General features: G+C 42.1%; 1 protein-coding gene and 1 pseudogene across 1 annotated transcript; one reads left to right on the top strand and one right to left on the bottom strand.

Moving 5' to 3' along the window:
- Window positions 1-11016: 11016 nt before the first annotated feature.
- Window positions 11017-15167, bottom strand: LOC108705536 (annotated as a pseudogene).
- A 17440-nt stretch (window positions 15168-32607) lies between these two features.
- On the top strand, window positions 32608-51535 carry arhgap40.L (Rho GTPase activating protein 40 L homeolog). Its single transcript, XM_018242434.2, has 15 exons — window positions 32608-32961; window positions 38802-38959; window positions 42091-42308; window positions 42397-42469; window positions 43200-43339; window positions 43500-43665; window positions 43904-43995; window positions 44412-44489; window positions 45631-45790; window positions 45880-45962; window positions 47443-47643; window positions 48183-48323; window positions 49827-49984; window positions 50531-50580; window positions 50795-51535. The coding sequence occupies exons 1-15, from the start codon at window positions 32867-32869 to the stop codon at window positions 50881-50883; spliced, it is 1902 nt and encodes a 633-aa protein (XP_018097923.1). The 5' UTR covers window positions 32608-32866; the 3' UTR covers window positions 50884-51535.
- Window positions 51536-72089: the final 20554 nt, after the last annotated feature.

Here is a 72089-nt window from a genome sequence, read left to right as displayed (position 1 = left end):
CTGCTCAGGGGAAGAAAATTTTTTAGAGAAAAAAGCACACGGGTGGAGTTTCCCGTCAGAGGAAGATCTTTGGGATAGAACTGCTCCGGCTCCCACATCGGAGGCATCGACTTCAATGAAGATGGGTTGTAAGGGTTCAGGGTGTCGAAGAATAGGAGCAGAAGAAAAGGCTTCCTTGAGGGTCTTGAAGGCTTCGAGAGCTAGAGGAGGCCAGAGTTGAGGTTTACTCCCTTTACGGATCAAGGCCAGAATTGGATGGATCTTGGAAGAGAAGTTTTTGATAAATTGTCTATAATAGTTGGCGAAGCCGATAAACCTCTGGACTGCCTTAACGCCCGTAGGAAGAGGCCAATCCAAAATTGCAGAAACTTTGGCGGGATCCATCTTAAAACCTTGAGGAGAAATGATGTAGCCAAGAAAAGGAATAGAAGAAACTTCGAAGGTGCATTTTTCCAGCTTGGCGAAGAGATTGTTTTTCCTCAATCTGGAAAGAACTTCACGCACTTGACAACGATGATCAAAAAGGTTTTTGGAAAAAATAAGAATGTCGTCGTACACGACCACACACTGTCCCAAAAGATCACGACAAATGTCATTAACTAATTCTTGGAAGACCGCAGGAGCATTGCAAAGACCGAAAGGCATGACGAGATACTCGTAATGGCCATCACGAGTATTAAAAGCGGTCTTCCATTCATCTCCCTCGCGAATCCGAATGAGATTGTAGGCCCCACGTAGGTCCAACTTGGTAAAGAAACTAGCCCCCTTGAGCTGATCAAAAAGTTCAGAGATGAGAGGAAGGGGATATCTGTTCTTTACGGTGATTTTATTTAACCCCCTATAGTCAATGCAGGGCCGCAAACTTCCATCTTTCTTCTCAACAAAGAAGAATCCTGCTCCAGCAGGGGAGGTAGAAGGACGAATAAAACCTCTTTGAAGATTCTCCTGGATATAGGACTTCATAGCAGAAGTTTCGGAGGGAGAAAGCGGATAAGTGCGGCCTCGAGGAGGCATTGAGCCGGGTAAAAGTTCGATAGGACAATCATAGGGACGATGAGGTGGGAGAGTCTCAGCGGACTTCTTATCAAAGACATCGGAAAAGGCTTGGTATACAGGAGGAAGAGAAGAATTCGAAGACACTGAAGAAACTTTGATGACAGGAGCAGCAGGCAAACAGTTGTGTACACAAAATGGACTCCAACGGGAAATTTGTGAGATGGACCAGTCAATAACTGGATTATGAACACAAAGCCAAGGCAGTCCCAGGACCACAGGAGTTGAAGGGCAATCAATAAGGAGAAAAGACAGTCTCTCCAAATGCATAGTGCCCACCTTGAAGGAAAGTTCCTGAGTAGACTGCGAGATGATGGCAGAAGAAAGGGGACGATCATCAATCGCCAGGACTCGAAGAGGGGTTGCCAAAGGTTGAAGCGGAATGACATGGTTATCAGCAAAGGCACGATCCATGAAGTTGCCTGCAGCACCAGAATTGAGGAATGCCTGAGAAGAAATCTTCTTGGAGCCGAACTGGATTTGAACAGGGAGGAGAAAACGTTGAGCAGAGGAATGGGGAGAAGAACAAATTCCACCCAGGTAAGTCTCCCCAAGCTTACCTAGGTTTTGGAGTTTCCCGGCTTCACTGGGCATTCTTGGGTGAAATGAGCTTTTCCCCCACAGTAGAGGCATAACCCAGCAGCCCTTCTCCGGAGTTTCTCCTGTTCGGAAAGGCGAGCCCGACCGATCTGCATTGGTTCTTCAGATGGCAAAGAAGAAGTAGCAGGTGCCACAGGAGGAGGAGGAAGAAGATTAGAAGCCGGATTGGGGAGTAGGGGTCTTTTGAAGCGTGGAGCCAGGGTGGGTTGGAACCTGGAAAACTTCCTAGCACGATCCCTGTCAAGTTCGACTTGAAACTCCCTCTGTCGGGTGTCAACCTTCACAGCCAACGCAACAAGGTCCTCCCATCGAGGAGGAATCTCACGGGAAACGAGATCGTTCTTGATGCGCATCGCCAGACCGTTGTAAAAGGCAGCATGGTATCCATCATTATTCCACGAAGTTTCTGCTACGAGAGTTCGGAACTCAATGGCATATTCAGGAACTGAACGAGTCCCTTGCTGCAGCTGGAATAAACGGGCAGAGGCAGAAGTAGCCCGACCAGGAGCATCAAATACTGTGCGGAGGTCCCGGATGAAGGCCCTGGCCTCATCGATTACCGGATCCTCCTTCTCCCAAAGAGGAGAAGCCCACTCCAGAGCTTTCCCTTGCAGGCGGGTGATAATATAGCCCACCTTTGCTCGCTCCGAGACAAACTGACCTGGAAGCAGGGTGAATTGGATTTCACACTGGTTGATGAAACCACGGCATGATTCCGGATCACCGCTGTAGAGAGGAGGTGCAGGGATGCGAGGCTCGGAAACCTGGTTGCAGGAACTGGCATAGGAACTGGAGCCACAGGAGATAAAGCAGATAATTTCTCCAAGATTGCTTCTAGTGCCTGGCTGAAGTGGGTTTGCTGGGCTTCATAGGAGTGCATGCGAGAAGCCAATCCACGAACGGCTCTGCCGACATCAGTTGGAACTGGAGGCTCCTCCGAGGGGTCCATGGCCCAATTATACTGTCAGGGCCCGAAGGCTCTGTTGTAGTGTGGACCAAGGAGGAGGCAATAACACCAAGTTCGCGGTACAAAAGGATTTATCAAGAGGATGGTCGAAAACAGGCAATGGTCAAATACAGGCAGCAAGGATCAGAGTCGTAAATCAGGCAAGAAGTCGGTACACAGATAATCAGAAAGCAGTAAATCACACCCAGGAACTATGCAAGATAGACCTATAATTGGGCAAGGAGGTAAAGGGCAGTCAGGAATAAATAGTCAAATTTTGGCGCCAAACTTGACGCGATGGCGTCATGACGCCGGCGTCCTCACGTTAGCGTCCTGACACCGGCGCACATTCTGACGCCTGCGTCCATTCCGTCGCCGGCAACCAATCCGGGGGCGACTCGTTTCTGACGCAGTCATATTGCGACCAGGAAGAACCGCATGGTGGAGCAGGAGGTCGCCATCTTGGACATCTCGTGGGGTAAGTTCACCATCTTCCATTACACTCTTGGGGCCCTTGAGTAAAGTATCCCCTGTATCCCTTGAAAAGCAGTCATCTATACCAGGAACAAAATATCTGTGCGTATATTTGTGTGTGTGTGTGTGTGTGTGTGTGTGTGTGTGTGTGTGTGTGTGTGTGTGTGTGTGTGTGTGTGTGTGTGTGTGTGTGTGTGTGTGTGTGTGTGTGTGTGTGTGTGTGTGTGTGTGTGTGTGTGTGTGTGTGTGTATATATATATATGAAAAACAGTATATTCAGAGAGGACAGTATATGCAGGACTGTGCAGGGGTATATTTACATCAGGAAAACAGTATACAAAGTTAGGACTGTAAGTAAACTGAGAAGTTATAGGTATATCTCGTATACACACAGATAGTACAGTACGTTCTGCGCTGTGCACAAGTATGTATAATGGGAATAATCCGGTATATAGAGCTATGACACAGGTGCATCTCTGTGGGGGTGGATAGAAGATAACCAGCAGGGCAGGCGATACGTTACAGACAAACAGAGGCTGGAATGATAATATAAGACATATAAATAAATACAGAAACTTGCAGGTCATCTCACAGCCGGCTTGAGCAGTGGTCGGGCTGACAGATTGGGGGGGGGGGCGCTGGATTCTGGACATTCTCCATTCATGTTTGCTGACAACTCTTTGGGTCAAATTGGGACCCAAACCAGGAATTGGGTGGAGACAACCAGTGACCCATCCTAGCGGGGCAGGATTCATGCAGACTCTCAGTGGGTTATTCGGCACAGTAGCGAAGTGACAGGAGGTTGGGTGAATTGATTTTTCCAGCCTGCTAGTGGTACAGCTGGGCTCCCCCTACACACCACCTAACTGTTTGCGCCATCCCACTCTCTACAGTAACGTAACTAAACGCAAGGCCCCCCCTCTAGACACGAGGTCTCCTTACCGCCGCGTTGTGGGATGATCTCCGGTGGGCCCTGAGGGGGAGCGGACCCTGGTGCAATTGCACCTCCTGCTCCCCCGGTAGTTACACCACTGGCCAGTTGTTGAACTTGCAAAACCCTGTTCCACAAGCCAGCCTTATTGATAATAAGCATTGGCATACCAGACCAAAAACAATGCATGTAAGGCAGAAGCAAAGATTAGTTATAAGACGACAACATATGACCAACCGCAGCTGCTGAATACCAATCAGCAACAAAATTAGCTATTGGCTATGAAACTCAGAGCAAACACCAGCTGATGGTACAACCCATGATAGATCCAACCAAATAGCCAATCATGCCTACTGCTGGTGTAACCAGAACCATGCCTGCAAGGATTGTAAACAAGACAAAACCAATGGCTGTTGTCCTGCCAAGGCTAACACACATGCCCACCAAGGGCCACAGCAAGATCAGCCGCCACCGCCTAGCCGTAGGTCACAGCAAAGGCTGGCAGCCACAAGCCCCCAAGGACTATAATAAAAACTAGCGGCCACCTTAGGCAAGGGCCACGGAAAAAGGCCAACAGCCCAAGAACCCTGGTAAAAGGAAAGCAAGCACCTAAGTTAAGGGCCATGGAAACAGGCCCGCAGCCAAAATAACCCTGGTAAAAGGCCAACCTAACAAATGTGCCAAGGGTAAAAGACCACATGAGCCAAAGGCTTATGCAACAGGCCAGCAGAACAAGGGCCCTTGTAAAAGGCCATCAGAACCATGAGCCAAGGGCCATGGAAAAAGGCCAGCAGACCCATTAGCCATGGACCAAAACAAGGGCTCTAACCCAAGCCAAGGCCATAATGAAAGCCAGAGGCCACACAAACCCAGTTCCCTGGCGAGAGGCCCAAGGCCTGTTAAGAGCAGAGTCATAAGAAAGGAAGGAGGTGCCATACTGCTTGAGCAGTGCAACCTCTAGCCCAGTGATCCCCAACCAGTAGCTCGTGAGCAACATGTTGCTCACCAACCCTTTGGATGTTGCTCCCAGTGGCTCCAAAGCAAGTGTTTATTTTTGAATTTTGGGTTTGGAGGCAAGTTTTAGTTGCATAAAAACCAGGTGTACTGTGAAACAGAGCCTCCTGTAGGCTGCCAATCCACATAGGGGCTACCAATAGCCAATCACAGCCCATAACTGCAACTTTCAGGAGTTTTTTACATGCTTGTGTTGCTCTCCAGCTTATTTTAAATTTGAATGTGACGCTCTAGCCAATCCTGGAGGTGCTTTAATAACATGAGCCAATATAACTTCTGTGTCTGCACAGAAGATGCAGGTTCACCCATACAAAGCTTAAAATATTAAACAGCAATAGCAATGGGGCCGAAAGGCTCACCTGCACCTTACCAGATAGTGACGAATTAGCTGGATGGAAACTCCAGCCAAAGCCCTGATAGCTCTCAGCTGAGGGACATAATTAGCTAATTAGCATGCAGACTTCCCAGTGCACTGAGCATTTTAAAACTCAGTGGAGAATCATACTCAGCTTCAGGCTGTTATAACTAGCCCATATGCAGACCCATTGCCCTTTTGCAGAAGTTCTGTAAAGCCTCATGTAACTCAAAAGAAAAGGGGAGCCCCAAAAGCTCACAGGTAACCATGTGGGAAGCCCACACCTATGTCTGTTCCCAAAAAGCACTAGATTGAATCTTGTGCCTCGCTGGGCATATAGCAGGGGGGCTATTTCAGCACAGGGCTAGGACCATGGATATGCCCACACCTGCACTTCTTCCCAATAAGTGATAATTTACAGATTATGTGTCTTGAGGCATCAGGTAAAATCTTCTCCATTACCTGGGAATCATCCCTCTGTGTCCACATAGAGGTAAAAAATAAACAAAAAATACAAAAGAAAAAACTGTTTGATTTCTCTCAAAATTCACCAAAAATAAAAAAAGAGTGAGGAGGGAGATCCTACTTCCCTGTCCAGTAGGACAAAAAAAATAAATGTGCTGAGGAGGAAGTCATGTGGTCTTATAGGTCATGATTAATTTTGATTGGCTATGTTATAGGTCCTACCCCCAGGTCTGGGAGGAGCAATGCACCATGTGTACTGACATGGAGGGACGTAGAAGAAAAAATTGTTTCTGTCCTACAGTACAGTGAGCTGAGAGCTGTCAGCTCCCCTGCACAGCCTGGGAATTCAGGGAGCAGGAAGTGGAAGGGAAGTGAAAGGGAGAGATAATTAGTTTTTTCTGCAGAAATATTCAATAAAACAGTCTGAAACACTACTTTTTTTAAGCACAATTCTTCTATACGTACGTTCTTATTAGTGAACAAGATGCTTCCTCTGCTGGGCAGCTCTGGTTATTGCATTATAGGTGAAAAAACTAGTGCAATATAGTGAAAATCCGGATTATTCATACCCCTGGCATGGCACATTTAAAGGGAAACTACTGTATATCCATCTTAAGAATGGGATTTAACAATCATTATTTCCTGTTAAAGGGAAAATTAAACTCTTGGCAGGACACAGACAGTGTTAAGGCAATTTGCAATTGGTCTTAGAAATGAGACAGCAGCGGTTTAACTGTCAATCTAGAAAACAGACAATAAAATATGTAGCTGCGGTCAATAAATATTTTTGCTGTTAGACACTAACCCAAGCAACCTAACAGAAGTTTCACCACTGTGAATATTTGTAGATTTTTTATAGATGCCTTGGAATTGATAGTTTCCTATTTACACACAAAGGAGAAGATATATGGTCTTTGTTTTATTAACAAAAATACAAAAGATACAAAGTAAAATAGATCTTCATTTAGAAGTATTACAGGAGGTACAACTGGGGGATCATCCCAGCCACTCTGGGATACAAAATACCAGCGTAACTACCGGGGGAGCAGGGGGTGCGATTGGGCCAGGACCCGCACCCCCTCAGGGCCCCCCGGCAGCTCACACGCCACTCTCTCCTTAGGGAAATGCAGCCGTTTCTGGCCGTACAGAGGGGGCGGGGCCCGGCTGCACGTCCCACGCCAGGGCCCGCCCCCCTCTAGTTACGTCTCTGCAAAATACAAACAGATGTTCGGATACTCATACTAAACAGGTCCCCTTAGCAGAACTGGCTAGTCCAGGACAGCTTGTAGGCTAGTTCGATCTGTGCTAGTCACTACATGCAAAGTCATGATGAGAACCTCTGTAGATTTATGAAGTGAACCCTATCTCACAAGGCCAAATAGACCTATCTGAATATTTACCACTAGCCTCTTTGAGGTCACTCACCAGATATAGTGCCTGATGTTACAAGCACATAACCCTCAGCAGTACCTGGGCCAGCCCCATCCTATCTGCTGACCTCTCTAGAGCTAGCAGTGGACCTGGATATGACATAGTACACAATTTCAAGACTGCACAGGGCCTGCAGTGGCGAGTAGATTGATCTCTGTCTCTTGGTTAAGGGGAGGTGTGCACATGGAAGCAGCCTTGGGCAGCTGAATTGCACAAAAGCTGTTGGAAGCCAAGTGCTCCTTCAAGTACTCTCCCCCCATCTCCTCATATTCCTTGCGGCTGACCCATCCCTCCTCACAGTTCACATTCTGCAAGGCCCAACCTGATGCACCATGCCAGGCGCCCAGAACAGGATTAGGGATGTCGCGGACTGTTCGCCCGCGAACTAGTTCGCGCGAACATCGGGTGTTCGCGTCCGCCGAATGTTCGCGAACGTCGCGCGACGTTCGCCAATTTGGGTTCGCCTTAGCTGGCGCTTATTTTTGCCCTCTCACCCCAGACCAGCAGATACATGGCAGCCAATCAGGAAGCTCTCCCTCCTGGACCACCCCCACACCCCCTGGACCACTCCCCTTTCATATATAAACTGAAGCCCTGCAGCGTTTTTTCATTCTGCCTGTGTGTGCTTGGAAGAGCTAGTGTAGGGAGAGAGCTGTTAGTGATTTGAGGGACAGTTGATAGTAACTTTGCTGGCTAGTAATCTACTTGATACTGCTCTGTATTGTAGGGACAGAACTCTGCAGGGATTTGAGGGACATTTTAGGTTAGGTAGCTTTGCTGGCTAGTAATCTACCTTCTACTGCAGTGCTCTGTATGTAGCTGCTGTGGGCACTGCTGCTGATCTCTTCTGATCTCATCTGCTGACTGCTGCCTGTAACCCAATAGTCCTTGTAAGGACTGCTTTTATTTTCTTTTTTGTTTTTTTACTTTGCTACTATAAGAGCCCAGTGCTTTTAGTCTAGCTGTGTTGGGGAGTGGGACTGGTGTGCTGCTCCTAGTAGTTCAGCACCAACCAGAGTAATTTTTTTTTTTTTTAATATATATATATATTTTTTTATTTTACTTATCTCACTGTTCTTTAACGTGTCCAGTGATGTTTGCTGTTCTTCATAGTAGTGCACCAATAGTAGTGCACTTGCAGGCATTATTTGCCCAGTGTGTTCTTCAAACAACTGCCAGCTAGCTGTGTGAGCTTGTTCACATTCTGTCTAAATATCAATAATAATACCGTCTCCAGAAACACCACCTGAGTGACGTTTTTCAAGCAGCAATAATATATTCCATATCCACTACTGTATACGTTGCCCTTGCAGGCATTGTTTGCCCAGTCTTTAACCAAGTGCCACCTAGCTGTGTGAGCTTTTTCACATTCCGTGTCCAGAAACATCACCTGAGTGACGTAGTGTGATTTCTGCCCTTTACAGCACAAAACGCAGCGCTGTGTCAACAATGTATTTTTCAGAAACATTTTTGCCCTTGATCCCCCTCTGGCATGCCACTGTCCAGGTCGTTGCACCCTTTAAACAACTTTAAAATCATTTTTCTGGGCAGAAATGTCTTTTCTAGCTTTTAAAATTCGCCTTCCCATTGAAGTCTATGGGGTTCGCGACGTTCGCGAACCGTTCGCATTTTTGTCCGGAAGTTCGCGAACATGTTCGCGAACATTTTTTCCGACGTTCGCTACATCCCTAAACAGGATGAGAAGCCAGGGAAATCTGGAGATCAAAAAACAACGGTTATTGGGAAGAACCATTTCAAGACTGTACAATGGTTACTGGAAATACTACAGTACAAGTACATTGCTTGTGAGGACAAAGCACTATACTCCGTATTTTTAGATTTAAATGTGGTGGTTTTAGCCCTTTAGTGAGTTTGGAGCAACGACTAAAGGCCCGGCATGAAAGTGATGAAAAATTATATCTTTAGCTATGCCTATTCTATCCTATAATTAATGTAAGGCAATGGTTTCCAGACCCCTTGGATTCAGGGCCACCCTATATTTATATATTTGTTTTACTGGTTACATACTTTAGTGGGAGTGTTTGCGATAATCTCCCCTTTAAATAACTATCTGGTTTGGTAAGGGCACTTAAAGAAGCCCCCTGAACCATTTACTGGGTTATATATATATATATATATATATATATATATATATATATATATATATATATATATATATATATATATATATATATATATATATATATATATATATATATATATATATATATATATATATATATATATATATATATATATATATATATATATATATATATATTTTTTTTTTTTTTTGTGCACATTGTATTGCTGTGAGTGCCATCTGGGAATATGGTAAATAGTAGTGACCCCTACAGCTGCCCTGAGCTAATATCAAGGTTACAGATATTGATCACTCAATCACCCTGCTAAAGCTCCAGGGCAGCAACATGCACTCACCCCAAATTTCATAAATTCATATTTTGTGCATGCAACAGTACCATTCTTACTCCTAGACATCAATGAAATCTGACTATTGTACCTGAAAACTGGAGCCAAATGGTCTCATTTGCAGCAACTCTTTCTCCATCTTGCCCTTTATCCCAGAATACATAACATTGCCCCCTGTCAGGAACCAAAGCCAGACAGGGAGTAAAAAGCAGCCCACACACACACACACAGACATAGACAGACAAGACACAGACACACACAGACAGACAGACAGACAGACTCCCCTCCCTCTACCTCTCTCCTCAGAGCTTCGTCTGTCACAGAAACAAGACTGGAACTCTGATGCCTCCCAACCCGTCTGCTGGCCAATTAGAGGGACGTTGCCTTTCCCTGACTGGTCTGATAGAAAGGTGCATTGGATATTGGTCACTGGTACTAGACACTGCACCTAATTTTAGGTGAGATTTTGTGATTAAAAAAGTGATTTTCCTCTTGCCGCTCCAATATATACTGCATCGTTTCAGCCAGGCCAGCTTGGTCTTCTCCCATCAGTAAAGCTGAAACAGGATTTCTGGGACATGGATTCTCTCTGTGCCCAAATACATCTGGTGGTATTCTGCCACGTTAAACATATTCTGGCAGAGAAAGAAACATCTGTTATAGAAAGAGAAGAGACACACATTCAGCCCCTTGCACCACATGGTATCCATCCATGTATGTACTCTACTCCTGACCACTGTAAATAATAATCAGTCCCTGGATAAACGGACTTACAGGAAGCCAGCTGGAGAATGGCAGATTACTCACTACCAAAACACAAAGATATTGTACCTGGACAGCAGAAGCTGCTTTCTCTGTCTCCACCTGGTCCTCATTATAGGCAGTTTCCAGCTCGGAGATCCCCTCCATCGTGGAGCGGCTCTTCCATCACTGCAGGACATCTTCCACAAGCGCTGGGTAAGAAAGGCCTCCTGCATTGCACTGGACTCCACACACCCCTCACACGGACTGTTCACGCTGCTCCCATTCGGCAGACGCTTTCACGGCATTAAAGCCCGAACAACCAGGCTGCGCGAAAGCTTTTTTCCACAAGCGATCAGACTCCTCAACTCACTGCTTGCCCTCCCACTACATTCCAGACACACCTGAACTGTGAATTTAACTTTGTGAACTGTTAATTTATTTGCACAATTCTAAAGGTTTACACATGTATATATCAAATTTCTGCCAATATATTGCACATTTCAAATGTTTACATATTTATTGTGTATTTTAAGTGCCTTTTTCTGATATGTACTAGCTGGAGCCACGTTGTCTCGTCTCACTGTGTATTCGTATATTGCTGAGGTGACAATAAAGTTTACTTTGACTTTGTTCCCTTCCTGGTGGCTCTGGTGTCTGCAAGATACCCATAATCCCATCAATTGGCACTGAAGAATTCCATTTCACACCAAATGCTCCTGCGCATGCACCAACCTGAGGTTTGCTGTCCAACGCTTCCCCCAGTACTCGCTGCTTTCCATGCTTAATGGCCATGCCTAGCTTGTGTATGTAAGACTGGAGCTCCTCTGCAGAGTCCATGTTCAACTCCACCAGAGACTTGTGGAACTGCTCAACCTGACCATATTCCCGAAGCTCCTGTCAAGGAATGAAGGGATTAGAAAGAAGGATCTGGACCCATTCAAATGAAATTCTTTTCTTAAAGGATTACCAGCACTCAGGGCCGCTTCTGCCATGAGGCAAGGTGAAACCCTTGCCTCAGGCGGCAGCGAGCGGCCGGTTACAAGGGGCGGCAAAAAGCCGCCTCTTGTAACTTTAAGAGCCGAACTTCCGGGTTTTAACCCGGAAATTCGGCTCCGCTAGTGCAAAGAGCGCTATTGCGCTCAATGCACTAGCGATACTGCCCCCTGAAACCCGCTCCGATGCCAATTTTTAAGCGCGGAGCGGGAGAGGAGGGGGGCGGCATCTGGGCTGCTGCCTCAGGCGGCAGCAGCCCCAGAATCGGCGCTGCCAGCACTTTACATTAATGGTGATCAGTCCTGTGCATTGTGAGACGATTCCTCTGATCTGAATACCCAGTCGTTAAGTGAAGAAGGGAAGACTATAAATGCAGTTTTTAATACACGGCCCTTTCACAGAATAGACTGTGTGTATTGCTAACTGCTTAAAGGGGTTGTTCACCTTTCCAAACACTTTTTTTCAGTTCAATTGTTTTCAGACTGTACCCCAGAAATAAAGACTTTTTTTAAATTATTTTCCATTATTTATTTATTTTACCATTTTTTCCAAAATCTAAGTTTAAAGCTCCTGTCTCTGGTGTTTGAGTCTGGCAGCTCAGTAATTCAGGTGCAGATTCTAAACTGTTACAATTTGGCAACATTTAGTTGATACATTTCTCGGCAGCATCTCTATTAGTAACTATTGTATGAATTCTAACAGCTGCCTGTAATGAAACCCAGAGATAAGAAATGTATCAATGTCAATGATGTTTCTTAGGGGAAATACAATTTTTTGCTGTGCAATGTTTGCACAAAGGGGTAATTGACCTTTACACTAACTGTTAATATGATGCTGGCAGTGATAGTCTGACAATTTGCAACTGGATTTCAAAGTTTAGTTTTTTTGTGGTTTTTGAATGATTTTTTTGTGTAGCATCTCTCTTTCCGAAGCTGTCTGGTTGCTAGCATTCAATTTTCCAGCAACCAGGCCTACATAAGGTTCATTTTTTTTACTTTTGTTCCTAAAAAGTGACACGACTAAACTAACAAACGTTATCATCTCAAATGACTCTGCTACTTCGGTTCAAAGGTAAAAATATCCCCCTTTTGCTTGGGTTATTATTAAACAAAAATACTGAACATCTCAGTTGTCAAAAAATATATTTATATTGATACAGTTAGGTCATCTTTGGACAGAGACAACTTTTTTCTAATTTTGGTTCTGTACATTACCACAATGAATTTTAAATAAAACAACTCCGATTGCAGTTGAACTGCAGACTTTCAGCTTTAACTCAGTGGGTTGAACAAAAAGATTGCATAAAAATGTGAGTCTTTTTTTAACACAATCACTTCATTTTAGGGGCTCGAAGGTAATTGGACCATTGACTCAAAGGCTATTTCATGGGCAGGTGTGGGCAATTTCTTTGTTATGTCATTATCAATGAAGCAGATAAAAGCCCTGGATTTGATTTGAGGGGGGGGGCTTGTATGTGGAAGATTTTGCTGTGAACAGACAACATGCGGTCAAAGGAGCTCTCCATGCAGGTGAAACAAGCCAACCTTAAGCTGCAACAACAGGAAAAAACCCATCCGAGAAATTGCTACAATATTAGGAGTTGCAAAATCTACAGTTTGGTACATCCTGAGAAAGAAAGAAATCACTGGTGAACTCAGCAACACAAAAAGACCTGGACAGACGTCCACTGAAGACAACAGTGGTGGATGATCGCAGAATCATTTCCATGGTGAAGAGAAACCCCTTCATAACAGCCAAACAAGTGAACAACACTCTCCAGGAGGCAGGTGTAATGATATTCAGACGAGCTTAGAGGTGGGAGATTCAAATTTTAACATTTGCCAACCTAACCAAGTACAGCACAGCTTAATCCTACTGGGGTGGGAGCTCATGACAATTTGGGCTAAGTTCATATGATGTAGTTGTGGGGTTGGCACAACAAGGTTGATTGGCTGCATTAGGGTCTGAAAAGAAGCCTTGTGAACCAAAAAATCTAAAAAGCAAGCACAGGAGGGAGAGGAAATGAAGGAGAAGAGCAGAAGAGAAAGTTTTATAAACAAGAGGTGGTGCAGATCATCATGCCACAGACAGAGAGGGCAATATAGACATCAATTTCAAAAAGTTGTGTATTTCATAAGATGTGTCTTTAGTTTATAGTATACAGTACCTGTTGTCTCAGTTACCTGCACATACAGCAGTCTCTCTAGCCTGGTCTTGCTGCAACTTCTCTTCCCGACGGCGTGCGTTCCTGCTTCTCCTCGGAGGGAATGGCACTAGCGAGCAGCTTGGTGGAAAACGGCAGCTGCATTTTATACACATTTTCTTCATAGTAGTTAGGGCAGCGCCACTTTCCGAGCTCTGTCAAATGTAGGCACAATGTTACAGGTGGCTGCTGGATTTCTATTGCTGAGACTTAGGTTATGTAAAGAAAATTCTTACTGGGTTTTGTAACCAATAACATTTTTGCTCTTAAGTAGGAGACTAGTAAGTGATTTGCTGTTACTGTAGGTTACTAGGACTAGTGCAAGCCCTGTCACTTCTTTTTAATTATATTAATTTGTATCTCTGGGTTAACAAATCTATTGGGAGTCTAAATTATAAAACTGAAAAATAAAAAAACTTTTAGCTTCCATGTAATCCTCTGGAACATAGCAGTGCTCATGCAGGATCTCCTCCATGCGACTCAGAGTGATGGCAGACAGATGCCCCGGGTACTTTAACTGAAGCAGGCGCTGGAGGTAGGTAACAGAATGAAATCCTCCAATATTAATCCTTTTGCAATTTTTGGCATCCAACCTACAGGAACAGCAGAATACCCTTGATGATAAAACAAAGGCAGCTAAAGGGTAATATACATGTTGCAGAATCACAGAATCATGCAAGAGATCTAGGGGGGTGCTGACCCAAACCATTAGGCCCCCAATCCATCCTGCCATCTACAGCAAATAAGCAGGCAGGAGGCAAAGTTTAAAGTGCTGGGATTGATATGGGACCCCCATGGTGCAAGGTACATCACTGCCTTATGTCTAAAAGCAATGGCAAATGGAGTGGTTTGGATGTCATTATTTTTAATAGATAGGGGATAGTGTCAAAAGGGAGTTGTGTTGTGTCACACTAACCCATGTGACTTTTGAATGGCCACTAAAATGTCTACAAACCCCTAAAGTACATAACAGGTGAAGGGATAAAGAATACATACAGCTGTGTAATAGACAGATCATGCCACATTGAGCCTAAACTGATTTCTCACCTCCCTCTCAGTACAGACAGTATGTGAGTGCAATGGTAACCTGAGGACACTACAAGCCCACTGGCTGGCGACAGCTCCTTGTTCTTGTGATAGAAACTGTACAAGCCATCAATTCCAAAAGCCACAGTTTGGGCACCTGATAACACTCAACGAGTAGCTCAGACACCATCTGCCTCACGTGAAGTGCAGTGCATGGCGTCTATTGGATAATCCACACATTCCTGCAAGAAGAAATAGTAAAATGATTAGATATATTTGCTAGTAACACACACACAAAGACACCATCATTCTCTAATAAACCAGTTTGGATATGCACTCTATAAACATCCTTTCTTTTGACCCAACAAATGCAATACAGGCCTACAAAAATGAGTTGAAAATCAGCACAAAGTGGCTGGGAAATTATTCTTATGAGGAATAGCACCTGGTTTTTCCCTAACATAAAGCAAAGCATATATCAGGGTCACACCAAATCTACCATTTTCAGATTTGGCAGAACCCCGAATCCTTTGTGAAAGATTAGGCATAATACCAAACCAAATCCATACCCTAATTTCCATATGCAAATCAGGGTAAGGAAGGGATATAGGATATAGAATATGATATATGCAGATGATATACCAGTGTCTACAAAGATTTCACAATTATTAGGTATCAGCCATCAGATGAAGTGCTGCTTCACATGAGCATCTTATTTGCCTCTGACAAAGGGGCAAAACCAGGGAATGTCCATGCAAATTAGGGAGCCTTCCTTAGTAACATAGTAAGTAAGGTTGAAAAAAGACACATGTCCATCGAGTTCAACCTTTTTTTTTCTTTTTTTTTTATTAACTACCTATCTGCCAGTTGATCCAGAGGAAGGCAAAAAACCCATCTGAAGCCTCTTCAATTTGCCTTAGAGGGGGAAAAATTCCTTCCTGACTCCAAAATGGCAATCGGACTAGTCCCTGGATCAACTTGGACTATGAGCTATTTCCCATAACCCTGTATTCTCTTACTTGCTAAAAAGCCATCCAACCCCTTCTTAAAGCTATCTAATGTATCAGCCTGTACAACTGATTCAGAGAGAGAATTCCACATCTTCACAGCTCTCACTGTAAAAAACCCCTTCTGAATATTTAGGCGGAACCTCTTTTCTTCTAATCGGAATGGGTGACCTCGCGTCAGCTGGAAAGTCCTACTGGTAAATAAAGCATTAGAGAGATTATTATATGATCCCCTTATATATTTATACATAGTCATCATATCACCCCTTAAGCGCCTCTTCTCCAGCTGAACATCCCCAATTTGGCCAGTCTTTCCTCATAGCTAAGATTTTCAATACCTTTTACCAGCTTAGTTGCCCTTCCCTGTACCCTCTCTAATACAATAATGTCCTGTTTGAGTGATGGAGACCAAAACTGTACGGCATATTCTAGATGGGGCCTTACAAGTGCTCTATACAGTGGAAGAATGACCCCCTCCTCCCTTGACTCTATGCCCCTTTTAATACAGCTCAATACCTTATTTGCCCTTGCTGCTGACTGGCATTGCTTGCTACAGCCAAGTTTATCATCTACAAGGACTCCAAGGTCCTTTTCCATAATGGATTTGCCTAGTGCAGTCCCATTAAGGGTATAAGTGGCTTGGATATTTTTACATCCCAGGTGCATGACTTTACATTTATCAACATTGAATCTCATTTGCCACTTAGCTGCCCAGATTGCCAGTTTGTCAAGATCATGTTGCAAGGATGCCACATCCTGGATGGAATTAATTGGGCTGGATAGTTTTGTGTCATTTGCAAACACTGATACATTACTTACAACACCCTCCCCTAAGTCATTAATGAACAAGTTAAATAAAAGTGGACCCAATACTGAGCCCTGGGGGACCCCACTAAGAACCTTACTCCAAGTAGAGAATGTCCCATTAACAACCACCCTCTGTACCCGATCCTGTAGCCAGTTTCCTATCCACGTGCAAACGACTTCATTAAGCCCAACAGACCTTAGTTTAGAAAGAAGTCGTTTGTGGGGCACGGTATCAAACGCTTTGGCAAAATCCAAATAGATCACATCTACTGCCCCCCCACTATCCAGAATCTTACTTACCACATCATAAAATGCAATCAAATTCGTCTGACATGACCTATCCTTCATAAAGCCATGTTGATTGTTGCTCATAATGCCATTCATTAGGACAAAATTTTGAATGTGATCCCTTAACAAGCCTTCAAATAATTTGCCCACCACAGATGTCAAGCTTACTGGCCTATAATTGCCAGGCTGAGATCGTAATCCCTTTTTAAATATTGGAATAACATCAGCTTTTCTCCAATCCATAGGCACCATACCAGATGACAGTGAATCTGAGAAAATCAGAAATAAGGGCTGGTCTAAAACTGAACTAAGCTCTCTTAGAACCCGGGGGTGTATGCCGTCAGGCCCTGGAGCCTTGTTTACATTAATTTGTATTAAAGCTTTTTGAATCATATCCTGAGTCAGCCACTAACTAGATTGAGCTGAACCATTCGTGCAGTTATTAAGTGAGCCTGTGAACCCAAACTCCTCTATTGTATACACTGAAGAAAAGAACTGATTTAACACATTTGCCTTATCTGTATCTGTAACAACCATACTGGTACCATTATTTAATGGAGCAACACTCTCAACCTGCATCTTTTTACTATTAATATATTTAAAAAACTTTTTAGGGTTAGTTTTCACCTCCACCGCAATTAACTCTTCATTTCTTTTCTTAGCCTTCCGGATTGCTGATTTACAACATTTATTACAGTGTTTATATTCATTAAATGCAGCTTCTGTCCCTACAGATTTGTAGTTTTTAAATGCCTTTCTCTTCTTTCCCATTAACTTCTTTACTTCTGTATTAAGCCACACAGGATGATTCTTAGAGCTTCTATGTTTAGTCCTTAAGGGAATAAATTGAGAACAGTAATGATTTAATATTTTAAAGGACAACCATTTCTGTTCTGTGTTTTTAGCTGAAAACCTAATGCCCCAATCAATGCTCTGTAGGGCAGCCCTCAAGGCACTAAAATTAGCTTTTGCAAAATTCATGGTTTTTGTTGCCCCAGTATATTTTTGTTTTTTGCACCAGACATTAAAAGATATAACATTATGGTCACTATTACCCAGGGGTTCAATGACTTGCACATTTGCTATAAGTTCTGGGTCATTTGAGATCACTAAATCAAGAATAGCATTTTTTCTGGTAGGCTCCTCAACAACCTGTGCTAAAAAATTGTCGTGCAATAAGTTTATAAACTTGTTCCCATTAACTGATCTAGCAGTACCATTGCTCCAGTCAATATCTGGGTAATTAAAATCCCCCATTATCATTACTTTACCTAAACTAGCAGCCTTTTCTATTTGCATAAGGAGCTTTGTCTCTTCCTCCTCACTTACATTAGGGGGTCTATAACATACTCCTACAATTAATTTGCTGGATTCTTTACAATTGGTGAAGAACTCCACCCATACGACTTCTGCCCCCTCATTTTCTAACATAACCTCCTCCTTTATATGAGCTTTTAAATCTTGCCTAACATACAGACATACCCTTCCTCCTTTTCTATTGCCTCTGTCCCTCCGAAACAAAGTATAGCCACTGATATTTACTGCCCAGTCATGCGACTCATTCAGCCATGTTTCGGCCACACCAATCACATCATATTTTCCTTCCATCACCAGCAGCTCCAGCTCTCCCATTTTACCAGTCAGACTTCTTGCATTTGTAAACATACATTTAATACTGGCACCATATTGAACATATGACATGTGGTCCTCCCTATCCTTAACAGTATCCCCAGCCAAATCTCCTCCCCCATTTTCCCTTTCTTTGCCCACTATCTCATCTAACCTGTCTACCACTGAATCTTTTACTGAACCCTCCCCCCCCCCCACACCTAGTTTAAAATCTCCTCCAACCCTCTAGCCATCTTCTCTCCCAAAACAGCTGCCCCATCATCATTGAGGTGCAGCCCATCCCTAGCAAAGAGCCTGTAGCCGACTGAAAAATCAGCCCAGTTCGCCAAAAACCCAAAACCCTCCTCCCTACACCAATCTTTCAGCCACGCATTAATCTCCCTACGCTCCCGCTGTCTCCTTAGCGTTGCTCGTGGCTCAGGTAATATCTCTGAGAAAATTACCTTGGAAGTCCTCGCCCTCAGCTTTGAACCTAGTTTTTTAAAATCATTTTTGAGGACTTCACCACCTCCTCTAACTTTGTCATTGGTACCTATGTGTACCAAGACCGCTGGGTCTTCCCCAGCCCCTCCCAATAATCAGTCCACTCGTTCCACCACATGCCGAACCCTAGCACCAGGCAAGCAGCAGACTGTTCGGCATGTAGGGGCCTTGCGACATATTACCCTATCCACCTTTCTAATAATTGAATCCCCTATAACTAGAACCTGCCTTTCCTTCCTTGCACTCCCCCCACCACCCATATTAGAGCCACTGCCTCCCGGGGTGCTCCGAGAGTCAGCCTGCTCCATACACGCCAGTTCGGAGTTTTCCTCCCCAGCATCTTCAGCCAAAATGGCAAATTTGCTGTTTTGGACAAACTGTGGACCAGCCCCCCCTACTCTTCTGTCCCCTACTTCCCCTCTTGACTGTCACAAACCTTCCTCCCTCATTAGCCTCCACTGCCCCTTCTCCTCCCCCCACTCCACTAGCCCTGCCAGTGGTTGCTCTGCGAGCCTCCTTTCCTCCCCCTCGTTTGCCGATGCTCTCAGTGCTGCAAGTTCACCCCTTAGAGTCTGCAGCTCAGATTCCAAGATGAAAACCCACCGACATCTCTCACATGTAAATACTGCATGGAACTGCTGCTCCAACACCACATACATGTGACAAGACACACACTGAGTAATACCAGCAAACCCACTCATATTTACACTGGGTACTTACAGTCTCCCAAATGTAATTCCTCACCAACACCTTTTCAGTTTTAAACGCCTTAAGGTTTTTAACGCTGCTTAACACTTAATTCACATGCAACACTTCGATCACATGCAACACTCGCTAAGCAGTTCCCACACTCGCTTTGCCTTCACAAGTGTAAGGTTTCAACCAGAGCACACAAGCCTGTTCAGAATTTACCTGATTAACCCCTCCCCCTTAATTAGAAGAAAGAGGGAAAGGAGAAAAAAAATGCTATTTGCTACCAGCAGTAAATAAAAACCCTTATTAACTTTTTTTTTTTTTTTATGTTCCCCTTAGACCTCTAAAGCTAAAACACAAAAAGAAAGTAAATGCACTTAATGTATCAACTAGTTTACCCCAAAGAGAGAAAATAAAAAGCTGTTTGTCTCAGTCAGATAACCCACAGCAGTCAGTTATTTAAAACTTACTCCCTCCTTGCTCCCAGCATGCACAGCAAACACCAACGCCTTAAGGTTTTTAACGCTGCTTAACACTTAATTCACATGCAACACTTCGATCACATGCAACACTCGCTAAGCAGTTCCCACACTCGCTTTGCCTTCACAAGTGTAAGGTTTCAACCAGAGCACACAAGCCTGTTCAGAATTTACCTGATTAACCCCTCCCCCTTAATTAGAAGAAAGAGGGAAAGGAGAAAAAAAATGCTATTTGCTACCAGCAGTAAATGAAAACCCTTATTAACTTTTTTTTTTTATGTTCCCCTTAGACCTCTAAAGCTAAAACACAAAAAGAAAGTAAATGCACTTAATGTATCAACTAGTTTACCCCAAATAAAAAGCTGTTTGTCTCAGTCAGATAACTCACAGAACACACAGCAGTCAGTTATTTAAAACTTACTCCCTCCTTGCTCCCAGCATGCACAGCAAACACCAACGCCTTAAGGTTTTTAATGCTGCTTAACACTTAATTCACATGCAACACTTTGATTACATGCAACACTCGCTAAGCAGCTCCCACACTCGCTTTGCCTTCACAAGTGTAAGGTTTCTAGTAACTATTAATGAATATTCCTTTTGGGCCCCTCAGGTCTTGTTCAGTCATGGCCGTCGAACATGTAAAGCAAAGCTGGAGGCCCAAGGCATAAACACAATTACATCTATGCAGCTGGTCAGATTCATATACTTACAGGAACACTGGATCAAAAGCTGAACGATACTCTTCGGGGTTCTAATAAAGGGTAATAGCTAAGGTTGAAACAGTCCGGGGTAATAATGAGTAACAATGAGAGGAGCGATACATCCTCGGTTGCGCACGGTTACGCACGCGCGCAACCGAGCTCCGCCTTAACGGAGGAGGGAAGAGGCGGATGCTGAGAGCTCCCATTCCAATCAGATGATAGTAGGAAATTAGTGGCTGTCATCGAATTCCATTTATATAATGGGTAAAATGAGACTATCAGGGATTAAATTAAATTTGGGGCTCAAAGTATTAAGAATTCGATTAAAATTAGTTATGCAGAGCTTTAAACGTCCTAAGAAATATATTGGGCTGTCCCACCTGTAGAGATTTAATGGGGTTGTTCACCTTTGGGATAACTTTTAGTATGATGTAGAGAGTGATATTTTGAGACAATTTGCAATTGGTTTTCATTCTTTATTATTTAAGGATTATTTGATGAGCCATCATACCACATCAAGGTAAACCCCATACGGTGGTCCCTAACTTGTTTACCTCTGGTCATAGTATAAAAGGTCTTTTACTTCTCTGCATAGTAGCATTACTTGTAATCAGTGTCTCTCCCTCTTAAAAGCCGCATACTGGTGGAGGAGGATCTAGCCCTAAGACTGAAACCAAGGTTCAACGAGACACTGATATACTTATACTTGTAAATATACTTTAACTTAGCCTTTTGAGTGCTCCCACAACCCCCCTTTTTTGTATAATCCATATTACCCTATTATTACCCCCAAGTCTGGTTCCCTTCTCCACCCGACTCTCTGCGTTTCTCCTCGCTTTTTGCGCTACTGCGCATGCGGGCAAACTTCAATTCACGCATGCGCACTATATCGCAAATGTGCGCATGCGAGTGCAAATAAGCGCATGCGCACGCTTAACAGGCGCCACGAATGCCCGGCCTGCCTAGGGCGCCTGCCCAGTGTGGCCCGGCACTGGCCCCAGGCAACCACCTGGGTTGCTGTCAGGCCTGACAGTGTGATCTGTGGGTTCTAGCAAATGCCAGAGGGGCCTCTGTAATATGCCATAAAAAGTCACAATTTAGTGGGCTGGTGGGGGTTGTTTGGGCCTTATTGAGCCTGGAATGCCAGGGCCTATTTTGAATACCAGCCCAGATCTGCTTGCTCTTATGCTAATCTGCTGCTGGACCTGAACAAATATTGGATCTCAAAGTGGACAAAATTTTGAAAACCAGTACTTGGTTCTGTGTATGGTATTAACCCTGTGCACATCATAATTCAACCACAATTATACAGCAAGAGATTGGCCCTATGCAGAATACTGATAATATAGATAATTAATAATGTAGAAACTTTCCTAGTGCAGTAGTGATGGGTCAGTGCTTCATATTAACCTTTAACCACAGGCTACACAAGATTTTAACCCCAACATACCAGCACTGTGTCATGTAACTATTACAAAACATCTCACCTGCTTTAGGGTAAGGCCACACTAAGCGATAGCGCGGCGATTTGACTCGCGGCGACTTTTCGCCGCGACTTTTAATCCGCAATCGCTGGCGAAACTTTGGCGCTGGCGTCTATGGGGAATCGCGCAAAATCGCCAGCGTAAAAACACACGCAGCGATCTTTTTTCTATTGTCGCTCGAAATCGCCTAGCGAGGCGATTTCGAGCGACAATAGAAAAAGATCGGCGCGTGTGTTTTTACGCAGCGATTCCCCATAGACGCCAGCGCCAAAGTTTCGCCAGCGATTGCCGTTTAAAAGTCGCGGCGAAAAGTCGCCGCGAGTCAAATCGCCGCGCTATCGCTTAGTGTGGCCTTACCCTTAAGCTCTGTAGGACCCCCAGGAACACAATTTTGATATGATGGCTATAACACATAGTTTTCACCTTTGAGAACAACTATTTCCCCCAAGCAGCCGTTTTTCTTATTCTAAACCGCATTGTGGGAATGTACGTTGACCTCTTTATACTGTTTTTCTTTTCTTCTGTAGCCCTTTGATTTACATAAAACCACTGTGATTGTTATCCATCAGGGTGGCACTTTGGTCATGTTGCTGGTAGAGGGAGCTCCTGTTCTATCATAGTAGCTTTCCTGGCTGAGACAATAGAAATCAAAGCAATTTGACAAAACTGGCAACCCTGTGTGTGAGGAGTTATCTGTGGTTGAACAATGGGAGGAGAACAGTCCAATTTCAGGAGGTAGCAAACATCTTGGCTCTGTTTGGGGTTCACATTTTTCATTTTTAAGTCTAAAGCATAGTGAACTTCTTGCTTTAGTAGTGATTTTTTTTCTAGAGGGAGGCTATATGCAGATCTGGAAAGGTACAATCACTATGATTAATATGGGATTCTTCCCTGTGTGAAAGCCATTTGAACCTTCTAAGCTCTTCAAAAAACAATTTCAGCGCTAATTACTGCAATCCTAGATAAGTTGTGTAAGATATACCACTCTGCCATGTGCTTGGATTTGTCAATTTTGAACCCTGTGCTCAATTTGTGCCCTGCTAGGTATTGTTAGACAGATGTCATTCTAGTTATTTGTGGCCCAAATATAAGAGTCACATAGCCCCATTCACTTCGTCTGTGCAGATGCTGGACCAGGAACTTCAACTATCACCTAATGCTAGAAACTGCAAGATCCTGAGTGTTGCATGTTGAACCACCCCTGTTGAGGTACTTCCTGGGTGCTCCCCGTAAGGACAAGACAGAAACATACCTGCACCATTTACCAATTTGTCACAATTTCACCTTTTAATTGAAAAACCTGTGGCATGTCAAAGTGTCACAAACAGGTACAAAAAATGGTCTGTCACTTGCAGGTGTAAATGCCAGAAATAATTATCTCATTACATGGGGTGACATGGTGCGTCATTTGAGCTTAAAGTGATACTTACACTAAAAATTTTCTTTTGAACTACATTAAAATCTACATTAAAAGTTATCTATAGGTCATGTTGATCGTTTTTCGCTGACAGTTCTGTTTTTGTAAGTAATTTTCGCTTGAAGTTCTTAAACTTGACTGTTTTGCCAACCAGATTGTCCCTTCTTAATCTGTCAATTAGAGTTTCTAATGCTAACGGACTCCTGCTGCACAAATATGGCAGCCCCCTCATAGAGGAACATGAGGGTAAGGAAGGTCGTGTAAAATTCATCAGGCAATACTTTTATGGCAAAATAATAAATAGGATTCAAAGACAACATTATGATAAATATTTAAAAAATTCATTTGTTTTTATTTGTTCCATCTGTAGTTCTCGGCCTTGGCACGTGCCCCTCCCTGTACCAGATAAGGCAGTTGCAGGTCAGATGGTGTAGGTGGAGCCAACTAATTAATGGACTTCTGCTTGTAATTTTCAAGAACAGATATGTGATAAACAAACAGTGCCTTTAGTAGAGATTTTTAAGAAACTTGCATTAACACATTTGAGTGTATATTGTAAAGGTGCTTGGAATTAAATTTTCATTAGGCAAAATATGGTTTCAAGGTGGTGTTCCCCTTTAACTCTGTTTCAATTGGCACTTTTTTAAACTTGGAGGGAGGACCCTTTTACCCAGGGGTCATTTGAGGGCTAAATGGGCACTCTTGTTTGGGGCCGCTTTACAGAGGGGGCCCAAGAGATGTGAAAGTGAGGTTTTTCTGTTGTGAAAGAGTGGGTCTTGTAGGTAGTGGGTCGTTCTTTGTTAGACTGTGGGTAGGGTTTTGGCATACTGTGTGGATCAGGGGAGTGACTATGAATGTAAGAGGCATTATTTTAATTGGTGTGCCATTCTACTTGTTGTCAGGGCCCTGCCACGACCCTACTAACATTGTAGTATGGGGCCCCATGATTACTGATGGTGGTCCTGAAAGTGCCACAAACCTGGATGATATGTTCATTAAATCAACAGCCTTATGGCACCACTACATATACAAAAACTTCAGAGAAACTAGTTTCTTCATAGATACATTTTTTAGAACATTCCTCAACGCTACCTTGAGAAAAAAAAATGAAATGGTTGTATTTATTTAAGGTTGAGTTTATTGTGTGCAGCATTCCAGTGCTCAAAAAGATGAATTAAGGTGATAGAGATTTGTTTAAAAGGTCTGCTAGTTCCCTTTTTTATACCCCTTTGGATTTATGCAGCTGGTTTGCAGAAGCGAAGGTTCCTTCTAAATGATTGGATTTCTGAGTTGAAAACATAAGGAAGCTGCCGGGGTTAGTGAGATAACCAAGTTCAGGGCAGGCGGAAAACAAAGGCAAATTTAAAACCAAACTGGAAAAACAGCAATGCACCTGGGAACATCAAAAACAAAGGTCGTGTGTTTGCTGAATTTGCCATTGCTGTCATAAATCACTTTATTATTATTTACATGCACTAAATGCAGCAACTAGCTTCTTGTGTTGTCAACAGGCAACTATACATCGCATGGATTCAGTTACCTGCTAAGTCATGAGACTATTTATAAGTGTTAGGAAATCCTGTCTCTAAGTACTTAAACCATAGTTTCCTTTAACATACATCCCAAGTTAACTCGCTATTATATAACGCTGCTGCTTTTATTGTGACTCATAACTCTGCCCATTCATGTTCTCACACAAGAAAGTCTAAAAGATGTAGTCTCTTCCCATGCAGTCATGCATCTACTGGCGGCACAAAAGGGCCCCGGTGTGAGAGCGGCTCATTAAGGATGATGATGCGCCTCACCCTGCCATTTGTCACCTGTACCATCAACCTGTTTCTCTGTCCTTACTGGAAAATCTGATCTGTCTGGTGAGAGTATATGGGAGGGAATATTAACGAATATCTCAGGATTATAGGTCAGCACTCGTGTGAAAATACATACACGATAGCAGGTTTCTGGGCCTTAGGGAAGGAACAAGGGTAGTCCCATATCTGCTATTATTATTATTACGTTATTACAATTAACACATGTTTATAAAGTGCCAACATATTCCCCGGTGTGTACGTTTTATCAATCAAACATACAGATTACATAACAATAAGGTTGGCAGGTTTGCGGACAATAATGGCCTTTGGGTTGGGGTGGCAGCAGCATAATTCGAGGGTGGGGTGATGTAGTAATAGGGGGGGGAATGGATGGTATGGGCAGGGCAGGGCAGAGACAGGTCTCTGCTTAAAAGGAAGGGATCGGTCATGGAGAGGGACAGGTAGGGTTGCCACCCTTGCAAATTTACCGGCAAATATATTGCCGATAAATTTGTAATACCAGCTCCAAATCAATCACCCTGGTGATTTGCCGGCTCTCTTCTTAAATGAGCTTTTAGTCAATGCTTTATGGAAAATATATTAATTTTAGGTGGAGCTTTAATATCCTCCTGAAGGATCAGTATACTTCTAAACACCTTTGGGATAATTTACAAAAAAATAAGGCAATGTACAATGTGCAGTTGGCATTTTTATACACATTGCTCTTCACTGCAGCAGTAAATGACCCTACTTAAGCAGGGCCTGAACTTGGAGTAGGCAGCAGAGGCCGTGTCTAGGGTGCAATAGAGGGGCGCTGGTAGGACTCTAGGCATGGAGTGGAATTTGTTAGTAAGCTTCAACTGTTCAAGTAGTCATGGCGAATTTGCATTTATCTAGCATGAGGGGGGGGAGTTGAGCATCAACCCTTCAAACGTCAGTTGTGAATTGACATTTGTATGGTAGGGAACAAGACCATGGGGAGGGGTGGTGAGAGTTTGGTTGGTGTTGCAGGCAGTGTGTGGAGTGTGCTGGGCCAAGTAGTATCAGCTTTAGTGCCAATACTACTAGGCCCAATTGTGCTCTTAAGTTTTGTTTATATTAGGGATGCACCAAATCCAGGATTCAGTTCAGGATACGGCCTTTTTCAGCAGGATTCGGTCGAATCCTTCTGCCCGGCCGAACTGAATCCTAATTTGCATAAGCAATTAGGGCTGGGAGGGAAATCGCATGACTTTTAATTAAAAAATATATTTCCCCTTCCCATCCCTAATTTGCATGCGCAAATTAGGATTTGGTTCAGTATTCGCCCGAAACCTTTACAAAGGATTCTGGGGTTGGCCAAATCCAAAATAGTGGATTCAGTACATTCCTAGTTTATGTATAATTAAAAATGTAAGTGTTATTCTTCAAGATCTTGGAAATCTACCAAATTTCAGAAGAGTAAGCAGGCACACTGTATTATAGATGAATGTTGGAATTTAGAAATCATGTTGCATGCTTATCAGCAAAAAACCCAATGCACCTTTGGGTCTACCCCTCTGCTTAACCAATCTTAACCTACCTGTTATGTATTTGTAAAAAAAAAAAAGGTTTTTTTTTTATGAGAAATTTGAATTTCCCTTTTACTCGTTGAAATGTCTGAGGATTCTATATCAGGGTGTCAATTATATATATATGTGCAGTAACTGCTGATAGGTTAAGGTGCTGAATGGATGGGTTGTCTGGCTATTTCAAAACTCCTTGTTGTTCACCAAAGGTCAAATGTATAAATAAATAGCAGGCAGATAGTTCATATTGTTTTTGGCATGTACAATGCAAATTTGTCACATTGACATACTTGGGATGTTTTGTCATTGTTCTGGGAATTGTTGCTTATGAATATGTAGGAAGTTACTCGTGTTAAAGGGCTGGACCAATTGCATATCTGTCTCAGAGGTTATGTATGTTGGAGTGTTCTGACTCTGCTCTAGAGGAATTCTGGTTAGTGCACTGATATTATCCTATATGATGCCAGAGAAATGAAAGTCTTCATGCACTACCACATGTTGTGGTTAAACATACTCATTCTAGGATGCTTATAATACCATATGCAGAGATGCAAGCCCCAGTGTTGGTGCCCATGGCCCAGCCACTTGCTCATTCACCACCCCTGCCAACCACTATCTCACTGTCCCCCTAGTTGTGCCCCTATCTCATTGTGCCCTAGGCAGCTGCAGTTTTTTTTAGTAAATCAGAGCCACAGTTTTGCTATTCTAGGATCATAAACTGTACATGACATCCTATCACAAGAAAACATCTACTGGGGAATTTTCCATAACCTTTGCGTAGGTTACAGTAGGGATCAAAGAACTGGAAGAATGCTAACCATCCACATAGTATAGTGTTTTCCCCAAAGTGTGCTTACATTTGCTGGTTTAGCTACATTTCAGGACCCGGAAGCTTTTCAGAGGCTATAAACACGAACAGCTATAACAAGGAAATGTGTAAATTTGATGATTTCTCTTGACTGGAGGCTGTATGCTGTTAGAACTTTTCAGGCAGGACAAGTCTCATCTGTGGCAGGTAGCACCGGTAAATTTTCACCCCACCCCCCATGCATCTGTACAACTAGAGCCATTCTGCCACAAGTCACCCTAGTATGAATATCCTGTGTTATCTAGACCAACTTGTCTTCTGCAAATCCAAAAGTTCTTTGTTAAAGGTACCCAAACTGTTGACACCATGACTCAGACTAATATTTATCCAATAAGTGGCACTGGCATAGACCTGCTAGTAGTGGAAAGCCCCTTATCTAAACTGACATGACTATACATATGGTATGAATATGTCTACTCTTGTGGGATAGATATGGGCTGTCATAAACAGACTTGACCTGCCTTTATATTATCACAGAACTCCTTAGTGGAGTCTAATATCCTTATAATTTACAGTAGGGGGTGCATTTTCTCTGATAATAAATGAGTGATACTCAGAGTTCCCTGTACAACTCAGCCTGCAGCCTTGACCTTTATATGGTCACAAAACTCCTCAGTGACTTCTATTGTTCTTTTAATTTACAATGGGGGTACAATATATCTTACAATACATGAGTGATACGCAAGAATTCCCTGTATAACTCAGTCTGCAGCCTTGTGCCTTTATATGGTCACAGAACTCCTCCATAGCCATATCTACATCCTCAGATATACGACTGGTTCAGAAGAGAGATGCTATTGCAAAAATATTTGAAAGTTGTGAGAAAGCCTTTAGAAGTGTAAATACTGAAGTCATTTGCTGGTTTATGGCACCTGGATCGACAGTTGCATGTGACAATTGGCAATGCAGTGTATTGCTGCTTCTTACAATGCCTGCAATGGGGGCTCACTTTGCCTGCCGACCAGCCACCAGCAGTGGTGTAACTAGATGTTACTAGGCCCCACAGCAAAATAATTTTAGGCCCTCAAAAATATCCAAAGGCTGTTCTGTTTTACCAATATATATTAAAATGACTTATTAATTAGGGCCTCATGGGGTCCCCTGTACCTCCTGGGCCCCCTTACAGCTCCAGGATCCTTCATCTGTAGTTTAACTAGCTCCTAGCTGCAACTACTCACATCAGATAGGGCGACTATTTCATGGTTAAAATCACAAACGCCAGCAATAAACAGTATAAATAAATTCCATAACTTACTACAGGGAATTTAAGTCTTAAACTGCTATGACCAGTTTACAGGAAATTCTCCTGCGTGTACACAAGGGAATAATTAGGCTATTAACCTGCCATCTTATGGGCAGAAAGCAGACAGAGCGAGAAATGGACGGTGCCCCAACTCATCTGCACAAAACCTTAGGGCATATTAAATTTGATTACGATAAAGCTTTTTCATTTTTTGATGTCACCAGTCCTTATATAATTATATTGCTGTTGTATGGAATTAAGCTCCGTTCCTTGAGCCCAAGCTCATGCGATGGCACCTCTTTTTATTTTGAGTTTTTCATTATAAGAGGGGATCGGTGGCTTACCCAGGACACCATTTAATTGGCCGATGTAATATGGTTAGAGATTTGCCTCAGTCCAATAACTCACAACACTCAGCAATTAGCATGATAGGTCTGATGTAATTAGAATGAGCTTGATGGTGTCACCGCCAATAAAACTATAACTATATAATACATAGCGGCGCTGGCTAACCAATCATATGCAGTAGCACTGTCACGTGTCTGTTTGGTAGCGAAACATTATAGGGATGCATTGAATTCATCATTTTTGGATTTGGACAAATACCAAATTCTTACAGCAACATCAGTAATGGACTATGTCATGAGGGTATAACAGATATTTTGCCTATTACAGGTATGGGATCTGTTATCCAGAATGCTTGGGACCTGAGGTTTCCAGATAATAGATCTTTCTATAATTTAAACATGAAATAAACCCAACAGCCTGGGTAGCCTCCAATAATGATTGGATCAAGTACAAGGTACTACTTTTATTATTACAGAGGAAAAGAAAATAGTGTTTAAAAATCTTAATTATTTGGATAAATTAGAGTCTATGGAGACAGCCTTTCTGTAATTTGGAATTGCTGAAGACTCTTAATTAGGTCAAGGAAACCAATAAATGCATGAACGTCAAGATGCACGTGCAGAATATACACCAGCACCAGCGTGTGTGTCAGTATATGTACATAGGGATGTAGAGACTTGATCAGACTGAAGAAGCAACATATACGAGAGAGAAAACACATGCCAACGCAAAAAACACCGCCACGGAAGCACATACACTAAGTGGGGATACACAAAGCCAGAATGTTAGGTTACTTTAAAGGGATAGTTCACATTCAAATTAACTTTTAGTATGATGTAGACAGTGATATTCTGAGATAATTTGCAATTGGTCTTTTTTTACAGTTTTTAAATGATTCAGATATTTGTTACGCTGCCCTCCAATTTAGGATTTCAACAGTTATCTGGTTGCAAATAGGATAGCCTGGATAGAAAGATAAGTAAAAAAAAAAAAAGTAACAATAACATTGTAGACTCACAGAGCAATTGTTTTTTTGGCTGCTAGGGTTAGTGACCCCCATCTGAAAGAAGGAGAAGACAATTTAAAAACTATAAGAATTTAAAATGAAGACTATCTGCAAAGTTGCTAAGAATAGGACATTCTATAACATACTAAAAGTAAACTTAAAAATGAACTACCTATTTAACTCCCCATCTGCACGCCCTATAGTATGGTAACCTCAGATTTAGATGCATACATTATGGCGGCACAAAAAGCTGTTCAATCACCATCATTCATCTGAATTAAGGACTAATAAGGTGTTCATAATATGCAACCAAAGATGAAGCCCATTTTGTGGATTTTTAATTGGGAAAGGTTTAAATTAAAGAACCCGCAATGATTTGCAGGACTTTAATTTAGGCGTTGGAATCGAGAGAACAGATGTAATTAGAACATAATGTCATAGCAAAAAGCATCATTATATACACGTCAGTCAGCAAATCGGTAACTTTGATTGACACTCTCAAACTTATGCAGAGAGAAAGCCTGTTCCTTCTCTGATTAAATTTAGTCAGCTGCATGATTGGCCGAACCCCTGAATCATTCGAGAAAGATTCAGCTGAATACCAAACCGAATTCTAACTTGCATATGCAAATTAGGATTTGGATTCGGTTCGGCCGGACAGAAGGATTTGGCCGAATCCTGCTGAAAAAGGCCGAATCCGGAACCGAACCTGGATTCGGTGCATCACCTAATTACACGCCTGAGAAGAAATATTTACCATTTTCCATCAGGGATCCCCCCCCCCATATAATGCAAACACTCATCTATACATTTATAGGCCAAACAGATACCCTATGTATTTTAACACACTGGGGCTTTTTTTATAAACTCTGTGCAAATTTGCACCTGGGCAGTAACCCATAGTAACAAATCAATGACTGGCTTTTTACAGGCAGCTACTGGTTGAAAAATGAAAGCAAACATTTAATTGGGTGCAGGTTTGCACAGTATTTGCCACTAGATGCATCAAATGCACTTGAGAACGAGATTGTTCTCACCAAATTTTTGCATGCAAAATCACAGGTCACCCGTGACATTCTCCTCATAGGCCCCCTACGACCCTCCCAAATTATCTGTTTCTCTACAATTACCCTCTTTCTCCCACCGGAACATCACCCAGATTTCTTTTGTTTCCCAAGCCGCAAAAGCATGTCGGATGAGCGTTAAAGGGGGCGCTCATGCACTTGCGCTCAAGGGAAACTTAAATGACCCCTGAAGTTTCAAAAATGGCTGTAATGGATCATTATAACTTGAATGGCATGGCATTGGTTGTCAGAGTAGATGAAGCCATATAAATAAATATATAAACAGTCTTAGTCTGACTTGTAACCCTTTAGTGCAAAACTTGGCATTAACATAGGAGTAAAGGTGGCCATACACGGAGAGATCCGCTCATTTGGCGATGTCGCCAAACGAACGGATCTCTCCCCGATATGCCCACCTTGAGGTGGGCAATATCAGGCTGATACGATCGTGGGCCCTAGGGCCCAACGATCGGATCCTAACGAATAGTAATGGGTGGTCGGATCGCGGGACAGCATCAACCAATAGATGCGGCCGTGATCCGATTTTTCGCCCCATCCGATCGAGATCTGGCCGACTTTTGGCCAGATCTCGATCGGGGAAGCCTGTCTGGGGGCCCCATACACGGGCCAATAAGCTTTTATCGGCCCGTGTATGGCCACCTTAAACTGACTACATCTAGGGTTTCTACCTCATCCCTTTAAAACGGATCACTTATATTCTGTGACTGGTTAATAACTGTGCACTAATACATACTGCAGAATGTACTAATTTCTAATTAACCTTGGAGCATGCCACTGCTAATCAGCCAGATTACATGGAAATCTCATAAGGGAGCCCTATTAAAGAGGCAAGGTAGAAACCTGAACTGAACACTGCGAGATATATGCATTCAGTGTAATTAGATGCAGAGTATATGCATCAAGTGAGGCACCAGAAACTGGTTAGCTTCTGTATTCAGGGAACCGGCTCCCCTAAGTACTGCACCACCCAGCATTAGTCCTGCTCCTCTGAAAAGCGTCAGCCCTTTTTTCACCCCCGCCCAGGGCCAGACTTACAGAGCTATAGGATCCTTAAAATAAAGCAAAGCTGTAAAACCAGTATGGGGGGTTGGACACAGTAGTAGTACAGAAGCAGCACACAGAAAAACACTTCCATTGCAATTCTGCAAACACCACTGCTAGTTTTTATTTTTTATTTTGTTTTTACTGGGATAAACTATATAGGAAGGACCATCATTTTTAGCATACCGTCCACAGGATCCTAATGAGCCATTTACTAACCTCATTCTGCCCCAGGCACTGCAAATTTGTTTTGCCTTTTTGGAAAAAATGGAGCATCCAGCACTTGGCACTTTATGGCTACCTAGCACAAAGATCCCAAGGCCTCAGTTCCTGCCGGCACACCGGATACCCCTCACTAACAGGTAGGCGCTGCATGAGACTCAAGGATGGTCTGGATCATGGATAATGATCCAGTCCTGGATGTAGCATAAACCTACTTCACACTAAATGGAGACATGAAATAAATTCTCAAAAGCCTAGAGCGGACCATTATTACCCTCACCTCTAATTTACATCCCTGAGAGGTAGGTGTCCCAGCTTCTAATCTCTGTAAGAAGAGGTTAGAGCTAACTTTGATGGGTGGGGTGTAATTACAGTGAAAGCAGACCTTGTTGTTTGTGTACCAGGGGAAGTAAGTGCACTGCTGCAGTTATATAGAGGGACCCAAATTGGAAAACAACCTATCAAAATGAAGGGTGTCAAACATGCAGCCTACAGGCTATTGAAATACAGCTCCCATTGTGCTCCAAACTGGACGCAGATTTAATCCTAACAAGATTAACGAGCTGTTAATTCAGATGCACGCTGGAGATTTCACTGGTTGTATTGGCACCACAGAGAATCCATCAGAATGTATAATTGGCTATTTAGCATGGGGGCTGATATAGATATATATGTCCAGAATTAAAGGGATGGGTAGGCAGCTCTAACAACAACTAGTCATGATCTGACTAATGAATAATTGTTAGCGTTCTAGACTGTAACGCAAACATGGGTTCGTAGAGAGATTAAACAGAGGGTTAAGGGCAATGGTTTTTAGACTGTAGTTCCTGTGCTGAACTAAAACTCCCAGAATGCCTTAAAAGCCAAGTTGTAGTTCAGCATGACACACACAGTGAATCAGCAGCTTTCTGACTACCAGACAGTTTATTTATAGTACAAATGAGGTAACAGAAGAGGCCATGTTGTGAGGTATCAGGGCAGCACCAGGAATTTGCATGGGTAGGGTGGTGGTTATTTTACTATTATTCTTATTATATGATACTAATTGTACCTGCATGCAAGAATTAGTTTATACTCAACCCCTTTCCTGTTTCCTGTTGTAATGTATGTGTGAAGGTACAGGGAGATTTAAATCATACTGAAACCTAGGAGGCAGGTGACCCAGATGCCAATGTATTAGAAGGAGGGTAGTGGGAAGTGTCCCTAGTATCTGGGTATTATAGGAAGGTGGGTGGTAGGAAGAGTGGGGCAGATATCAATGTATTAAACAGAGGGTTGTGCATTACCTGGGATACCTTTTGGAGACAATGGATTGAGCAAGAAGCATTATGGGAAGCAAGGGTGCCAAGGAGAGCCATCATTTGGCAGGTTATGAAATGCAGAGGAATATCCAGGGCTAAATATATGTGTGTTAATGTTCTTGGTATCTTGTGACATGTTTAGGTACATTTTTTTGCTTGAAGTTCTGAGATTGTAGATTTCCAGACTGCTTATTGCTAGATATAAATAATGCAACAGAATTATACTGTAAATTTTTGTTTGACAAAAAATATATATGGTCAGTGATATACATGGCAGAAAGAGCCCCCCGTGCCAGATATCTGCCCAATGCTTGCATGGCTTTGGGTCTTGCCTTTCCTGTATCTGAAATAAACCAATTAGCTCCTCAGACTCAACCCCCTCTCTTTAGCTGGTTCATTGGAATCTTAATTTCTCTTCTAGATATTTTCTTGTGGGCACCACCAGAGCACATGCTCCAGCCCCAGCAGGTTTGATTTTATATGCACAGTGCCATTCTGATATCTCTGTGACCTTCTGTCATAGTTCTAAGACAATTTGATACTAGATGGGCTCACTTTTGTGGTCCCCCCTCCTAAGCATTCATTCTGCACATTGGTCTCCTTCTAACAACAATTTCATCCCTATAGTCACCTTTACCACTTCCAGGACACCTCTGACCTGTCCTCACCTTCATGCCTTAGCAATTATAGGACTATGCTTCAGTTATTCACTCACTTTTCTGAGGTACCATCCGAGGTTTTAAGGCAAAGTTGATCTTTTGTGATCAGTCATCCTGATATAGTTCCTAGAATATCTAGGACATCATTCACCCAGGTCTCATCATACTTTGCCTTCAGGTGGGGTTCCAGTGCCAATAGCATGCACCAGAATTTTAAATCTGATTGGGCTATGGCACACAATAAATTCAAGCCTTTTGCTATCCACTAAATTGCTAGTTAGGGACATGGTGAGCACACAAAATTGCCTGTAGATTTTCATGGGTGCTAATTGCTGCTCACAAACCCTCATTAAGACATTTTTCAAGTGATAATAGTTTGAACCATGGTGGGTGCAAATTTAAAAAAACATTGTTCTGGAAATTGCATTGGCACTCAAATTCACCTGTGCGCCGTAGCCCTTTTACAACCCTCACACAAATGAAGTCATGAAATACCCTGTTATGGATCAGATCTTAAATATCTCACTGTAATATTAGGCAGGACCATTAAGGACCTTACTCAACCATGTCAGTCAACCTTATGTTTTCTAACTGACTAAAGGGGATCCCTTGAAATTGTCTTGTACAGGAAACATGTAAGGTCTTGTTCAGCTCCTCAGGGCACAGGAGGACAACTTGTTGGCCATGCATTGGTGACCTACTATTTGCTGTTGGTCTAAATCTGGACACCCACAGATAGCCAAGCACTTCTCTTTTTTGTCTGCTTTGTTGATTTACACCATGGATCTTGGTTCATTGTCTCTCTCTCCTATATACAGTTTATATATATATATATATATATTATACCTATGATTATCTTTTTCCTTTGGTTATCTGCGTGCAAATGCAACATAAAATTAATTCCCAATCCCGAACCTGTTTATATTTACAGAACTGTATACATTTGCTCACTGTTTATACATTCCTCCTCCTTTTTTTCATTCCATAGACATATGGATGAATGGATGCATATATATACTATATATACATGCGTGGCATCTGTGGAATTCTTTTATGAAATGTTATTGTGCAGTCACATCTTGTACAACAAAATGTTTTCTCTGTTGAACAATCATTTCTCTGGTATGCACAACAAGTGACTGGGTTCAGTGCTCAGCAGCTGAAGCTGAATCCCTTGCTAGCAGGAGGAGCCCTAGGGCTTTGTGTCATTTTAAAGACCCTTAGGAATGCCATAAAACTAGCCTTTTAACCTACAGAACTAGCTTTCAATCCCAACTGTATAGGGATTTTTTACAGGTGCCAAGCTTGTTCCAATTCTTTTGACCAGTCCGCAAATGGACTGGTTTGCTACTGCAAAAGCAAATATACATTTGGTATGAATATGGAAGCTGGAGCAAAATAAGCAGAAAAGTATGAAATTGAGGAACCCCCCCCCAAATCGGGTGGTACATTCCAAAAAATGGTCAGGGTTTATCGTTATCAGGGAGGTGGATTTGAGTACAACTGGGCGAGCCTGGGCTCAGTGGGCTGGACTCCAATGGTGTGGGGTAGCCCAGGGGACAACATTTACACACAACCAGGCCCAAATTGGCAATCTGTGGATTCTGGCAAATGCCCAAGGGACTGCTGTAAGGTGCCATACACATTCACTAGTGTGCTGGTTTTATTTTTTTATTATTTCAAACATTTCAAACAATACAAAATACAACACAACAACCCATATGTACCAGAGTGAAGAAAGAGGTACAAGTCCACATACCGAGTAGTGAAAGAGTAAAAGCCAGGAGGTTAATTGGACGCACCAAAGAGTAGCCTATGTACTTTTGGGTTTAAGGCACAATTTGCTCCACACTGGGACAATGAATGGCATGACTTGTGTGGGGGTGTACAGAAACTTCCCTAATTGAGGCCTTACCTAAAAGTGCAGAGACCAGGTCAATATCACACCATGGACCCCAGACCTTGTGAAATTTGCTGGGTGAACCTCTAATTTCATATATGAGTCTGAAGAGCAGGGCGGCATTGTTAACTACAAAAAAATAGGTAAATCAAGAAGCAGCAAAACACAGAATTCCTGCTATTCAGTATTTATTGTGCATCCACACTTTTTGTGTGGATGCACAATAAATACTGAATAGCAGGTATTCTGTGTTTTGCTGCTTCTTGATTTACCTATTTTTTTGAAGTTAATCCTGTGGTTGCCAGTGACGGAGCACCAGTGTGAATCAAGAATATCCAACTATTGCTAGGTGATTGTGTGTTACCTCCAAATGTGATTTAAGCATTGTTAACTAGCTGCATCCAAGTTCTGAGGGAAGGTGGAGAGTTATCCAACCAGTGCATTTCAATTGTTTTCTTTGCATAGAATAGTGAAATACGCAATATTAACCAGGCGTGTTTAACAGGGATTACACCCTCTACAACCCCCAGGAGACAGATAGCTGGTGTTATTACCCTTGGGAAGTCCAGGTTATCGGCCAGGTAATTTATAACTTGGGTTCCCAAATCAAATGGAAAAAGTCGGCTGCTGGTTCCTGGCACCTACCGTAGGAGTCATCAGGGGTTTGACCCATTTGCTTAAGTCAGATGGAGTTACATAGAAATGGTGTATGGTCTTATATTGTATTAGCCTATCCTTAAGTGAGATAGGATAGGTATAAGCATTGTTTAATTGCCTCATCCCAATTGTCTTGTTCAAGGTAAGAGTAGTAGGTAGATATTCAGAGTCTTTGGGGTGGCAGTATGGGAAGTTGCAGAGTCCACCAATACCAAAAGTGCCTTGAGTTGCGAGTTGGGGTTATAGGAGTCTGAGTTAAAACACCAATGGAGATAAAAAAGCCTCTTTACATGGAGCACATAATTTGGTCCAGGTTATTCTGGGTGTTTTGTTATTCCACAGGAAGGGGATTAGAATTTGGTTAAGCTTTTTGAAGAATTTTTTAGGATATAGACCGGGGCATTGTCAAGTATAAAAGCTTAGGGAGATAGATCATTGTAACTATGTTAACCCTACCCCAGTAGTTTGGTCCAATGGAGGGAATTGTTACGGTCAGCCAAGTATATTAGGAGATCAGTTGTTAGGGTCAGCCAAGTATATAAAGAGATCATCTACAAAAAGAGGGATCTTCTCTTGTATGGCAAATTCCCATACCGCCACCCCAAAGACTCAGAATCTCTACCTACTTAGACTGTTAGCTCTATGGGGCAGGAAACTTCCTCCCACTGGGGCTCTTACCATATAGTACTTAAGCTCTTTGTTCTGATATGAGCTCTGTGTATATTCATTGTGTGATTTGTCTTCCTCATGTATACATATATATATATATATATATATTGTACTTTTATGTACTGTACAGCGCTGCGGCTCCTTAACATCACTTTACAAATAAAGTTATCCATACATTGTATGGTAACATAAATTAATCCTCTGATTTGGGGGGATTGCTTAATTAGGATAACCAGTGGCTCAATATCCAAGGCAAATAGTACAGGGGACAGGGGGCACCCTTGCCTCTTTTCCCTGGTCAGTGGAAGGGGAGGGGCGAATATGACTCGGGCTACGGAATTCTTATAAAGGAGTTTAATCCAGGTTAAGCAGTGAGGCCACCACTCTAGTTCCTGTATGATTTGTAGATTGGTAAAGAGTCTACAGAGATTGATGCTAGTAGAATGCCCAGGCATAGAGCCCAATTGGTCAGGATGTATAAGATCTGGGACCACCTGTTGGAGTCGGGAGGACAGCATCTTGGCCATGATTGTGTACCTATTTTGAATGCCAGTCCAGACCTGCTCACACCACTTCTCCCAGCCTGCCCTGCCAGATGTAAATGTATGTGGAGTATGCGTTTAGTAAAAAGAGCACACTTATATTTGCTGGGGGCCTAGGGAAGTCGCCACTAGCAGTACATTCAGTATAAGGGCCTTAAATTTCCAGTAAGGTTTAAAAACTGTACTTAGTGATGTCCCTGCTTCCTTGATGCTTTATGCTCCTCACTGACCCCAGTTTTCTACCACCCACAGCCCCCAGTCCTTCCCTTGCAAAATGAGCCAGTTCTCTGCGATTCCTGTCTCCAGACAAGCCTCTATGAGTGACTTCTGGCTGGAGGTGGAACACATCAAACAGTCACGGAGGTCGGATGTGGACGAATGCAACTCCTCAGATTCGGGAATCACTGAAGGTAAGTCACCTTCCAATAACCATTCACTCAATGTACTTTTCTTTTTAATCAATGAGTAACTGATGGACCATTTACATTTATTTTGTCTCCGGGAATAGGCCTTCCAGCAACCCTATAGTACCCCCCAACTGCAATCCTCTGGCATCATTTCTTTATCTCTTGGCCAAAATGCATGCTCATAGTGCAAACATAGTGTGCAGGTTACTTATGCACATATACTGTAGAGAGGTATTTCTACGATGGCAGACTGCATATGCGACTTGGAGGGGAGACAGCTTGGTTGGGAGAAGTAGTCCTAGTTGTCCTTTTAGAGCAGTGACAAGTACACAGGTCAAAGTGGACAAACGTGATTGGGTCGAATTCCTTTCAACTTCCCCAAGACGAAGAAGGGTCCCCACCCTTCAGTTGTAGGAGATTATAAAGATCTGTGGGTCAGCGCATACTTCTAAAATTCCAATAACATTCTGCTGACAATCTGAAATAACTTAAAGCCTTGTCATCTTGCTTTGGGCATCTTTAGATTTCAGTATTTTTCCCCCTTTTCAAATGAAATGCTAAAATATATATTATCTTCCTTGATTGTAAGGACTGGGTTTTTTCCCACATTCATTCCATTATCACATTATCACTGGATGTCAATCAGATGTAGGTAGGGTTGCCACCTTTTCTGAAAAAAAATACCGGCTTTCCTATATAATTATCTTTTTTCCCTATTGATAACATTGGGATCAACCATAATTTTTACCGGCCAGGTGTTACTTCGCACCCTTACGCCTGGCGAAATTGCGCAACGGACGTAACTACGCAAATTCACTAACGCGCGCATTATACTGAACGCTACCTTTTACGCTAGACTTCCTTCGCCACCTCAGACCAGGCGAAGCGCAATAGAGTAGATAGGGATTGCTTCAAAAAAAGTTCAAATTTTTTCTAAATCCCAAAAAACGCTGGCGTTTTTTCTATATTATGGGTGATAGGCTGAAAAAGATCGAAAATTTTTTTGGGGCTCCCCTCCTTCCCCCCTACATTTCCTGACTCATGGCAACTTAACTATACAGTGGGCACATGTGTAGGGCAAAAGAAAAGTTTTATTTGATGTTTTGAAGGTTTCCCAGGCATTTGTAGTGCTGCTACATATTCCTCCATTGAAATTTGAATTTGGCGCCATATGCAAATTAGCCATCGCTAGCGTAACTTCGCTTCGCTCAGCAAATCAACACTAGTGAATTTGCCCCTTGGTGTGATAATATCTGCTCACTGACAACAATGTACCAATGTGCCAGCACTTTATTTTCCTTTTCACATTAAGTTTTTTAAGTATTTTCCTTTTCACATTAAAGGGGTGGTTCACCTTCACGTTAATTTTTAGTATGTTATAGACTAATTCTAGGCTAATTCTAAGCAACTTAAAGTTGGTCTTAAGTTTTTCTTTTTTTATAGTTGTTGCATTATTTGCCTTGTTCATCTGACTCTTTCTGGCTGTGAAATGGGGGTCGCTGACCCTATCTAGAAAATGAATGCTCTCTAAAGCTACAAATTTATTGTAACTGCTACTTTTTATTACTCATCTTTCTATGCAAGCCCCTCTCCTATTCATATTCCAGTCCCTTATTCAAATCAATGCATGGCTGCTATATAACTGTGGAACCTAGCAACCATATTTCTGAAATTGTACACTGGAGAGCTGCTGAATAACTCACAAAATACAAATGATAAAAAATGAAAACCAATGTAAATTGTCTCAAAAATGTATTGTAACTGCTACTTTTTATTACTCATCTTTCTTTGCAAGCCCCTCTCCTATTCATATTCCAGTCCCTTATTCAAATCAATGCCTGGTTGCTATAGAAATGTGGAACCTAGCAACCATATTTCTGAAATTGTACACTGGAGAGCTGCTGAATAATTCACAAAATACAAATGATAAGAAATGAAACCCAATGTAAATTGTCTCAGAATACGACTCTCTACAATACATCGTACTAAAAGTTGAAAAACCCCTTTCCTTTTGATCTATGCCATGATCAGTGTCTGGCAACATGTGATGTGGCCAGATCAAAAGAGCTACATCTCTTAAAGCACTTAAAACAATTAAAGAGTGAAACTGTACAGCCATAATAAATTTTAAAAAAATCCTATTTCTCTAAAACTAACCTACGCTCCTTGTAAAATCCAAACATTCTTCTAAGACACTTGTGCAGTTCTTTGCACAGTCACCAGATGGCAAACAAATACAGTAGACTGGTAAGTTTATAAAGTATTTTGTCATGTATTCACACCCAGAGGGCCAGGGTCACTATGGTAGATATGGCACTAAAATATTCCCGTTCTGAACATACCTGATTGTAACATATATTGGTGGTCTTATATTTATTGTTTGTGCTATGGGGAAGGTGTTGGAATACACTCTGAATTACTACATTTTCTTATGCAAAGTGTTTGTTATAAGCTAAGGAGAAAAAGTTTAGCATCTCCCAGTTATACAGAGTAGGAATATTCCTTAGTTTGTAGTGTCTTTGGAAAACCATATGGCTGCTCCCACCCTTATTTATAGTTACAAATATTTAGAGGAGTATACTGGGCCAGAATCAGTCCAAGTAGAAGTATTGGTGGAGGCCAAGGCAATACTTCTCATCCAGGCACCCTGCCATAACACCTGTAGCTGCTCACTCACCACCCATCCCACTGCTTGATCTGCACCCCCATATCCTCCACTGCTTGATCTGCACCCCCATATCCTCCACTGCTTGAACTGCACCCCCTTATCCTCCACTTGATCTGCACACCAAACCCCCACTAACTTGCACCCCACCACCAGTTACTCATGAGACACATGCTTTGTCTGCCTGCCCCTAGGTCTGGCCCTGTTCTGCTCACACAATGAGCTCCACCATCAGTAAGGCGTCTCCCATCTGTATATTAAAATACAAAAATATACAGATAATGAATATTCTGTTCAAACAACCACCATCTGTCGCCATACTGTACTGTCCATAGGAAAAAATATCACAGCTAACAACCTTAAGTATACATACAAATATACAAAGAAGCATTGTTCTACGCACACTTATTTGTAGAATAGGTAGATTTGTTGGACCAAATAAGCTATGTTTTGTATATTTTTACCCTAGATGGTGAGGCAGAAGCAGCATGGCTGCAGGATACTGGTCTCTCCACTCTTATTGGTGACCAGTCCCCCCTGGAGACTAACATCATAATATCCACCTTGACTCAAACTCAGGCTGCGGCAGTCCGGCGTCGACTGGACACCTACAGCTACTCCCTTCGGGAACGCTGGAAACAGCCGACCAGGGATGTCAGGGATGTGTTCATTGCAAAGGGCTCAGCGGTAGGTACATAGGTCCATGTGATGGAGATAAACCTTCATTATATAAAGCAGTAAAGTTCAGGTTATTTTCTGTTTCTTGTGTCCATAGGATGGCTTCTTTAGGAAGAATGGGAAAGTGCATACGTCTGATCCAAAACAAGCTCTTGGAAGGGTCTTGACATGTACGTCTACATCCTACTTTTTCATTATTAACACCTGTTAATTCAGTTATTACTTAATTGTCTCACCTGTTATGTGGGGTAGGGTAATATGATACTTAATCACAGCTCAAGGGGGCTCATTTATTCTATTCCCATGAGCAGAAGTGCAAGAGCACTAAGGGGTGCAAGACTGTCACATCACTTGTGGATAGGAAGTCTAAGGGTACGAAAGGGTTAAAAAGGGACATAGTGAAGAAAGAAGGATGAGAAAAGGGGCATGGTATTATATGGACAGGTAAGGAGTAGAATGGAAGAATGTTATAGTGGAATCAGTTAACGAAAGAAAAGGAGGAATGAGAGAGGGATCCCCTGCAGTAGACTGTACTATCTCACTGTTAAATCAAACTGTCCAGCTTCTATAATGTAATGCATTCGAACAAATGGTGATTATACAAGGAATAATGTATGGACCCCTTATGATTAAATATAAGAAGCCATTGAGATGTATAAGTTGTAATAATTCATGGAACTATCCTTCCAATAAGTCTTCAATGGTCCTCTGGTTCCAGTCAAAGCAAACCTCAATTCTCTAAACCAACAGTGCAGAGCCACTATAATCTGCTCAGCCCCCTCAAAACATTGCAACCAATTACACTGCTATTTCTGGGACTTTTGCATTTTACTCCCACCCCATATCAGAGAAGTGCATGTGGATTTACCTTTGTAATATAAGCAATTCTGTCCCTTGCAGTGCCGTACAAAGGGTCAGAGAGCCAGCACCGAGTTCCCGGGGGTGCTAATATTTTTGATACTGATGTGGCATATTCAGAGCAGGCAGCTACAATGCAAAAAGAGGAGCAAGCCAGAGTACAGGATACAGGAACGTTACCCGTGAGTATCACATTAAACACCAACACATTCACAATACTTCATGCAATACAGGCAACCCAGAACAATGTGGGCCCCATCTTTGCTCATTGGTTCAGTAGACTGTACATGTAAGGATTGGTTTCCCTTTATGAAAGCATTCACTTTTTTTCTCTGCTTCCAGAAATTCCAGCTCCATAAAGGGAGACTAGGAACGACATGTGTGTCAGACCTCAACCCCTCTGATATGAAGCAAGTACCTGCTTTGGCCCTCATTGAGTTGACAGCTCTGTGTGACATCTTGGACTTAGAACTGAAGAGGAACAAGGCACAAAAGCGCAAGTCTGCTGGTGGGTTCCCAACTATGTTATTTATTGGGTTAACAGCATATTACCCTGTTGTACTAATTTGCCAGGACCATTCTTTCCTTCAGTACATCTCTCTTCTCTAAGTCCTTGGTCTTCTTGTCTGATTGTCTCATTCTTTCTCACCCCCTCCTGATGTATAGTAGGCTACATCAAGAGGACCTAGACCAGACATTATTTGTGGGTGGCAGATTTGTAACATCTTTTTTTTCCTCTTCGCTAGAGAGTCACCTGTTTGGAGTAACACTTCCCAGCCTCTTGATTAAGGACCAGAAGTTGGTGCCTGACACAAAGGTCCCACTCATCCTTCAAGAGGTGAGATTGCAGCGTTGTCTATGGGATTCTAATCCACATGTAATTAGAGATCTAATTGGAAGCAAACCATTTTGGGTGGCATTAAACCTTTCTTTTATCATTGCAATACAACCTTCATATGACCTGGGTTCATGATGTCACTTCATACAGACTCAAATACATATTCATAATAGATAGCTGAGGTTGGATAAAAACCTCATTGATGTCCATCAATATTACTTCACTTCTAGTTGATCTAGAACCAGATCATCAGTTTGCCTATTTTCTATAGCTTATATTCGTTTATAGTGCAAAAAAGGGCCTACTGATGGTTTTGAACAATGTTGTTTCTAATAAATTGGGTGGTGCCATAAACATGCATTGTCCCCTACCCCCACTTGTGTTTCTGGCGACAATAATGTCTTCCTTTCCTTCAGATCTTTGCATGCATAGAGAAGAATGGTATAGAAGTTGAGGGGATTCTGAGGATCTCAGGCTCACAAGCTCGGATCAAGGTAATCGCATATCACTCATCCACCACTGCCTCAAATACAGTAAGCTTCTGATAAATAGCTTGCCTCATCTCTTTTCTACACCTTTGGATTTGCACACAATCATTTTCAGAAGAGTTCCCATTACCCTGCAATATACTTTATAGCTAATCCATAGAGCCTTAACTGTAAAGCACTGCACACTCTTCCATTTTCCTTCAGAATTGTCCTTCATGTGGGGGTGATGATGACGACATTGTTTTTTGGTAATTCTCAGCACAGTTTATTGGTATACTGTATGTAAGAGCACAGCACATCCCACTATGCAAAGGCCTATGCCTCTTCATAGCTTGTAAAGAGATTATAACATAACAGGGGGGCAAGGGAGGACTGTTGATGCCCACCTTGGCATACTGGCATGACATATTAGCAAAAAACACACTCTTGATATATCCTTTGGGGGAATGAAGCCCGCATGGGCCAAAATGGGGTTAGGCAAGACCCCCCTTCCCCTAAGGTGCAGCATTTCTAACCTCCCCCAAACCTTCACAGCTAGCCCCCAGGTAGGAACAATGAATGGGGGCTAGCAACGGCGAGAAAAAGAAGGACAGGCTGGGGGAGGAGACAGAGGAGGAGTGTTAGGCAGGAGGGGGTTTTTAAGGGGTCGCAGTCTTTGTGGCTCTAGGAGTAAGAATTGGTTACAGTGCAGGCCTACCTTGAGTGAGTCACGAGTGTGCATAGACTGGGCTGCACGGTCTTCTGTAATGCATGCAAGAGACTGAGTTAGCGACATTTTGCTCAACGAGGGAGCAGGGCGATGGGCAAAAAGTGCGCCTGGCCCCGTGATCCCTGCTTCATGTTTGGAAATGTTTTGGGCATTGAGCTCACATCTTTTGAGTTACAAATTTTTTTGGCAGTGAGCCCATGTTTGGATAATAAGAGCCGCAGCTGGGGTCAGGGTGTACCTAGACTTTCATTCTTAAAACTGTTAAATAAAGCCTGTGACCTCCACAGTTTTTACCACAATATGTCTCTGAGTTTTTAATTGATTGGTAAAAGCATCACTTGGGGGGATAGGGGTTTCCTTGGCCTGAGACAAATAGAAAGTGAACCCTGTGTCCATCATTGTGTACTATAATTATATGTGGTCTATATTTTCCCTCAGAATCTACAGCAGCGGCTGGATAAAGATTTCTATGACGGCCTCTTCTCTTGGGATGATGTCCATCCTCACGATGCCTCTGGACTCCTCAAAGTGTTTTTGCGAGATCTGCCAGCCCCTTTACTCACTACCCAGTACCTCCCAGCATTCACAGCAGTGCAGAGTGAGTACAGTTAGTCAGCAGACATGGTTACTGTGCATAGAACTATATACTGTATGCTGAAGTGCTTCTCCTCCTCTTATTAATACCAGACATTCCAGACCTGAAGCAGAGACTCCAAGCACTAAACCTACTCATCCTCATCCTGCCAGAGCCAAACCGCTCTACTTTAAAGGTAAACTTCACTGGATACATGGCTAAAGTGTGTATTTTGATATACTGCTGTTCTACTATAGTGCTGTTTACAAAATGAAATGTTAATCTGAATCTGTCATACCATGTTCTACCTTGGCTTGTAAAAATACATTTTTAAGTCCATATTTGAAACTGTTGGAATTTATTTACATACTGTATATTTTGGATCAATTATTATCGAAGTGTTATAGGGTACTTTGCACATTGCCCCCATGACGTTGTCATCTAGCACCCAGTGTGATTTGTGGGGAGTCTTGTGGAAGATGGGGCAGGGTTTGGTATAATGGAGTGTGGCTGGATGGATGAGGTGACCAATGGGTAAAATAATTTGGCAGGGGGAAGTCGCTGCTAACTCCATAGCAGGCTAAATAATTTTCATGGCATACCTCTAGTTATCCAGAAATTCTGGGGCACACAAGACACTAGGGAGCCATGTAATTACCATTTGCTAGGCTTTAGGCCCAGAGCACCCTTGCACCTGTTGGTGTGGTATGGTGCCTGGGTGTAACTGGCAGGGAAGGGGGTTGTGCTGTGCAGAGGGAAGCAAGGGGCAAGCAGGGTCCAAGGCCAAGTAGTACTGCCTCAGGCTGCAACACTGTTGGCCCAGCTCCAGTGGCGGAACTACCGGGGGAGCAGGGGGTGCAAGCGGGCCAGGGCCCGCACCCCCTCAGGGCCCCCTGGCAGTCCGTTCACCTCTGTAAAAGACCGGCAAATGCGGCCGTACGGGGGGGGGGGGGGCGGCTGCGCGTTATGCACCAGGGCCCGCCCCACTCTAGGATCGCCACTGCCCAGCTCTAATGAGCAGAGGCGCAAGTGCTAAGTGTATGGGCTAGGGATGCACCCGAATCCAAGATTCGGTTCAGGATTCGGCCAGGATTTGGCCTTTTTCAGCAGGAATTGGCCGAATCCTTCTGCTTGGCCGATCCGAATCCTAATTTGCATATGCAAATTTGTTGCGGGGAGGGAAATCTCATGACTTTTTGTCACAAAACAAGGAAGTAAACAATGTTTTCCCCTTCCAGGATTCGGTTCGGTATTTGGCCGAATCTTTCGCGAAGGATTCGGGGGTTTGGCCGAATCCAAAATAGTGGATTTGGTGCATCCCTAGTATGGGCTAAAACGTGTGCAACTTTGCACCCTTATTGCTTGTTTTATGTAGCATGTGTGTATCTAGAAGACTCTTGTAAGTATTTAGACTGTCCTACTTTATTAAACATGTGTTGTACTGTATTGCTGTTGGATGCTGCAGAGTGCATCCCCTGACAAACTACTAATCCTGCTTCCTCAATGGGGATTAAACAAACTTTTCCAATATCAATTTCCTGCTGTATTATTTGCTTCTTTTTGGAAAATGCATGTATTACTGTGTAGGTATTTAACTAATATTTGTCCCACTATGACGCCCTTTTTTTTGGTCAGCTCCAGTATTCCAATCCCTCTCTTTCTCCGTCTGCCCCCAGGCACTCCTGGAATTCCTACAGAAAGTGGCTGCAAGGGAGAAAACAAATCTCATGTCTCTCTGGAATGTTTCCACCATTTTGGCACCCAACTTATTTCTGTATCACGGAGGGAAGAATCTTAACAGAGGGGAGAAGCAAATCGCGGAGGGGACGGCAGCTTTGGTGATGGCTATGGTGCATTACCAAGACCTTCTGTGGACAGTAAGTACAACAAATCAGTGGTTACATTATCATATGGGGACGTTCACATTCTCAAGAGGCAATAAACTTCTGTGTTTAACATGGGCCAGTTGAATATGATGTGCACTGAAATGTTTTTGTTTAAATTTTAATTAATTTGAATGAACATCTTATTCACTGCTAGTGTCACTGGCTTACAGACAGGGAGGAGTTAGTATACCATGAAAAAAAACACAATATGATATTAAAGGGGTGGTTCACCTTTAAATTAACTTTTAGTATGATGCAGAGAGCGATATTCTTCGACAATTTACATTTGGCTTTTAAATAATTTTTTTAGATAGGAACAGTGACCTCCATTTGAAATCTGTTAGAGTCAGAAAAAGAAGGCAAATAATTTAAAAATGATAGGAAAAAATGAAGGCCAATTGAAAAGTTGCTTCGATTTAGCCATTCCATAACTAAAAGTTAATTTAAAGTGAACAGCCCCTTTCAACTTTCTTTGTAAAACAATAGACAGAATACATGAGAGAGTTTGCTTCTACTCTATTCCGTCTCAGGTTCCCACTTTCTTAGTGTCCCAAGTGCGCAAGCTGAATGAAAGCGGTACTAAGAAGCATGCCTTCCGTGATCGCAGACTGAGGAATTTCCTACGTAAAATCCACACTGATAAGGAGAGATCGGAGAAGAAACAAACTGAGGTATGACTTTTGGAAAAGGCCGCATAGGGATCAAGGCACTCTGGCGCCTGTTTACTAAAGCATAGGAGCACAAAATATAGACCGAATTGTCGCCAAATATGTTGACGCCAGTTTACTAACTTGCGGTAAACATAAATTTGTGAACGTATTTGAACTGTGGATTTATATGATGCATACAAGTTTGATTGGGTAAAATGTGTTTACTGTGTTGTTGATAGTATCTTCACAATCACTTAATAAAGTTTAATTCATTTTGAAGATGCATAACTGGCCATAAATGTGTCAGTAAAAATGCCATAATAAACGCCATAAAACAAGACTAATTTATAGCATTAATATTCGCAAAATTATTTTGTCGCCAGAAAATCCACAACTCGTCAAAAATGACTGCTAACGTAAGCATTAGCGTAGTTACTGGCAGCGATCGCAATGATTTCAGAGCGCATTGCTGTTTCGTAAACTTTGGCACTGCGAATAATATGGCAGAAAGAAATTCGCAGCTATAATGTGCAGAAAGATATGGGCGCATTTACCGCGCTGTAGTAAACAGGCACCTTTATCAGAGTATGGATTAATGGTAGACTAATTTGCTAAATACATCAAGGGGCCGATTTACTAAGGGTCGAATATCAAGGGTTAATTAACCCTCGATATTCGACTAGGAATTAAAATCCTTCGACTTCGAATATCGAAGTCAAAGGAATTAGCGCAAATACTGTGATCGTACGATCGAAGGATTATTCCTTCGATCGAACGATTAAATCCTTCGAATCGAACGATTAAATCCTTCGAATCGAACGATTAAATCCTTCGAATCGAACGATTCAAAGGATTTTAATCCAACGATCGAAGGAATATCCTTCGATCAAAAAACTTAGGAAAGCCTATGGGGACCTTCCCCATAGGCTAACATTGACTTCGGTAGCTTTTAGCTGCCGAACTAGGGGGTCGAAGTTTTTTTTAAAGAGACAGTACTTCGACTATCAAATGGTCGAATAGTCGAATGATTTTTACTTCGAATCCTTCAATTCGAAGTCGTATTCGAAGGTCGAAGTAGCCCATTCGATGGTCGAAGTAGCCCAAAAAAAACTTCGAAATTCAAAGTTTTTTAACTTCGAATCCTTCACTCAAAGTTAGTGAATCGGCCCCTAAATTGGTGGTTCCACTCCATGAAGACCACTTATGTGAAACCTCCATTCCTGAATAAGAGTGATCCATCTTATAAGCAGAATATTCCCTGGTGCTGCTAAAGAATGGATATTGATACCTAGATGGAAGCTATCCATGGATGGGCTGTGCACTGATCTGCTACAACTTTTTTGTCTTGATAGCCCTTTTTTTATAATATTCTGCCCAAGAGGTGCCAGCGAACTTTTGTGTATTGATGGGACTTTATACTCAAAATTTACTATAGCACCAACATTAAAGATAAGACGACACCTTTTGTGCTACCACTGACTCCTGGACACTAAACTTCTCTTCTTGCTTTCCTGCTCTATTCAGCTTTGTAAGCAGGTGAAGATCCAATCATCCCTTTGGCTGAAAGAGACCATGGCTGTACGGGTGGATGGAGGGACCCAAGCATCAGATGTCTTTGAGCAGCTAAAAAAGTTGGGACAGAGGAGCTGGGACATGGCCAGCACTGTGTGTTTCCTTAGAAGGTACCTTCACAATCCTGACAGATATATTTGTATGATTATATGTTTGTTTGATTATATGTTAGGGTCACTATTCTCCCAATACATATGTTGTGCCCCAATAGCAGTGTATTGCTGATTTCAAATATTCTTTACTTTTTAAACGGTAACTATCATAGTATTGAATCTTTTAACAATTGCTGTTGAGGTGTTTCCATCTATTGGGTAAGGCAATAAAGTCACAAGGTTTGCAGCAGGTCATCTGGTGACCAATCAGTAAGTAGCATATGCTGGTCATTGTTACTGTGGGTTGCATTACACTTGCAAAGCGACACGATAAATGACAGCTAATATTCCACGAGAAATACATCATTTGTAATCTACACTGACGGCTGGAGCACCACAAAACTTGTATGAAGCAGAGCATCCCCACATCTAAGTTGTCATTGGCTGCAATCCCAGTCCCCTTTTATTGGCTTTGTTTATAAATGGAGCACTATACCCTTCTTACACATCATTGGCATTTCTCTACCAAGGTAAATATTGATTTTATTTTGTATTTATTTACAGCTCCTCTGAGTACCCGAACCTGGCACTGTTTGAAGTAGGAGGGAATCTCTGTAAGTATAATAAACTCGGCCCTTGGGTGCCCATTTAGAAATACAGACATGATGTAGTATATCTGTGCTTTGAAGTCACCACAATTCATTTTCACCAAGCTGATTCAATCCCAATTATGGGGTTAGACTTGGACGGCCTTGCATTGCAGGCCCTCGAGTTCATTGTGGTGTATCTAATACTAAAAGACCTGTTTGTCTGACCTTATTTCTTTAGGCGAACGCCGCCTGGATCCTGACACCTACTTAATGGACCTGTACAATGCAAACCCTAATGCTGAATGGGTGATAAAGTCTAGTAGTTAATCACTGCCTTCAAACAGGACAGTATGATTGGTTGCCGCTGAGCTTGCCAGTACTCCCCCAAATAAAGTTGGATTTAATAGACTATCCAAACCTGGACTGACTGTGGCTGGATCCTAGGCTATGTTTTTGCCATGAAGCTGGGGGGATATAAATGCATTCAAATAAGCCTGAGATTAACATGGACTGCTCCTCTGGCATCACTATTGGCCTCATACCTGGGACGATTGTTGCACTTTTTGTTGGACCTCACTAAGGATCATGGGTCAAGGGAACACGTCCCTGTACCTGGCTTAGTTGTAAGAAGCACTTTGATTATATATAGGTTTCCTATGCTGGAATTTAATGAAAACATTCCCTGGCGTTGCCAAAAGAGGGCATAAGAGTACCCACCAACCAGGCTTGAAAACCCTGGCTAATATACTTCTGCTGCTCTGCAGATATGAAATGCATCCAAAAAACAAGAAAAAGGTTGTTGTCGTTTTTTTTTTTTTTTTCGTTTAAAAAAAGAAAAGTGTTTTATGATTTATTTAAAATATTCATAATAAAACCCTAAAAACCCTAAAAGATACATAAGGCATAAAACAATGACTTTATTTTTGGTTTATCTGTTTTTTTATGTCTTTAACTATGAACAATTTTGCAATTATTAAAGTTGCGTTCTGGAAGTTGCAGTACAACATCTGGAAGTGTCTGACTTATATCTGATTGTAGTGTGTGCAACAGGACTAGGATTTTTGCAGTAAAAATGGAGCCCTGAAGTGACGGTACTAGTAGATAATGTTAGATGTTTTTAAGAAAGGGTTGGATGCTTTTCAAGCAAGAGATGAAATGCAAGGCTACTGCCATTGAATCTGTTCATCCAGGGACTATTGCCAGGAAAGAATATACAATACGTGGGGTTTCTTTGCTTTTGCTCTGGATTTTGATGGGCATGTATTTTTTTTCCAAACTCGACAAAAGTGTAGCTATGCAACATCCCATAGTAGTACGGGTTTCCCTCTTTCTATAAATAAAATGACTGTGTTTCTTTGGTTGCGGCCGGCAGCTGCGTGCAACTCCTGCTAAATTGCAGCAATTATCAAATCAGTTAGACCCTCAGCCGCTACAGAACAAAAGCATTTGATAGGGGGGTTATTATACAGCAACAAGAAGACGGGGTGCTCCAGGTGCACACGTAACCCTTTCCTGTCAGCATTGAGTTTCTAGATTTTGTTGCATGGCTGGTTTTATAACTGGAACATGGGCTGGAGGCAGCAGCTGCACCAATGATGAAATTCAGCGCCTCATTTCACAGACATTAGAGCAGAAATAAAGGAGATTGATGGATTTGGAGCTTGCTACCTGCTTCCAAAGCCTCAGTAGCAATAATGCCTTCATTTTTCCTTTTGTGCTCTATATGGATGATATATACTGTATACATATATATATATATATATATATATATATATATATATATATATATATATATATTCCCACTGTATTTGAAGCATCTCTCAGTTCATTCCAGTTGCATTCAAACGCACTCTCTTGCTCTCGTCGCCTGCCATTTTGAGTGAGCTCTACATGTGTCGGACATTTTGTCCCCCTGCTTTCCCAGCACTTATCACCTTGTGTCGCACTCCCTCCCTTTCCAACTCAGTCGCCTGACATAGCCAAGGGCTTTTCTGAGTGTAGTTGGGATTGTGACACACACACAGTCACATACTCGCTGCCTTGATTAGCTCCTCTCTCTCTTTCCAGCCCATTCAGCCGTGGAATTGATGGCTCTGCGTTATCAGCACAGTGCAGGCCGCACGGTTGCCAGGCAACCAAGATTGGGCCTATCCAAAATAACCCATCCCTCCCCTAAAATATGCTTTAGGATTCTTTCCTTGTCTGACAGAAACTAAACATTTATCTGTAGCATGATCCGATGTTTAATGAGTATTCTGCCTATGGCAGAGTGTGATGTTTCGGGGTCTGTAATGGCTGACCGAGTGCTGGAGGGACTATGGCTTATTTTTTATTATTTGATGTCATTGTCTGTGGTAATTCCCGCTTCTTTTTTTCTAAACTTAAAAGGGAACCTGGATTTTAGTGAAAATGGAATTGCGGAGGGAGATATGTGTGTGTGGGGGGGGGGGCATGTACAGCAGCAAGTGTAGGCAGAAAGGGGCAAATTTACTAAAGACGAAGTGGCTAATGCTAGCGAAAATTTGCCAGCGTGACGTCATTTTGGCACTTTGACGAATTACTGGTGTAAATTCGCTAGCGAAATAGACAGACTCTAGTGGTACTTCGCACCCTTACACCAGGCGAAGCTGCGCCTAATTCACTACATTGCGCATTTTAATGAACGTTACCTCTTGTGCCAGACTCTACTTCGCCAGCTCAGACCAGGCGAAGTGCAATAGAGTAGATAGGAGTTTCTCTAAAAATAGTTTTTCTAAGTCCCAAAAAACGCTGGCGCCTTACTTTTTTCAGGGTGTTAGGCTTAAAAAGATCTTAATTTTTTTTTGGGGAACCCTCCTTCTCCCCTACATTTCCTAACATATGGCACCTAAACTATACAGTGGGCACATGTGTAGGGCAATATAAAACCTCTATTTTATTTTATTAAGGTTTCCCAGGCTTGTGTAGTGTAAAGTATTTGCTGCTACATATACGTCCATTGTCCACTCGCTTTGCTCGACGAATTAACGCTAGCGCAACTTCGCTACCTTTCGGCTCCCTGGATGCAACTTCAGATTTTAGTGAATTTGCACTGTTCTGGCGAATCTACGCCTGGCGAAGTGTTGCGAAGTGAGGGAAGCCATCTCTGGCGCAACTTCGGAGCTAAGTAAATTTGACCCATAGAAGGGGAAAATGGTGCGTATAAGGAAAATATGCATAGGTGAAGGCTAATGTAGCTTTAGGGAGGCTAAAGCTCAGCATTCGTAGGAAGATCCAATAATGCACATTTTCTGCCCTATTTGCTCACCATAGTGCTTGGACAATCCATAGTCCTATGGCTATGGAGAGCCATTGAGAGAAACCCACATGAACATGCCCGATTCAGTTCTCGTTTTCCAACCTGCTCAGTTGGGCACGCCTATTAATATGATGTAGAGACTGATATTTAGATGACAATTTGAAATTGGGTTTCATTTTATGTTATTTGTGCTTTTTTTTTAATTTACTTAGCTTTTTATGCAGAAGCTATACAGTCTGCAATTTTAGTGATCTGGTTGCTAGGATCCAAATTACCCTGACAACCAAGCATTGATTTGAATAAGAGACTGAAATATTAATAGGAGAGGGCCTGAAAAGAAAGATGAGTAATAAAAAGTAGCAATAACAATAACTTTTGTAGCCTCACAAAGCATTTGTTGTTTAGATGGGGTCAGTGACCCCCCACTTGCAAGCTGGAAAGAGTTAGAGGAAAACGGCAAATAATTCAAAAACTATAGAAAAGAAAAAATGAGGGCCAATTGCAATGTTGCTTAGAATTAGTCATTCTATAACATACTAAAAGTTAATGTAAGGTGAACCACCCCTTTAATCACAGCAGCCATTATCCATTATAAACACAGTTCCCATTCTGTACGGCTTTTCTTTCTGATTAAAGATTAATGTACCCCCACTTTGATCACACAGCACTGTCACAGAACTGAATCCGGGTGATTCCAGAAATCAGCTTGGGTCAGTCCAATTCTGTACATCTGGTGCCACATACAAAATGAAAGTCCCTCCTCTGTTCCCTGCTGCTGACTTCTCTGATAATGGGGGCATCCCTCCTCCCTCCCCGGCCTCGCTGATTGTACATAAGTATAGAAAATTGTTCCATTACAGAGAAAATTGCAGCTTTGAAAATTCTGAAAGAAAATGGAGCAGACAGCGAGGGGTGGGCTGGAGAGGGTTTCTAAAGAGCCAGTGTGGAGGCGGAAAATGTGGGGGCTGGGAGAAAATAGGGTCGCTGTGAAAGGATTTGGGGGAGAGTCAATTATTGGGAGATGGGATTATAAACATGAACCAGAGACTATCAGTTCGACTATGAATCACTGGCTAATAATAAACCATATCCTTACAGGTCGGTTCTGGACACTGGCCCGCAGAGTAGTGCAATTCAGTTAACCAAGCCACCCCCTTCTCCTCACTTCATTACACCCATGTCCCCACGTCATAAGGCTTCCACTTTATGTCATCCCAACATCCCTTCACTTTCTTCTCATATCCCTCCATCCTCTGTCTTATTCTTCGTCCTGTCTCCCTGTCTTTTTTTCAGGAGCCAGGAGCAGAGCTGAGTCCCAGCAGTGCTTGTGTGTGTGCAGCATTGAGATAACTCCATAACAAAGCCCAGTGCGTCTGTGATGTGTGTAAATCCCCCCAAACTATCAGATAAGGAACATGTGAGCATCACGGGGGGCAACACAGGGGCCCTGGGGGAATCCTGTCAATTTTGTCAGTGTGTTTGTTGCTTTGCACTGCCTGGAGTCAACTGCTCTGTGTATAACACTAACATAATATTGTGTATAGTACAGATCCCCTCCCCTGCTCTGTGTATAATACAGATACTCTCTCCTGCTCTGTGTATAATACAGATACTCTCCCCTGCTCTGTGTATAATACAGATACTCTACCCTGCTCTGTGTATAATACAGATACTCTCCCCTGCTCTGTGTATAATACAGATACTCTACCCTGCTCTGTGTATAATACAGATACTCTACCCTGCTCTGTGTATAATACAGATACTCTACCCTGCTCTGTGTATAATACAGATACTCTACCCTGCTCTGTGTATAATACAGATACTCTCCCCTGCTCTGTGTATAATACAGATACAGATACTCTCCCCGCTCTGTGTATAATACAGATACTCTCCCCTGCTCTGTGTATAATACAGATACTCTCCCCTGCTCTGTGTATAATACAGATACTCTCCCCTGCTCTGTGTATAATACAGATACTCTCCCCTGCTCTGTGTATGATACAGATACTCTCCCCTACTCTGTGTATAATACAGATACTCTCCCCTGCTCTGTGTATAATACAGATACTCTCCCCTGCTCTGTGTATGATACAGATACTCTCCCCTACTCTGTGTATAAAGGCCGGTATTTTTTTTCCAGAAAAGGTGGCAACCCTATGTATAATACAGATACACCACCTTGCTCTGTGTATAATAAAGATACTCTCCCCTGCTCTGTATATAATACAGATTTTCTCCCCTGCTCTGTATATAATACAGATACTCTCCCCAGCTCTGTGTATAATACAGATACACTCCCCAGCTCTGTGTATAATACAGATACTCTCCCCTGCTCTGTGTATAATACAGATACTCTCCCCTGCTCTTGTGTATAATACAGATACTCTCCCCTGCTCTGTGTATATACAGATACTCTCCCCTGCTCTGTGTATAATACAGATACTCTCCCCTGCTCTGTGTATAATACAGATACTCTCCCCTGCTCTGTGTATAATACAGATACTCTCCCCTGCTCTGTGTATAATACAGATACTCTCTCCTGCTCTGTGTATAATACAGATACTCTCCCCTGCTCTGTGTATAATACAGATACTCTCTCCTGCTCTGTGTATAATTAGGGTTGCCACCTATTTTAAAAATTTTTACCGGCCAGTGATGGGGGGCGGTAACGGCGTGATGAAAAAAGGGGCGGGCACGGGTAAATGGGTGGGTGTGCCGTAAAAAGGGGCGGGGCCACATGCAGCGTGATGCGAAAGGGGGCGGGGCCCCATCGCAAGAGGGGCAGAAGACGAAGGAGGTGTAAGTTTCTGCCGATGGGCCAAGGGCTTTTGTTATAGGTATTACAAATTACCGGCAACTACATTGCCGGTAAATTTGTAATACCGGCCCCGGCAGGTATTTTACCGGGTGGCAACCCTATGTATAATACAGATACTCTCCCCTGCTCTGTGTATAATACAGATACTCTCCCCTGCTCTGTGTATAATACAGATACTCTCCCCTGCTCTGTGTATAATACAGATACTCTCCCCTGCTCTGTGTATAATACAGATACTCTCCTCTGCTCTGTGTATAATACAGATACTTTCCCCTGCTCTGGATTTAATTCAGATACACCCCTGCAGTGTATCATGGTTCCCCTCTTTATTTTTCCTCGGGAAGAAGGTATAAGCCAAACTTTGGAATTTTTCTCCTTCAGCTCTGAATTCTGTATAAATGTTCATGTTCCAAGGTTTGTCCAATTTGCAAATCTTGCAGCAGACGTTCAATGCCCTGAGGCTGATAAACTCACAGAGGGGATGCCCAATTCATTTCCCTGTTAATGTGTTTAACCATTGCTCTGCCAACTAAAAATATGTCTTTCAGCCAATGCAGAGAAATTAGCATACATCTGAAGCCCAGGGAGGGCCAGGATCTTGGTGCATTAGGGGGTGCACTTAAAGTGACTGCCTTTAAAATATTACAATAAATGGTTACAAGCACAGAGGGCCTTTTATAAATGCCGCCCAAATGACCCCTTCTAAAAATTAGCAGCCTTGCCGCCTGTTCTGTCCCAGCTGCCCCCCTATGATGGTTGCTCTGCACAAAAGGGTAAAACATCTGCAGAAGCGCAGCATATTATATTCCTAGCCTCCGGTGGAGGAGTTCAACATCTAGTTGAGTAGGGTTCAATTTACCCTTTAAACCATGCAGTCATCTGACAGACTGGAATATGAATAGGAGAGAGGCCTAAATAGAGAGGTGAGCAACACAAAGTAACAATAACAATACATGTGTAGCCTCACAGAGAAATAGATTGTTGGCTATTGGGGTCAGTGACCCTCAGGGGATACTGGGAGTTTTACCTAATCAACATCTGGAGCAGAGAAAATAATATAAACATGTATTTTTATACTTTCTCTCTGTGTGTCTCTGTCTGTCTAGTTTTTCCCTTCTCCTTATCACCCCATAATTATTTCAGTGTCTCTGGTGCCTGCTTTTCTCGCCCCCCATTCTCTATTTTTCTGGGTCTGCACATATCCACCTCTCTCTCTCTCTCTCTCCCACCCTCTACCAATCTTCTTCTCACCGGGGAGTTTTTGGGGACGTAGCAGCTTGCCTATTTAAAAATAAAATGAAAATTTAATGCCAACAAAATGCCACACACATTTACAGAGAGAGCGTGAAAAAGGAGGAGGACGGGGGGGGGGGGGTTCTTGCTTGAAGCTATACAGTGTACAAAATCAACTCCCTCCTTGTAAACACAAATGACTTCTGTCACTTCCCTGCGCTGCCACCTCTGGGCAATGACAGGTAGAGGATGTGACAACATTCCAATTCTTATTTTCTTTCCACCGGTGAGGATAACAGTGGAAACAGAGTCTGTCGCTACAGCCCCTCCATATCAGAATAGTTACTCAGTAGCTTGGATAGAAAAATGGTAGAATGAAGGTAGAAATTCCTATTGTGAAGCCCTCATTTGCACCTTTACATACCCTTTCTTCTCATCCCAATGTATTCCCAAGGGCCCTGCTTGTTAAACCAGGGTCTCCAAATGTTGCTGCACTACAACTCACATAATTAATTTAGCCTAGATTATATGTTGAAGTATGCTTGTAGTTCAGCAACACGTGGAGACCCATGGCTAAGAGACAGGGCCATAGCATCCTGTATCCGCGCTGCTGTAAGATGCCACAGACAATCACTATTTATTGGGCTTGTGGGTAGTTGGGTTGCCATGTTTTCTGGAAATAAATACTAACCTTCCTTTATTTTTTCTTTCTTCCCTATTAATAATATTGGCATCAAGCACCATTTTTACCAGCCAGGATGGTAAAATACTGGCCAGGTGGATCTGTTTACCTGAATTGCCAGGGCCAATTTGAATCTCACTCTGGATCTGGAGTGTATTGTTTATAATAATACATGGCACTTATCACCAAAATATTGTTTCCCCAAAGATACAGGGTAACAGAGCCCACACTCAAGACAGGGGAACGAATAGTATTTTTTTAAAGAATATCCACCATAATGAACTGTGCCCTAGTGGAAGCCCAGTGTCGGTGCAGGCGGCCATGCTGGGGCACATGTATACTTATAATGAAGAAGTGCTGCAGCTTGCACAATACACACCACAGCATCAGCCGAGTGTCATACACATGTATTTTGAACCTTGTAGTAAAACAGAAATCAATTATGGGGTAGCTGCTGTCTATACAGCGAGTACTGTGCACAGGTCCAATTAAACCAGGGTAAATATCAAAGACATGCACAGTTTCACGCTTAAAAACATTTATTGGTGCATATAAACCACAAATAACATGTTAATATTCAATTCACACACACCACAAAGCAGTGTCTCCCCCCCAGTCTGCCTACCTGTTGTTAGCCGCACCCTCCTGACGCGTTTCGCGCTATTGGGCGCTTCATCAGAGGAGGTGAACCTTGGCACTTGCTCATTATGCTTGTGTGCCCCAGCATGTCTGTTTGCAGCAGGAGGTGGGGACACAGCAAATAATGGTGAATTATTCTTTAAAAACTACTGTTATTCCACATCTGTACTGCAGGATCTGTTAGCCCCCCCCCTCCTTTGACTCGGGGATTCCCAAAATGGATCTCTTATACAAAGTTTATTGTTATTATTAAATCCTGCCTAACTAACATACCTACCTCTCCTCCTTTTCCATTGCCTCTGTCCCTCCGAAATAAAGTATAGCCGCTGATATTAACTGCCCGGTCATGACTCATTCAGCCTTTTTTCAGCAACATCAATCACATCATGTTTCCCCTCCAGCGCCAGCTCTCCCATTCCTTGCATTTGCAAACATACATTTAATACTGGAATCAGTGTGACAATTTTGTATGTAAAACTTGTGGTCTTCCCTGTCATTATCAGTACCCCCAACCAAGTCTCCTCTCCCATTTTCCCTTACAATGCCCACTACCTCATCTAACCTGTTAACCACAGAATCCCTTACTGCACCCCCCCCTCACATGCCTAGTTCAAAATCTCCTCCAACCCTCTAGCCATCTTCTCCCCCAAAACCACTGTCCCATCATCAATGAGGTGCAGCCCATCCCTGGCAAAGAGCCTGTAGCCAACTGAGAAATCAGTCCAGTTCCCCAGAAAACCAAAATTCTCCTCCCTACACCAATCTCTCTCCCGAAACTCCTGCTGTCTTAACTTTGCTCGTGGCACAGGTAATATCTCTGACATTATTACCTTGTAAGTCCTCGCCCTCAACTGTTCACATCTAGTTTTTTAAATCATTCTTGAGGGCTTCCCCCCTACTCTAATTTTAAAAAACACATTATGGGTCAACAATGTCAGGATTCATGTGAGTATATATCAGCTCAAAGAATCTTTACTCCAATAAGGAGAAAACTAGTTGCTCACCATTCTCTCACCTTTATAACCTTTAAACTAAAAAGATATGAATACCCAGGGCCGCCATTAGAAATCATGGGGCCCTGTACAACAAAAATTTTTGCCCACACTAGCACCCAAGCCCGACCCAGATCCTGCCCACTCCATCCCGCTGAAAGACCACACAGACATCAGTGCTAAAAAAGTAAACCCCCACACACAAGTTAAAAAAAGCTATTGATGGTCAGGGCCCCTTATAAGTTAAAAAAAAAATGGGGCCCCAAAAAATTTTTTTTTAAAAAAAAAAACATTGGTGCCACAGCCCCCCTTACAAGTTAAAAAAAAGTTGGGGCCCTAAAAAATTTTTTAAAAAAAAACATTGGTGGCAGGGGCCTATAGAATATTAAAATAATACATTGGTGGCCAGTGGATTAAAAAAGAAAAAAAGAAAATACAAATTGGTAGAATTGAATTTGTAGCTTCAGGACTTCAATTTCGGCTGTTTTCGTGATTTCGGGTCTTTTTGCCACTTCAGGACTTCGGCTATTTTCGTAGCTTCTGGTCTTTTCGCCGCTTCGGGACTTCGGCTTTGGCTGTTTTCGTGGCTTCGGGTCCTTCGGCTGTTTGGCTTTTCGGCACTTCCACTTTTTGGCTGTTCGGGATGGCCGCACAGCGTCGGCGCTCTCAAGGTAGGCCCGGCTCTTTTCAAAACTGCAGCACTGCCAGGCTCCCCTTCATGACACTTGTCCCCCCTGTCCCCCCCTGATGGCGGCCCTGTGGATATCCATGTAATTTTAAGTGATTGTAAATGTGTTAGTAAAATTCTTTGAATAAATGAGGCTGTCCCACAAGGACATCAGTAATACTATAAATTATTGTTGGTTTCATCTGGACTGTCGAATTACAGAACCAGCAGATACAATTTTGAATTATAAGTGATTTCATACTGGCTACAAACTTACAAGTCTCTGTGAAATAAAATAATTTAAAAACGTACAGACTGCTCATAGTGCTGAATAGTGCTCCAAAAAAGACAAGCAATGAAATACAGTTGCATAAATATTTTATTTATATTTTAAGACAAATAATTATAGATAGAAAAAAACAAGAAATGAAAGTGAAATAAAAAGAGAGACAGGAAGGCTAATGGCACAAGGCTGCATATTCCAACTTCTTTAGACTTCAGTGGCAAATGGCTAACAGGTCTAATACAGCTGCTTCTCAGCCTAACAGCACTCTAATGGGCAGTACCACTGGTGCCACCTCTTCTCACCCACTAAAATATGCCAGTGGGGTAAATTGCTCATATCATTTTTGATCTGGACCAACAATGCCTTATTCCTGTGTTCTTCAGTAGAGGCCTGAATATGCTGTATTCTGGGGCATTTTCTTTACAGTAGCCATGAGCTCATCTTGTTGCTGCTTCAGTTTGTTATTCGCTTCTTTGAGCTGCATAAGCAACAGAATATTTTGCCTCATCTCCTCTTTATCATTTTCCATTCGTCTGTTCAATTCACTTATCATTTGCTCAAGACCTTTGATATGTTTCTCCATATTTTCTCTCTCTTCCTTGTTGTAGTCACCAAACATGGTGCTAAGGGTGATCTCTCCATTAATTATGTGGCTCCATTTGTCAGAGTGAGCAACCAATATCAGAAGTAAGATGCTTAAGATGATCATGATTTTCCATCTTCTTGTAAAATAAACACGGCTACCTTCTTTTTCCAACAGATTTGATGTAGAGTCTGTAGCATTAGGTTTGTTGCCCAGAAGGTTGTGCGGGAGCCGTAAGATCTTGTAGTCAGTGGAAGATTCTGGTGATTTTTCAGCTTCTGACCCATCTTTTTCATTCTCCAGGAATCGGACATGTATTCTTAACTTCTTTTTAGTGTTACGAAGATTCATTTTTGAAATATTTGTTAGAAACGAAATAAAGATTGAAAGTAGAAATCTGCTGATGCGCACCTCGCAAGGATGTTCAGCAGACTGAGCAGTGTTTGGCTGTTTACTGTCAAACAGGTTTTATTATCAGTCACTATTATGACATCATAATCATCAGTCACATGACTAAAAGACTATTATGACATCACCAGCAGTGCACCAGGCCATTAAACCTCCATAGACCTTACAGGCAAACAATTGTAACTTGATCAGGATTTAAAATGTAGCTAATTAAATCAGATGAACTGGGAAACAAGGCTACTCACATTTACTTATTATCGACTTCTTTCTATTTACTATTCAAAATTAATCGATTGCATCAATTTAGACATTTTTGTGGGTGTGTTTGTTAATGGCACCTTCTATCGTCAATTTGTTACAACTAGTTACAAATCAATGAATGCTCAGGTCAGCTTAGAATTATCTTTTAGTATGGTATAGATACCATACTAAAATTGTCTTTTTAATTGAACATCCCCTTTAATTTGTATATTTGGAGAAAAAGTTGAAAAAAATACTGTTTTAATTGGTTTTCAGGCCAAACATTAGAGGAACAGTGACCCTGCTATAGTTACAGGGGTACACAGGGCACAAATAAGCACTTACCCCAAATCTCAGGCTGGGCCCCCTTAGCTCATAACAAGAAACACTGGAGTAACAGTCACCCTGCTATATATTATGAGGTCTCCAGTCTTTTCTTAGAAAGAAAGATCTGTCTCCCCTAAGCATCATTTTTCTTCATGATGAAATAGTTGCTGGGTATGAAATGGTTATGTGCTAAACCAACAAATTAGGTAACCCAAGCACAATGCAAACTGCCTCAAGCCTCACTGCTCATATGGAAATTTTGCTTTTCTGACAGTAATAATCCAGTGGAGTGGGACTGAGTGGTCTCCCAGATTAGGCCAGTAATACCTGCACTGCTCTACAGGCAGATTTTCCTCTATTTATTATATATATATATATATATATATATATATATATATATATATATATATATATATATATATATATATATATATATATATATATATATATATATATATACACATACATACTGGTTATGCATGGGGAATAACATTATTATGGAGCACTAATTATTCCATAATTTATAATACTTGTAAAAAAAAGTATTGTAAAGTAATAACTCCTATTTTTCTGTCCATTCTTTCAGTGCAATTAACAGTTTTTTAGTACTATTTCTGCTTAATTCCGTCATGATGCTTTATTTGTATAGGATTAATTTAATATGTACCAACCTTTTTTTACCCATGAGCCACATTCAAATGTAAAGAGTTGGGGAGCAACACAAGCATAAAAAAAATCCCTGGGGATGCTAAAGAAGGGCTGTGATTGGCTATTTGGTAGCCCTTTTGTGTTCTGGCAGCTTACAGAGAATCTATTTGGCAGTACAGCTGTTTTTTATACAACCAAAACTTGCCTCCAAGCCAGGAATTCAAAAATAAGCACCTGCTTTGAGGCCAATGTGGCCAAGGGGTTGCTGAGGACCATGCTGCTCTCGAGCCATTGGTTGGGGACTAGGGTTGGGCCAAACAACCCAAACAAAGGGGACGAGGCAGATAGCATTGGGGTGCAGCAGTGATGTTCGGGTGGGAATAATGACAACAGAGATGATGTCATGGAGTTATGATGCCGGGTCAGAGTTATTGCATCACTGCAATTGGCTGGATTTCTGTCCAGTTTTTGCAATGTTTTAAATGGGACAGTTGAACGGACAGCCCTTTGACAAACTAAGAAGTCCAGTTGAAACCCACACGGCTGGAAACCCTACCTCTATCTATTCTACCCCATGAATAAGACCAGTCCTTTATCTACAGGTATGGGATCTATTATACAGAAATCCGTCATCCAGAAAGCTTTGAAATACAGCAATGCTCATTTAGAAAAACTATTTCTTCTTTTTCATTGATTTGCTTGATTTCTGTTTCTACAATAACAAGAAATGAACTGCACTTTATAACAACTAAGGCATGTCAAGGTGAGTATCTTTGTATTTAATTCGTTTTCATTTATTGGCCAGATTATTGTTCGGGTTTCACATGGTTGAAAACTGAACAGAAATTTGAGACCCGAACAGGACTTAGAAAAACCCAACAATTTGGGTCAAAACCCAACAGGTGGCAACCCTATTGGGGACCAAAGTACTGCTGTCATATACCACTATGCTGTTGCTCCATAGAAGTTCTCTCTAGAAATCATCATAAACCTTCTATTGCTCCATGTATCCCTCTCCCAATAAATCCTCCCATTACTCCATATAACCCTCCCAATAACTCCTCATATTGCTCCATATAACTTTGTATGTCTCCCTATTACTTTGATGACTGCACCCCAGTTATTCCACATGACATGATTAAAAGCTCCCGGTAATATTTTCAAAGCACACATACCTATAATTCACTTAAAGGAAAACGATACCCCCAAAATGAATACTTAAGCAACAGATAGTTTATATCATATTAAGTGGCATATTAAAGAATCTTAACAAACTGGAATATACTGTATATTTAAGTAAATCTTGCCCTTTTACATCTCTTGCCTTGATTCACTATTTCGTGGGGGTCTCTGTGCTGCCTCAGAGATCACCTGACCAGAAATACTGCAGCTCTAACTGTAACAGGAAGAAGGGTTGAAGCAAAAAGACACAACTCTGTCTGTAAATTGGCTCATGTGACCTAACATGTATCGTTTGTTTATATGCCCCGTAAATCCTACGATCCCAGGGGGCAGCCCTTATTTCTTAATGGCAATTTTCTATTTAGGATTACCCAATGGCACATACTACTAGAAAAGTATATTATTATGAAAATAGTTTATTTACATGAAGCAGGATTTTACATATGAGCTGTTTTATGCAATATTTTTTAAAGAGACCTACATTATTTGGGCGTATCATTTTCCTTTAAGAGCCTACATTTAAAACAGTACACAGTACATGTTCCATATATACTTTGTCCCTATATTATGTTACTAAAGAGTTTCCTGCCACTTCTTTAAACAAAGGATTAGTCTTCTGCATTATATAGTGACACATTTTAAAGAAAACCCAATAATTTCCCGCCATTTTATCTGACAATCTCACCATAGAAGGAAGGAGAGGTGCGGGCGGCTGCAGAGGACGGAGGCGATGTAATCACTCTCTTATCAGCCCTGACACAGAAAACGAGGCAATTATGTTCTAGTGTCCCTGGGGGAGGGCTTGCCGAGAGCAGATAAACTGCTGCTTCTGTTCGGGAGTGGAGGGGGCTGAGGGGCACAGACCAATATAGAAGCAGGAAAAATACATAAACAGATATTCTTTGGAGCTACAAGGAAATGTGCATAAAGAAAGGGTTGGGGAGGGGCACACAATATAAGTCCAGATTTACTAATGGAAATAGAAATTAACTAAAGAAGTTGCTGAGAGATTCTACTTGTGTTGCTTTGAGATCCCCCTGCATTGCTGACTGATTCCCCTGCTTTACTTATAAATCCCCTCTTCTAACCTGACCTATCCCCTCTGTTATTGACGGAAACCCTGAGTAACACAGTATAGGCCCGGAAATTACAAACTAATATATAAACTAGAAATTAAAAAAAAACAAAGCACTGCCACCAAAATGTTCCACTTTGTTTCTGGTTGGGTCGCCAAAATGTCCCTAAAACGTCCCTCAAAAGCAGTGTACTGTATAAGCATATTAAATATGGACTGAAAAGAATCAGACACCAGTGAAATTGTACAGAGGGTTATAGGGGAAAATGCAAGAGAAAGATTCTGGGATGACAAGTCTGTAGTAGTGGGGTAACATGGACTGGAGAAGACAACTTGAGTCTAATGTGTCATATTAGATGCCCCCCTCATATATAGAAGAGAATATGCAAATGTATGAAGAATTAGAATAGTTAGCTGACAGTTAAATGGTTAACCCTACTGCAAGGGTAGGGGGGTTAATGTAAGCCGGCAACGCTCTAATAGACAGGCAAAGTCTAATGAATGCTAATGAAAAGTCCATTTAGCCGTAATGAGTAATAAACAGGCGCAGTGGAAAGCAGGGGGAAGCTTTTAAACAGTAATTCTAAGAGCAGACAAAAGTAGTCTTATTTATCTGTAGGGAAGGGTATTGATGCTGTGTGTCTCTTCCTCTTAGCCCTGTCTCTTTATCTGGCCTGTGTATTGCAGCCAGGCCTGGACTGAGATTCAAAATAGGCCCTGGCATTTCAGGTACACAGAGGCCCAAATAGGCCATACAGCAGCCCAAACAGCCTCCCATCAGCCCAATATATAGTGATTGTCTATGGCAACTTACAGCAGCCCCTCTGGCATTTGCCAGAACCCACAGATTGCCAGTCCGGGCCTGATTGCAGCTATCTATCTGTTTCTCTCTCACGTTCTGTCTATATATCTGTCTATCTATCCTTTGTATTTATCATATGTCTACCTTTTATCAATTATATATGGAAAACTATATCCCCAAAATGAACACTTAAGCAACAGATAGTTCATATCATATTAAGTGGCATATTTAAGAATCTTACCAAACTGGAATATATATTTAAGTAAATATTGCCCTTTTACATCTCTTGCCTTGAGCCACCATTTTGCGATGGTCTCTGTGCTGCCTCAGAGATCACCTGACCAGAAATACTACAACACTAAGGGGCACATTTACAAAGCTCGAGTGAAGGATTCGAATTAAAAAAACTTCGAATTTCGAAGTGTTTTTTGGGCTACTTCGACCATCGAATGGGCTACTTCGACCTTCGACTACGAATCGAACTAAAAATCGTTCGACTATTCGACCATTCGATAGTCGAAGTACTGTCTCTTTAAGAAAAAGTTCGACCCCCTAGTTCGGCAGCTAAAAGCTACCGAACTCAATGTTAGCCTAAGGGAAAGGTCCCCATAGGCTTGCCTGTTTTTTTTTGATCGAAGGATATTCCTTCGATCGTTGGATTAAAATCCTTCGAATCGTTCGATTCGAAGGATTTAATCGTTCGATCGAACGAATAATCCTTCGATCGTTCGATCGTAGGATTTGCGCCAAATCGTTCGACTTCGATATTCGAAGTCGAACGATTTTAGTTCCTAGTCGAATATTGAGGGTTAATTAACCCTCGATATTCGACTCTTGATGAATCGGCCCCTAACTGTAACAGGAAGAAGTGTGGAAGCAAAAGTCAGAACTCTATCTGTTAATTGGCTCATGTGACCTAACATGTATGGTTTGTTGGTATGTTTGTGTGCACAGTCAATCCTACGATCCCAGGGGGCGGCCCTTATTTTTTAAAATGGCAATTTTCTATTTATGATTACCCAATGGCACATACTACTAGAAAAGTATATTATTATGAAAATGGTTTATTTACATGAAGCAGGAATTTACATATGAGCTGTTTTATGCAATTTCTTTTTATAGAGACCTACATTGTTTGGGGGGTATAGTTTTCCTTTAAGCCGGTGTCTGTTTGTCTATCTCCTATTTGCCATGGCACAGCGTGGCACACTGACTATAGCTGCCTATTACAGGCAGAATACTCTAACATGTCTGTGAGGTTTTGCAGTGACAAAGGCAGAAATTTTCTCTGGTTCATAAACCCATGCAGCCAATCAGATATTTGATCCTAGTTAATTGCTGATTGGTTGCCATGGGTTCCTGCGCTGGGGCATATTCTGCCTCACTATCTGTAGAATTATTTTGCCTTTAGATATGCAAACTGCTTTGATGGCAGCTGAACCGTATACTTTAGTTTTGATGTTATTTTCCACCTCAGTGCTGGGCACAGTAAGTCCTATTGTGTTCCCCGGTAGGTGCAGTGGATACATTGACTCGCCCTGAGCACAGGGAAGAAGTTAATTAAAACAGGCCATACAAAAGGAAAGTGAATAAGACGGTTGTTCTTTTCTCCTGAGCTCCAAGATCACTGACCGCATTTAACACGTGGCCGCTCAAGCAGATAACAGGGTCCTTCTACAGGACAATAAATAAATACTGAATCTGACTCACCAAGGTAATTACATTCCTTCCCTTTGGGGAAAAGGGATCTATGCACAGTGCCTGGAATAGGTTTCTGGTGGAACAGCTCCGGTCACTACATTCTATATATGCTTCATGTTTTAGATCCAGATTACTCTGCAAGTCCAATCCAGTCCAGAATCACACACAGCCTGTTACCTTCACTGATTTAATGATATCATGTGACACATCCACATAAAATGCTGGGTAAGTGGGCGAATCCTGTACCAAGGACTTGGAAGTCATTCTAGTATCTCGTATATGGTTTGCCCGTATTAATTCAGCAGCATAGACTGTAAGCTCTTCTGAGCAGGGCCCTCTTTGCCTCTTGTATCAGTTATTGGTTGTATTTTATACAGTATGTACTCTATATCTTTAGAGCACCCATCGATTGTACAGCTCTGCAAAATATGTAGGTGCTTTACATGTTATCAATATTAATAATAATAATAATTATAAGGGCAGTCACATACAATAACAGATGATTAGATGGAGCCTGACAGATATAGATGGCCCATACATTTCATATCATATGATCCTCAGCTACAGCGAGTTACTACAGCAAGTAAGAGTTGATACACCCCATAGCCAAATGCTTTTAGGGAACCAACATCTTTGTAAAGATGACCAGTTCTCAAACCTACTGAAACTGCACAGTCGGGGCTCCATCAACTTCAACATTGCTAAGTGCATTACAGTGTTTGCCTCTCCTATTGCTACACAGCTAGTTCTAACAGAATATTCATTCTATAAATCATATACAGGGGGAAGCAGATAGTTGCTTGAGTTGTTCTATTGCTCATTAATAATATTGAAAAAATGAGTGAGGGGGGTTGGTATTATTGTGCACACGGTATTGGATGTAGATATTTAGATGGGAATCTCAGAGGGATTTCCTACTACAGCTACCCTTTTCTTCAGCATCAGATAAGTTCCCCAAATGCATAAGGGAAAAGAGTTAGATTTCCCACATTGAATCATTGGTACCATTAAGACCTTATTGACAATGCGGGTGGGAGGTTACCCTGGTCATCACCCTATACTTTTTTAATCTGACGGGTCCTTGTGTCACTCTAGATAACAAAGTCACAAAGAGATCTGCTGGCCAAGATCAGATGCTGATAACTTTCCTAATTTCTGCCTCTTTTCTATTGACTCGTCAAAATAGGTTGGCAGGTTTTTATTGGGGGGTTGGCAACTAAGCGGCTATTGTTATTTTACGACATCCATTAACATGTTCCCCTGATCTCTCACTGGATTTTGACTGCCACAGTAGTGCAGTGGTCAACAGGGCCTTTTGAGTAAATGAGCAAAAGGGACAAGTGGCTGCAATCTGAAGGTCCCCCCTTCCTCCTGGCATCCATCACCCCCTCAACTCATGCAGCGACTTTTACAACCTCCGTACTGCTGCTGCTGCAGACAGGAGGGGGGAGCGTCGGCAGCATCCACAGGGAATGGATCTGGGCTGGCGTGGTGTTTTTCCCAGTATCCCACCGGCCCAGTCCTACCCTGATCAGACATTTCATGTACTGTAACTATTGACTGAAACATTCACCAAAAATAGTAGACCACTCATTTTAAGATACTTAAAGGAGAAGGAAAGGCTAAAATTAAGTAAGCTTTATTAGAAAGGTCTATATAAATACACCAGCAAAGCCTCAATGTAATGCTGCTCCGAGTACTCTGTCAAAAGAAACACAGCATTTATTTTCTTCTATTGTGTACACATGAGCTTCTGTATCAGACATCCTGTTTTCAGTTTAAACCTCCAGGGCATGGCCTTGAGCATGCTCAGTTTGCTCCTCTCCCCCTCCCTGCTGTAATCCGAGTCCAGAGCTATAGTGAGCAGGGAGAGACTCAGGCAGGAAGTGATGTCTCACAAAGCCAATATGGCAGCTTCTATCCTAAACAAACAGAGAACACTTCTAGAGCGTGTTCTGCATTCTGCAGAATAAATATAGTGTTATAGCTTGCACTATTATGGCTAATCTATTGGTAATAAACTGCTTCAGTAGCTTTCCTTCTCCTTTAAGATAAGTCCTGTCACAACGTGGATGCAGGGGACCCCCAATTAGATTTCTGCCCTGGCTATGGCTGCCACAATCTATATTGAATTTTCATTGTACCCCTGAGACCCTCTGCCAAATCCAATGGCTGCCCCTGTACCCAATAACAGACAATCTGCCCCTGTGATAATGGGTCACCTTACTTTTAGTGTCTATGATTGATTAAGGAGTAATTGGATAGTGTATGAGTCTTTGAGAATTAAACCACAGAAACAGCCTATGTCCCACGTATACTTAAATGTCTGGGGTCTGATGTGAGGAAATGTCAGTGAAAGCTGCAGTATGAGAACTGAGAGAAATGATTTTTGTGAAGAAGGAATCTCTTCTCAACTCAAGGCAACATTTCTTACTACAGAAATGACTACAATTCTCCTGCCCTGGAAGTAAAATGGCTAATCTTCACATCATTTGTTAGAAAGCTCCAGCTTTTTATGCCTCTGCCAAACTCGACCCCCTTTGTTTCTTTCATCTCAGAACACGTCTGCCTCTCTCTGATTTCCCATTACACGCATGACCAGGCTGGGAAATCCACAACATCATAAAAGGAGTTTCTGCTGCGGTGACACCACTGTTGTTTGATACCCATGTGAGGCCAGCAGATTAACTGTGAAATAGCTTCATTATGATCCTGCCTGATCTCATCATATCAACAAGAGGATGGTCTGCGACCAACACACAAACACTGATAAAGTAGCAAACTGGGAAGTGCAAAAAACTCAGTTATTCACTAATGGATTTTCAGCTTCTGTGCTATGTCATTTGGGTTGGTGGTTTATGATTGTCCAAATCTGAGTCTTTTTCAGCAAGATTTGGATTCAACTGAATAAAAGAGCTAGAAAAGATCTAAAATGATTTCCACGTGGTGATGCATGCTGACTTAATTTCTCACTTACATATGGAAACTAGGGTTTTTTTTCAGCCAAATCCTTTTTTAAACGTTTTAGGGTTCAGCTGATTCAGCGCATCCAGATATTTTGGATTCATGTTCTTATATTTGCACTTATGGTTATAACCTCTTCTTCTAACCACCTAAAAAGCATATATATATATATATATGTGACATTGCCAAAATAGTGACTAACTCACATTTAAGGGTATCCAGGACAACATATCAGTGTACAATCAAAATCATAGGTTAGGCCTCCATGCCCCCCCTTAAAAGGGTTGTTCACCTTCAAACAACTAGTTGGTTTCAGAAAGATCACCAGAAATACCGACTTTTTCCAATGACTTTCTATTTTCTATGTGTGACGTTTTTTCTAATATTGAAGTGTAAAGTGTAATTTCTCTCCTTCTGAAGCAGCTCTGGGAGGGGGGGTCGCCGATCCTGTAAACTGTTCTAAATTGATACATTTAGTTGATACATTTCTTATCTTTGTCCCTGCTGAGCAGAATCTCTGGGCTTCATTTCAGGCAAGTGTTAGAATTGATACAATAGTTGCTAATATTTCAGAGATGCTGCTGAGAAATGTATCAACTAAATGTTTTATAAATTGTAACAGTTTAGAGTCTGCACCTGAATTACTGAGCTGATAGAGACACAAACATTCAACTTAAAACTTAGATTTTGGAAAAACAGTAAAAAAAAATAATGGAAAGTAATTGAAAAAAGTCTTTATTTCTGGGGAACAATCTAAAAACAACTGAATTGAAAAAAGTGTTTGGAAGGTGAACAACCCCTTTAACTCCTCTTTGAATACAGACTGATGTTTGGGAGCCTCCCCTAAAGTCCTCCTTTAGCCACTGATAATCTACAATGCCTTTTGTATACAGTTTTTTTCCCCGATGGCTAGAAAAGTCATTTTTAAACATTACTGAGATCAATTTAGTAGAGCACTTCACTGTTACTTTTTAATGTAATGGGCAGAATTATTGGGCACCAGGCAGAC

Source organism: Xenopus laevis, chromosome 9_10L, assembly GCF_017654675.1.
Source record: "Xenopus laevis strain J_2021 chromosome 9_10L, Xenopus_laevis_v10.1, whole genome shotgun sequence".
Classification (NCBI taxonomy): domain Eukaryota; kingdom Metazoa; phylum Chordata; class Amphibia; order Anura; family Pipidae; genus Xenopus; species Xenopus laevis.
The sequence above is the reverse complement of the archived record's forward strand: the minus strand, read 5'-3'. Positions and strand labels throughout refer to the sequence as shown.

What these genes read in the sequence shown, in the direction of transcription:
- arhgap40.L (XM_018242434.2), top strand. Translation starts at nt 32,867, where the DNA reads ATGGAGCATCCAGCACTTGGCACTTTATGGCTACCTAGCACAAAGATC. An exon ending in GCTCACAAGCTCGGATCAAG is followed by an intron (nt 44,490 to 45,630) that starts GTAATCGCATAT and finishes ATTTTCCCTCAG; the next exon opens with AATCTACAGCAGCGGCTGGA. An exon ending in ACTGTGTGTTTCCTTAGAAG is followed by an intron (nt 49,985 to 50,530) that starts GTACCTTCACAA and finishes ATTTATTTACAG; the next exon opens with CTCCTCTGAGTACCCGAACC.